Source organism: Miscanthus floridulus, chromosome 3, assembly GCF_019320115.1.
Source record: "Miscanthus floridulus cultivar M001 chromosome 3, ASM1932011v1, whole genome shotgun sequence".
Classification (NCBI taxonomy): Eukaryota; Viridiplantae; Streptophyta; class Magnoliopsida; order Poales; family Poaceae; genus Miscanthus; species Miscanthus floridulus.
In genome coordinates this window covers 63,371,244-63,443,332 of record NC_089582.1, presented here as the reverse complement: position 1 = coordinate 63,443,332, position 72,089 = coordinate 63,371,244, and the positions used below count along the sequence as shown (strand labels likewise).

At 41.9% G+C, this 72,089-nt stretch overlaps 1 protein-coding gene and 1 pseudogene across 1 annotated transcript; one reads left to right on the top strand and one right to left on the bottom strand.

Annotated features, from left to right (window-relative positions):
• Positions 1-30,882: 30,882 nt before the first annotated feature.
• Positions 30,883-32,150, top strand: LOC136545874 (histone H2B.1-like; annotated as a pseudogene).
• A 1,507-nt stretch (positions 32,151-33,657) lies between these two features.
• On the bottom strand, positions 33,658-36,960 carry LOC136541748 (probable 2-oxoglutarate-dependent dioxygenase SLC1). Its single transcript, XM_066533819.1, has 3 exons — positions 36,083-36,960; positions 34,278-34,608; positions 33,658-34,185 (listed from the first exon to the last, which is right to left on the bottom strand). Exons 1-3 carry the CDS (start codon positions 36,697-36,699, stop codon positions 33,931-33,933), a joined length of 1,203 nt encoding a protein of 400 aa, XP_066389916.1. The 5' UTR covers positions 36,700-36,960; the 3' UTR covers positions 33,658-33,930.
• Positions 36,961-72,089: the final 35,129 nt, after the last annotated feature.

The window sequence follows — 72,089 nt, the reverse complement described above, 5'->3', positions numbered from 1 at the left end:
GAAGATGAAGACAAGAAGAAGAAGAGTGTAGCATTCAAGGCTAGCTCATCATCCAAGAACAAGGGCAAGTCCAAAAAAGAATCAAGTGATGATGATGATCTTATTGACATTGATGATGAAGCTATGGCTCCCTTTGTGCGCAAGATGGGAAAATTCATGAAGAAGGGATATGGTGCAAAAAAGAGAAGAGATCACACTAAGAGCAAAGAATATGTGAGAAGATGCTACAATTGCAAGAGCCCTAATCACATTATAGAAGATTGTCCCTACAATAGTGACAATGATGATGATGAGAAGAAGCACCAGAAGGAGAAGAAGGAAAAGAAGGAGAAGAAGATGACCTTCCAAAAGAAGAAGAAGGGTGGAGGCTATATGGTCACTTGGGATAGTGATGGCTCTTTGGATAGTGATACCTCTAGTGATTATGGCAAGAAATCTATCAAGAAAGCACTAGCAACCATCGCCATCAACAACAAGCCCTCTATCTTTGACACTTCATTGACATGCCTCATGGCAAAGCCTACCAAGTAAAATATGATGTGAGTGATGATGATGAATGTGAAAGTGATGCTTGTAGGAGTGATAATGAGGAGGAGGAGGAGTACACCGAGGAGGAGCTCATGGACATGTGTGAGCAAGTGCACACTTGCTTTGAGATGAAGAGAAGGAGTGCAAAGAATTGCGCAAGAAAGTCAAATATCTTGAGCAATCCTTTGATGAGCTCAATGCCACTCATGAGAGGCAAATAGAAGCCCATGAGAAGCTTGGCAAAGCTCACTCTAAGCTTGAAAAGGCTCACTCCTCTCTCATTGAGCAAGTCAAGAAGGAGGAAGCCAAGAAGGAGCAAGTGATTGTGTCTTGTGATGTGGGACTAACATGTGATATTATTGATTAATCTTTGTATAAGCCCATTGTTGTTGCTCCCACTAACCCTTCTTGAAGCACTTCTACTTCAACTTCACCTTTGAGTGATGGTTTCACTTGTCATGCCTCACTAATGGTGGAAAATGAGACCCTCAAGAAGGAGGTGAATGAGCTCACTCGTGCCTTAGGCAATGCCTATGGTGGAGATGCCCACTTGCTAAAGTGCTTGGATAGCCAAAGGTTTTCTCTCAACAAAGAGGGATTAGGCTATACCCCCAAGAAAGGCAAGGTGGCCTTTGTCACTCCCAAAGCTAGCTTTGTGAAGGGCAATGATTGGTTTTAATGGAGACAGGGATCCTGATCTTCCATCAGGTGATGGTAACTATCGTTGTGGCGGAGAATGACACACTGATCTGGCTTTAGATCGAAAGATCGAACCCTACAATCTTAGCACCATAGCTCCTCTGGTTATCAACCGAGTCACGGACCAAGTTGACCTCGCCAAGAAGGCTAATCCCTACCTACACAACGAAGAACACAAGCAAGAACAAGAAAGAACGCAACCAAATTGCAAATAAATGATTAATCTCACGAGTATTGGAGTCATCCTCGACTCAAGCTCATCTTCTTCTCCCAAATAAGGTTTCAAATCTGCAATGTTAAAGGTGGGACTAACCCCGAACTTGGGTGGCAATTCAAGTTTGTAGGCATTATCATTTATTTTCTCAATGATCTTATAAGGACCAGCTGCTCTTGGCATTAATTTAGACTTATGCAGCTCAGGAAATCTATCTTTTCTCAAATGTAACCAAACCAAATCACCCGGTTCAAGTTTAATCTCTTTTCTACCTTTACTACTAGCAATTCTATACTTTTCATTCATGCTTTCAATATTTGCTTTAGTTGTTTCATGCAACTTACGAATAAAATCAGCACGCTCTCTAGCATCACTATGTATTCTCTCAGTGGTAGGTAAAGGCAGAAGATCAATAGGAGCACGGGGGTTAAAACCATACACTACCTGAAAAGGACTTACCTTGGTGGTGGAATGTTCCACCCTGTTATATGCAAACTCCACATGCAGCAAACACTCTTCCCACATCTTCAAATTGCGCTTCAAAATGGCTCTCAACATGGTGGACAATGTTTGATTCACAACCTCAGTTTGCCCATCAGTTTGGGGATGACATGTTGTAGAAAATAGCAGCTTGGTCCCCAATTTATTCCACAATGTGCGCCAAAAATGACTCAAGAATTTTGCATCGCGATCTAAAACAATAGTAGAAGGCATACCATGCAAGCGAACGATTTCTTGAAAGAAAAGGTTAGCAATATGAACAGCATCGTCGCTCTTATGACAAGGAATAAAATGTGCCATCTTAGAAAAATGATCAACCACCACAAAAATACTATCCCTCCCCCTCTTAGTCCTTGGCAATCCCAACACAAAATCCATAGATATATCTGCCCAAGGAGTAGATGGAACAGGAAGAGGCATATACAAACCATGTGGGTTCAACCGCGACTTAGCTTTTTGACATGTGGCACACCGAGCCACGTACCGCTCTACATCTCGCCTCATCCTTGGCTAAAATAAGTGTGTGGACAGCACCTCCTCCGTCTTCTTGGCACCAAAATGTCCCATCAATCCACCTCCATGTGCCTCCTGCAACAACAAAAGACGAACGGAACCAACTGGAATGCATAGGCGGTTAGCTCTAAACAAAAACCCATCGCTGATCATAAACTTATTCCATGTGCGTCCCTCTCTACAATTAAGCAACACATCCTTAAAATCAGGATCAAGCGCATATTGTTCTTTAATTGATTGAAGACCAAAAATCCGACAATCAAGTTGGGACAGCAATGTATATCATCTAGACAAAGCATCAGCAATCACATTATCCTTCCCTTTCTTGTGTTTGATAATATAAGGAAAAGATTCAATAAATTCAACCCATTTAGCATGCCTACGATTCAGATTATTTTGAGAGCGAAGATACTTAAGCGATTCATGATCAGAATGAATAACAAATTCTTTAGGCCACAAATAATGACGCCATGTCTCCAAAGAATGAACAAGTGCATACAATTCTTTATCATACGTGGAATAATTAAGAACAGGACCATGCAATTTTTCGCTAAAGTAAGCAACTGGTTTACCATCTTGCATCAAAATACCACCAATGCCAACTCCACTAGCATCACATTCTAGCTCAAAAATCTTACCAAAATTTGGAAGTTGCAGCAATGGTGCGTGTGTAAGCTTGTCCTTCAAAGTGTCAAAGGACTCCTCTTGTGCCTCTCCCCAATGAAACACCACTCCTTTCTTCGTCAACTCATGCAATGGGGCAGCAATGGTGCTGAAATCTTTGATGAAGCGGCGGTAGAATCCTGCAAGACCAAGAAAACTCCTCACATGTGTGACGGTTTGGGGAACCGGCCAGCTCTTTATGGCTTCAATTTTCATCTCGTCCACCTCAATTCCCTATGGAGTTACAACATAGCCAAGAAAAGAAACTCGATTCGTGCAAAAGATGCACTTCTCAAGGTTACCAAATAGACGTGCATCACGTAAAGCATTAAAAACAGCACGTAAGTGATCCATATGTTCATCAAAAGACTTGCTGTAAATCAATATATCATCAAAGTAAACTACCACAAAATGTCCAATAAAAGCTCTTAAAACCTCATTCATTAAGCGCATGAAAGTGCTAGGTGCATTTGTCAAACCAAAAGGCATTACCAACCACTCATACAACCCGAATTTGGTTTTAAACGCGGTTTTCCATTCATCTCCAAGTTTCATTCTAATTTGGTGGTAACCACTTCACAAGTCAATCTTAGTAAAAATTATAGAACCACACAACTCATCAAGCATGTCATCTAGCCTAGGAATAGGATGACAATACCGAATAGTAATATTATTGATGGCTCTACAATCAACACACATATGCCAACTTCCATCTTTCTTAGGAACCAAAAGTACAGGAACGGCACAAGGACTAAGGCTTTCACGTACATACCCGCGGTCCAAAAGGTCTTGGACTTGTCGCTGAATTTCCTTAGTCTCCTCGGGATTGGTTCGATAAGCAGCACAGTTGGGCAAGGTTGCTCCCGGAATCAAATCAATTTGATGCTCTATCCCTCTCATAGGTGGCAGTCCTGGGGGTATCTCAGCTGGAAAAATGTCCTCATACTCCTACAAAAGGTTAGTGACAGCAGGAGGTACCGAGCTAACAATATCATCAAGTGAAAACATAGCTCGTTTGCATACCAAAGCATAGCAAATATCATCATCAGAAATTTCAGCAAAGTCACATTTTGTTGCAAGCATAACACCACCCTTCAATTTAATCCCCTCAGCCTTAGAAATAGATGTAGACTTATCCTTTTTAGGTGGGAAAATAGAATTAGCAACTTGCTGATTTTCAGATTGAACATCATTGAAACTAGCAGCGCGTTCTCTATCAGCTTGTACAATTTGAGCAGGGGTCAAAGGTACCAAAGTAATTTTCTTTCCTTTTATGCACAAAAGTGTATTTATTACTTCTACCATGGTGTGTAGCATCATTATCATGTTCCCAAGGATGACCCAATAAGAGTGAACAAGCTTGCATAGGTACCACATCACAATCAACAGAATCAGCATAAGAACTAATGGAAAATGAAACTCTGCAAGTTTGTGTTACCTTTGCTTTACCAGAATCATTTAGCCACTGAATATGGTACGGACGTGGGTGTGGGCGTGTGGTCAAGCCAAGCTTCTTGACCAAATCAGAACTCACCAAATTGTTGCAGCTACCTCCATCAATAATGACACGTGCTCGATGGTTGCTGATGACGAAGAAAATCTGGAATAAGTTATGGCGTTGTATCTTCTCAGGTTGCTGGACTTGTGAGCTGAGCACCCGCTGTACAACAATGCTCCTATAGGACGTCATGGCCTCGTCACCAAGGACTTCGCCGTCCTGCTCATCTGCATCTTGGTCTTCTTCATCCTCAATGTCAGAGGTGCTGATGTAACCATCTTCTGTAGCAATATATGCCCACTGACTTGGGCAGTCCTTCTACACATGGCCAATGCCATGGCAGCGGTGGCACTAAATACCCGAAGTGCGTCTTGTCGATGCAACGGATGAGGAACTCTTGGTAGGCACCTGCAAAGAATTTTTACCTGAATCTGAAGGTCGTGCGGGAGGTGTCTTAGGTGTAGCGAAAACTCTAGAGGCTGTTGGTCGCTTGCTCGCTGGTGGAGGCATTCGAAAAGTGGTTGGCTTGGTCAGCCCCAAAGATGGTGCCGAGCGTGGCGTGTATGTGCTGGTGCTGACCTTGCTCTTGCCCTGCTGTTCACGCCCCTGCAATTCCTTTTCTGCAAGCATAGCAAACTGAAACAACTGGTTGACAGTGTTAAATTCTTTATAATCAACAATGTCCTAAATCTCATGCCTCAAACCCGAATAAAAATGACAAATGGCATCTTTGTTTCCCTCCACAACACTACAACGCATCAATCCCTTTTGGAGCTCACCATAGTAATCCTGTACAGATTTATCTCCTTGTTCTAAACGCATCAATTTCTTACGCAAGTCTCTATGATAAGGAGGAACAAAATGATCACGCATAGCTACCTTAAGTTCTTCCCATGTACTAGGTAAAGCATCCTGTCCAGCTAGCCCATTCCACCAAATAATGGCAAAATCCTTAAACTCACTAGTAGCTTGTCTAACTCTATGCTGCTCAGGTACAAGGTGGGCACTAAACTTTTGTTCTACCATCATCTCCCAATCAAGATATCCCTCAGCATCATAATGACCCAAAAAAGATGGTATTGTGAACTTAATTTTAGCATAAGGATCATCGGGCACACGGTGATTATTACCTTGATGGTGGTGGTGGTGGACACCACCCATACCTGTCGTGTTGCGGCGAAGACATTGTCGTAATCTTTCTTGTCGGACAGCTGCTCGACCTATGTTCCCGTTGGCATCATACACCATGTCTTAACCATCGGTGTTGCTGCCGGAGACGTCGTTGTTGCCCGCCACAAAGGTTTCCAACTCAGTAACCTTGTCGGTTAGCATGGAAATTCGCTTGTCCAATCTCTCCATGCTATTGCCAATGTTGAGCTCAATGAGTGCGTCAGTGACGGCCTTCCTGACGGCCTCATTCATCCTTTTTTGGGCATCCTCTACAACAGCTTGTAGTTGCTCTTGACTGACACACTCGTTGAAACCCTTAGGATTGTTATCTCCAGTCTGTTCACCTCCTGCCATTGAAAACACAAAAACAGGAACAAACAGGTGAAAGTTATCCCTACCAAATGACTACATGGTTGCAGTGGTGTCAATTTTCATAGCAAGTGGAAGCATCTTACCAAGCTCTTACAAAGTTGTTACCAACACAAGCAGTGGGCGGTACAACCGGCGGCTGGTTCGTGATACCTGTGAGGCAGTGGTACCGAGATTGCAAGGCCCTTTGTCTATACTGATCTGAAGAATTTATGGAGCTTGGAAGGCAAACAAAGAGTAATATATATATCTGGCACATAAGTCAGTAACAAAAAGTAATACTGAATTATAGTCCAAAGTACTTGTTCTCGTTGCTGATCTAAAGTGTTGCAAGTACTAGGTGGGTGACAAAAGTATGGTGGATAGCAAGGTGATAGGTGTGAGAAAAACAAGTATGATGGATGGAAACAGCAACACAAACAAGGAACCAGACAGCACACGCTAACATAGCTCACTTTGGTCTTCTCTATGTGCTCCTCTAGATATTGTTCCTCTTTTGCCCCTCTCTTTTTTTCTATTTTTTCGGTTGTCGTTGTTTTTTTGGGAAATTTTGACTTTTTTATTTTATTTTTATTTATATTTTTCCTTTACTTAGGAGCATAAAAGAAGTAACCACAGAAAATATGAGCTCAAACAAGTGAAAGACGTGGCCTGTGGAATTTTTAGAAAACTAGAACAAAATCGACAAAAACCTTGTGACCATGAAACGAGGATCTTGTGACCACTTTTTGACCAATCTAAAAATTTTGAACCCCAATAAAGCAGGGATGGACGGATCTGAAATTTTTTTTTGATCGATTTGCATATATGGAACGTCGAAAACGGAGTTCGTATGCGAAAACTAGACCAGTTTTAAAAATTGGCTCCGAATTAGAGGACAAAACGGGAATAATGTGTGCAAAATTGGTCACAACAGCCAAGATTTGATGGAAACGATGGGGGAAAACATATGAACTGGACTCTAACACGACCTAACCAGCAACAAGACCTCAGCTAGGACACAAACTCAACACGACGGACTCTGAAACTGAAATATGCAAAGGCTATGGCGCGGAAGCTTCTAGGACAGGAAAAACGAGTATGGCGCTGGACTATGGGACGAATGCGAAATACTCAAACTAGGGAATAAAAGTGAACCTGACGGTATACCTTAGCTCTGATACCACTTAATGGAGACGGGGATCCCGAGCTTCCATCAGGTGATGGTAACTATCGTTGTGGCGGAGAATGACACACCGATCCGGCTTCAGATCGAAAGATCGAACCCTGCAATCTTAGCACCACAGCTCCTCTGGTTATCAACTAAGTCACGGACCAGGTTGACCTCACCAAGAAGGCTAATCCCTGCCTGCGCAACGAAGAACACAAGCAAGAACAAGAAAGAACGCAACCAAATTGTAAATGAATGATTAATCTCACGAGTTAGGGTCTCACAAACCGAAGAATGGCGAAACTGTTTCTTGACAGAATAATCTAAGCAAAACCCGAACCCTAATGGAGGGGCGGCGGCTGTTTATGAAGACTCTAGGGTCGTACAAGACCCCTGGACGCGCCCCTAATGGGCCCAAACTCGATACATGGTCCAACGGACCAAAAGACGGTGTCGCAGCACCCTGGTAGATTCTAGATGCTGACTTGTTTCGGCGATTCCTATTGATTCCGAACAGCTTTTGATGTGAAACCACTTGGATTGGCTTCCTTATCAAATTAGCTTTTCATCCATATGTGGATCATCGAAAACAGAGTCCAGATGCGTCTTGGGTGACCAGTTTAAGGCAGACTGGTCCTAGAGGCCGAGGCAGACTCGAATTCTTGTTGGACTGGGCCTCCGGCTTGTGTTGGACGTCCTTGCTGGTTATCATCACCTCCACCACTTCCTCTAAGTCCTTCATGACCCTCTCCAATGTTCCTAAGAAAGATAACATCATTAGGTAGTAGTCTATTCTCAAAAGTATGAAAAGTATCGCTTAAGAACGAGCTCACCTCTAAATTGAGTTGTCGCTTTCGAGCTCGGGTCATTGGACCTTGCATGACGGTTGGAGGATCAGCGGCTACCTCTGAAGAAGTGATGTCCTCATCAGGTTTTGCAATAGATGCAAGCAAGTTGGGCATATAGAGCAATATTGCAAGACTAACAAGAACAAGGAACCTAATGTATCCACAACTAGATTTGATTCTTGTTACATGCTTGTTAAGGGTGCCAATGGTGTGAAGGCTAAGTTCATTGGTACACCAATTGTGGGCCCAAAGAAGAAGGTCATTTGGGTACCAAAGACCTTGGTAACTAACCTTCAAGGCCCCAAGCAAGTTTGGGTACCTAAAAAGAATTGATCTTCTTTTGTAGGTCAATTATAAAGCCAGAGAAGGCATTGGGTACTTAATAGTGGGTGCACACAACACATGATCAGTGATCTAAGAATGTTCAATTCAATCAATGAAAATAAGAGCAATGGGATTGATAGTATCACGTTTGGTGATAATGGCAAAGGCAAGGTCAAAGGGCTTGGTAAGATTGCAATATCCAATGACATGAGCATATCCAATGTGTTGCTAGTAGAGAGCTTAAACTTCAATTTACTATCCATGGCTCAATTGTGTGATCTTGGATTCAAATTGATATTTGGGGTAGATGATGTAGAGATCATAAGTGTAGATGGCTCTAACTTGATCTTTAAGGGATTTAGATATGAGAATCTATACTTGGTTGATTTCAATGCTAGTGAAGCTCAATTATCTACATGTTTGTTCACTAAATCTAGCATGGGTTGGTTATGGCATAGAAGGCTCGGTCATGTTGGAATGAAACAATTGAATAGATTTGTCAATCATGACTTGGTTAAAGGCTTGAAAGATGTAGTGTTTGAGAAAGATAAGCTTTGTAGCTCTTGTCAAGCCAGAAAACAAGCTAGAAACACCCATCCTAAGAAAAGCATGACGAGCACTAGTAAAGCATTTGAGTTATTGCATATGGACTTGTTTGGGCCAACTCAATACACAAGCATTGGTGGTAACAAATATGGCTTTGTGATTGTGGATGATTTCACTAGATACACATGGGTGTTCTTTCTTGTTGACAAGAGTGATGTGTTTGCAACCTTCAAGACATTCATCAAGAGAATTCATAATGAGTTTGAAACAACCATCAAGAAAGTGAGAAGTGACAATGGAAGTGAGTTCAAGAACACAAGAGTGCATGATTTGTGTGATGAGTTTGGAATTAGGAATCAATTTTCGGCCAAGTACACTCCACAATCAAATGGCCTAGTTGAAAGAAAGAATAGAACTTTGATTGACATGGCAAGATCAATGTTGAGTGAGTACAATGTGAGTCATTCATTTTGGTCTGAAGCAATCAACACGGCTTGCTACTATAGCAACCGAGTCTATTGTCACCCCATGATGGAGAAGACACCTTATGAGCTATTGAATGGAAGAAAGCCCAACATAGCATATTTTTGGGTTTTTGGTTGCAAATGCTATATCTTGAAGAAAGGCACTAGATTGGGCAAGTTCGACAAGAAATGTGATGAAGGATTCCTACTTGGATACTCAATTATTAGCAAAGCATATAGAGTTTGGAATTTGGATAGTGGTACTCTTGACGAAGTTCATGATGTTGAATTTGATGAAACCAAGGGTTCTCAAGATGAGAATGAGAACTTGGAAGATGTTAGAGGCATTCAACTTTCAAAAGCCATGAAGAACATGGGTGTTGGTGAAGTGAGGCCTAGGCAAATGAATGATGATGAAGATGATCAAGTGCAAGTGCTCTCTAACACAAATTTGCAAGATGATACAAATCAAGATAGTACAAATGGCTCTCATGACAATGAACAAAATCAAGTGGCTAGCACATCATCTCAATCCAATGATCAAGCAAGTACAAGCAATCAAGTTCCAATACTCCAATAAACCAATATTGTAAGGGATCATCCATTGGACACTATAATTAGTGATATTTCTAGAGGTGTACAAACAAGATCAAGATTGGCTTCATTTTATGAGCATTTCTAATTTGTGTCATCCATTGAACCAAAGAAGATAGATGAAGCATTGAAGGATGTTGATTGGGTGAATGCTATGCATAAAGAATTGAATAAGTTCACAAGAAATCAAGTATGGGAATTGGTAGAGAGACCAAAGGGACACAATGTGATTGGAACCAAATGGGTCTTTAGAAACAAGCAAGATCATGATGGGATAGTACTAAGGAACAAAGCAAGATTGGTAGCACAAGGCTATACATAAGTTGAAGGTCTTGACTTTGGAGAAACATATGCCCCGGTTGCTAGATTGGAAGCAATTAGAATCTTGCTAGCCTGTGCTTGTGCCCACAACATCAAACTCTATCAAATGGATATCAAGAGTGCATTTCTCAATGGTTACATCAAAGAAGAAGTATATGTTGAGCAACCTCCTGGTTTTGAAGATGACAAGAAGTCTGACCATGTGTATAAGTTGAAGAAGGCATTGTATGGCTTGAAGCAAGCACCTAGAGCATGGTATGAGAGATTGAGGGACTTCCTACTCTCTAAAGGGTTCATGATGGGTAAGGTTGACACCACTCTTTTCACCAAGAAGATTGGCAAAGACTTATTTGTGTTGCAAATCTATGTTGATGACATCATATTTGGATCAACCAATCAAGACTTTTATGAAGAGTTTGGAAAGATGATGGCTAATGAGTTTGAAATGTCCATGATTGGAGAGTTAAGTTACTTTCTAGGTCTTCAAATCAAGCAATTAAAGAATGGTACATTTGTGAGTCGAGGCAAGTACATCAAAGACATGCTCAAGAAGTTTGACATGAGTGATAGCAAAGCCATTAGCACACCAATGGGGACAAATGGCAAGTTGGATAGTGATGCAAGTGGCAATATGGTGGATCAAAAATTGAATCAGTCTATGATTGGAAGCCTACTCTATGTGACCACATCAAGACCAGATGGCATGTTTAGTGTATGCATGTGTGCAAGATTTCAAGCCTCATCAAGAGAAAGTCATTTGAAGACAACAAAGAGAATATTGAGGTACTTGAAGCATACACAAAATGTTTTTGTAGTATCCCAAAGGAGCAAAGTTTGAACTAGTTGGTTACTCTAACTCAGATTATGTAGGATGCAAGGTTGAAAGGAAGAGCACCTCAAGCACATGTCAATTGTTGGAAAGATCACTTGTTTCATGGTCATCAAAGAAGCAAAATAGTGTTGTATTATCAACCGCCGAAGCCAAATACATATCCACCAGTAGTTATTGTGCACAAATACTTTTGATGAAGGCCACCTTGAGTGACTTTAGAATCAAGTTGAAGAAAGTGTCATTGCTATGTGACAATGAGAATGCAATCAAGTTAACCAACAATCTGGTTCAACATGTAAGAACAAAGCACATTGATGTCCGCCATCATTTCATAAGAGATCACCAACAAAAAGGAGACATTTGCATTGAGAGTGTAGGCACCAAAGATCAACTTGCCAATATATTCACCAAGCCATTGGATGAGAAAAGGTTTTGCAAGCTAAAGAATGAGTTGAACATATTGGATTTCTCAAATATGTGTTGATGCACCCCCCCCCACACACACACACTTATATGACATGCCTCTCCTTTGAGCAATCCAAGGTAAAAGTCGATTGGCATGGCATACATCCTTGCTAAGGACATGTTTAGTGCATCTAGTCATCTTTCACATTTAATAGGCTCATTCATGAAAATCAAATGATTTTTATGTTTGTATGGTACCACTATTGCTTCTATGCTTAATTTGGTCTAGTGGTAGCATATGACATGTTTGTGGGCTTGTAAACCTAGTGTTTGATCTAGAAAATGAGCTATAAGTGTTTAACTCCACATGGTACAAGATAACCCTTATTTGAAGGTGTGAAGAAGCTTGTCCTTAGATCAAACTGAGTTAAATATCTTTGGCAAGTGATCTAGATTGGACCAAATTTGGGAAAATGATCCTCACCCCATTGATTGACATAAAATTAAACCTTTGTGGTCATTGATGACAAAGGAGGACAAATAGTGGACAAAGATAGTGAAAACATGACAAAGTAAGGGATTAATTAATAGTGAAAAGATGACAAAGTAAGGGATCAATTAAAATTTTGAGCACACAAGTAGGGGGGAGCAAGCCCATAGACTTGGTGGATGCATGTGAATGTGCATTTTATATATTTGCTTGCATGGCACAAGTTTTAGATTTCAATATTTATGCTTGCGTGGTATATGCTAGTTATAGGATTGAATGATGAAATGAAAAACTAGCATGCGTAGGTTAAGAAACTAGACTTATGTTCATTTTATGGAAACTAGACCCTTACTTCTAATGTTGATCTCATGGGGATTCTAGTTTTTGTGTATATCTAGTTACTAATGGTGCTAAGGATGGTATATTGGTGCACTCCAATTGGTATCACGCTTCAAAGGTCCATCTTTTATACCTTAGCATCACTTAGTAGACATTGTCTCCTATATTTCCTATCTAAGCATATGTGCAAGCTATAATCCAAACTCTTAGCACATATGTAGGGGAAGCAATTGCTACCATATGGGATTCATGAAACTTGTCCATATCCTTTTACACATGGTAAATATGCTTGGGCAAGCAACATGGATTCAATTGAATTTCAATTTATATCTTTGTGTAAGGGTTGTCATCAATTACCAAAAAATGGGAGATAGAAAGCTCTAGTTTGGTTTTGGTGAATTGATGAAACCCTAAGTGCTAACCTAGTTCATCTAAGTGATCATGAGATAGGTAGCATTATTCCAAGTGGTGAAGCAACGGTGAAGATCATAATGATGGTGATGCCACAGTGATGATCAAGTGCTTAGACTTGGAAAAGAAGAAAGAGAAAAACAAAAAGCTCAAGGCAAAGGTGAAATTGATAGGAGCTTTTCGGTTTAGTGATCGAGACACATAGCGAGTGTGATCACATTTAGGATCGATAGCCATACTATTAAGAGGGGTGAAACTCATATCGAAATGCGGTTATCAAAGTGCCACCAGATGCTCTAACTCATTGCATATGCATTTAGGATCTAGTGGAAAGCTAACACCCTTGAAAATATTTGTGAAAATATGCTAACACACATGCACAAGGTGATACACTTGGTGGTTGGCACATTTGAGCAAGGGTGAAGTTGGTGAATTGAAGGAAGTGTTTTATTCACTATCAAACAGTGACCGGACGCTAAGTTCGAAGTGACTGAACTTAGGGTTCCAGCGTCCGGTCAATTATAAAAGAAGGTGGTGCTCTCAGGCTCGATTTGCCCTGTGACTGAACTCAGAGAAGAAAAGAGACCGGACTCTGGCTGAACACTGTTCAGCATCCAGTCCTTCTGACACACCAGCACGTCCGGTCATGGTGGACCGGACGCATCCGGTCAAGAAAAACTAGCTCTGGTGCCTTACCAAAAACGACCGGACTCCAGTGATGGAGCGTTCGGTCACTTTGAGCAGTGCATGCGGTCACAACTTAACATGTGGCATGAAGCAAACTAGCCGTTGAGATCAGGCATTCAGCATTTGAAGCTAATGATACGTGGCAATCATCAGGCGACCAGACGCAGGGGTCCAGCGTCAGGTAAATCTGACTTGTGTGTCCAGTCAGCCCAAATTTCAGAGGACTGAGGAGCCAATGGCTCTATTTCATTAGGGGTTCTATTTAAGGCATGTGGCTGGCTCTAGCTCACTCTCTATCATTGATTCTTCATCTTTGTGAGATTGGGAGAGAATCCAAGTGCATTACTTGAGTGATTGCATCTAGAGGCACTTGGTGTTCATGTTTCGCTGCTGGATTCGCTTGTTACTCTTGGTGGTTGCCGCCACTTAGACGGCTTGGAGCAGTGGAGGAGGATTGGCATGAGTTGGTGGTTGTTCGTGGCGATCTTCTGGTGATTGTGAGGGGTCTTGTGCCTTCCTTGGTGGAGCACCGAAAGGTAACTCTAGTGGATTACTCATGTCATTGAGTTACCTCACTTGTGGGTAGGTTTGTGCGGTGTCCAATTCTGTGGATGAGGTTCGTGCAACACCTCTTAGCAGCCGAGCCACCAAGTGTTGGTCGACACAATGGGGATTAGCGTGCTGGCAAGCACGTGAACCTCGAGAGAAAAATTAGTTGTCTCTTGCCCTTTGGTGTTCCCCCCATGATTGAATTGGTATTCATCTTGTGATTGGTTCACTCCTTTACATGGCGGTATAATCACCCTACTCACTCATTTACATTCTCACAAACTAGTTGTAGCAAGCTCTTTAGTGTAGCTAGAATTGAGAGCTTGCTTTGTAGTTTAAGTTCATCTAGTGGAGCTCTTTAGTGTAGCAAGTGTGAGAGCTCTTAGTGAGTAGTGACTTAGCAAATTGTGTGTCTAGTGATCATAGTAACTAGAATTATTGGATAGGTGGCTTGCAACCCTTGTAGAGCTAGAGCAAGTTTGCATTTCGCTATTTGTCTTACTAATCAAATTGCTCTAGTTGGTTTGTAGATTTTTAAATAGGCTATTCATACCCTCTCTAGCCATATTAGGACCTTACACCTGGGCATGCCTGCATATCGCTAGCATGTCTGACAAAACCTTAAGATGGAAGTTGTTTCCATTCTCTTTGATGGGAAGAGCTAAACATTGGTATAGTCAAACTATAGGAAGTATGCAAGGAGATTGGAAAATGTTATGCTCTAAATTTTATTTATGTTTCTTTCCCTTCTCTAAAGTAGTCAGTCTTCGAAAAGAGGTTCTAAATTTTAGACAACTAGAAGAAGAATCTCTTGGCACATCGTGGGATCGTTTTAATGAACTCATCATGATGAGGACATGACACCCATGCATATGACCATGTTAGGCACATGGTATGGAGGGGTAGGAGGCCAGCAAGGGTGTCCAAGTCAAGAAGGAGGTCCGAGGCTAATTCGGTTCGAGTCCCCGAGGTGGAGGCCCAAAGCAACTCAAGTTCGAGTCTGCCTCGGCCTCCAAGACCAGTCTACCTTAAATTGGTCACCCAGGATGCATCCAGACTCTGTTTTTGACAATCCATACATGGTTGGAAAGCTAATTTGATAAGGAAGCAAATCCAAGTGGTTTCACGTCAAAAGACCTTCGGAATCAACAGGAATCGTCGAAACAAGTCAGCATCCAGAATCTGCTAGGGTGCTGCGACACCGTGTTTCGGTCCGTTGGACCGTGTATCGTGTTTGGGCCCATTAGGGGGCGCATCCAGGGGGTGACGCCCAAGACTCTATAAATACCAGACGTCGCTCTCCTTAGGGTTTGGGTTTGTTTAGTTCTTGATTTCCTTGTGAAACAGACGTCGTTTTGCTGCAACTGTCGCCGCCAAGGTCGCTTGCTGTGAACTAGGGCCCCAGTTCTTGATCTTGTTCACCTGTGGCGATTAGTCCTTTCAAATAAAGACTTGAACTCTTTCTCATTATCATAAGCCTCATATTTATTTGCAATTTCAGCTTGCGTTTATCTTGTTCTTGCTTGTGTTCTCGATTCGCTTGCAGGAAAACCTTCTCAGCGAGGTCAATCGCGTTCGCGTGGTTGATAACCAACGGAGCAGTGGTGTAACGGTTGTGGGGGTCTGAATCAATCTTGGTTCAAAGCCTAGATTGTGAACATTGAGTCTCCACCAATCGATGCTATCATACCTTTCGGAAGATCGGGCCTTGTCTACATCAAGTGGTATCAGAGACCTTGTTGCCCATTAGGTATAACTTTGTTTTCTCTTTTAGATTGTTACTATTTTTGCATTACCTATAGTCCACAAAAAGCCAAAAAAATATACATCGTCACATATTCCCTGTCCTATAGCCTCATTGTGCCGTGCAATTTCATCTCTGTTTCGCATTGTTGAGTTTGTGCCCTAAGTCAAGTTCTTGTTGCTGGTTTTAGATCGTTTTTTAGTCCAGTTTGTGTTTTCCCCTTTGTTTTTCATCATAATCCATGAACATCTTCAAGTCTTGCTGTGTTTCCTTTATATCCATCAAACCCTAGTCCACGCCATCTAATTTGTTATACTTATCTTCACTATTTTCATCAAATCCTTGCTGCCATGACCAATTTTGCGCGCATTATTCCTGTTTGGTCAATCGCGTTCGCGTGGTTGATAACCAATGAAGCAGTGGTGTAACAGTTGTGGGAGACCCTATACTTCTTCAACATTTTTACATGGGTCTTAGCAATGATTCTAGGGAATCCCTTGATGCAGCTTCTAGAAGAGCTTTCCTTCATTTGTCTACTAGTGAAGCAAGGGCGATGCTTGATAAAATTAGTGAAAAGACTTCCTGCACTAGCATTCATAATAAACTCCTCAAAGAAGAGAAGCAATCCTCTCCCAAACAAGAAGAGGAAGTTTTGATAGCCAAATCACAACCACTTTGATCCCAAGATTTAGCTATCAATCCTAAACCACCAATACCCCCAAAATTCTCCAAGAAGGAGGAATTCCACCTTTGGAAATCCCTGTTAAAATTAAGCAAGACCTCTTTGGTGCTAATTTTGGGAGAACATTAAATTCTCATAAGAGATCTTTGTGTGAATATAATTCAAATTCTCTCAAGAAGGGATCTCTTAGGAAGCGTCCTTATTCCCATATAGGACATTGGAAAGAATTCAAGGATGTCATCTCAAGTGATGCCATAGAAGGAGAGCCAAGCCACTTAGAAGCCACTCCTATTCTCTCTCCTTCTATGCCCATATTAGATGTCTTATCTGAACCCGTCTCTCAACTCATCCTTGACCCCGATGATCCCTCTTATGCTCTTTCTCCTAAGTCTCATGATGACCCTTGAAATCCACTAAGACAACCAAAGCATAGGAATCATGAAGACCAAAAGGATGACCAAGAAAAGCAACGACAATGGCTGGAATGTATGAAGAACTCATATGCCATTGCCATAGAATGGATGGACAAGGACGAAGCCTTATGGGTAGAATCCAAACTTTGCTTAGATTAAAACGGTGAGTTTAGCTCAATTCCTTTTGCAAACATGACTCATCCAAGTTTAGAGGAAGCCTTAGACAAGATCAACCTGAGAGCCACCAATCCATGGGAAATCCTAGACAATAAAATGTCCAACGAATGTCATAGGCATGGAATGATGGAGACAATGTTGTCACCTATAGACATTCATGAAGAATCAACCCTGGAGCTTGAAAAGGAAGATTACATCAGCGAGCATGGAAGCTACTTCATTAACACATCATCAAATCTATACTCACATGAGAAATTTCCTGAAGTAATTGGTCTCTCCAATATTGCCACACATGAGATCTTCAATCCTCTCATGCTTCCTATTCATAAAGACGTTGGAAGGGAGGTTGTAGATGCATATGTTTATAATAAATATCGTAGATCTCGTTGTGTGAATCTTGAGATAGGAACACAAAGGTTGATGTTGGAGGGGAAACCACTTCACCAACTTGAAGCGAAGGTTTCCCAAGGACGAGCTTTTGTCCTAAAGCAAGCGCTTTTAGAAGATAATATGAGTTTTCACCTTTCGTTGTGATACCCTTGTGAAATAAGCATAGAAGCATAGTTGTGAAAATATACCTTTGGGCATTTTTGTCACTAACCATTGCTGGATTGAAGCAAAAAGAATAAAGGATGACGACTTAAGGTATGTCCAACCAATCATCATGCAACATTAAATCACATCCATCCAAACTTGACTTTGCCTTGTAAAAAATCAAGCCTGGGGGATGGGCTTCTCTGGAAAAATCTCTTACCATGTTACTAATTCATCTTGGTTGTCTCTACCTTTAAGTCATGCTCAATAACAATTATTTTCTTTCATGTCCAATTGAATAAATCTCTATAATGCTTTCATGCTACCTTTGCCTGCCATAGTAAGTTTTGGTTTGGAAGTACTGCACATACTTTCATAGGCATTTAAATTAAGCGTGGTGCTTAGGTTAAAATGTCTTCCTTAATTAAAACTAGACATGGAGTTTAGTTTGGTTATTGAACTAAAAATTGCTTGTGTAGACACTGGCTATTTTTGTTGGACTAACCCCTACAGGAAACTCTCACATCAATATTGGTAAGTCACGAGATGAATTCAAATCAAAGATGAAGCAAGGCACATGATGAACTCCAATAACATTATGCAAAGAACACACAACTCATTCATGATGGATGGAAGAATAGTAAGTACCAAAGATCATTCACCTTGTCTTTAGCTGCAAGTTACCTTTGCCTTGAAGCCATGCTTATATACGACATGATAAACAAAAACTATGCTAGAATAATTCTAACACCATATTTTCATTAGCATAAAGGGAAACTACAAAATTTTGGACAAACAACCCGTGTTTCAAACCTGTATATTTCTTTGGGTATGTGTTGTCCACTAATCCTTTATAGGCATAAAACGATGAGTGAGGCGGAAGGTCTAACAAAGTGTCAAAGATTGAAGAGCAGAAAGATGGCATGACAAAAGGATGAGAAAGAAAAGGTGCGATCTAGGAAATAAGAAGTTCATGAACACCTCAAGCTGCGAGATTAGCCGAACAAGGAAAACTTTGAGAAAAAGGGAAGGACCATCACGAGTCATCTTCCCTTCATCATATGGTGTCTTCACGCTCCAATCACAAAGGTAACATCCTAAGGTAAATGGTCTTTATTTAAAAAGTTTTTCCTTGACTCTGGTATGTATATGAATAAGAAACAAAATATGGGTGAGTTACAACTTAACATGATCCAACCTGATTAACTCAACATGTTTAGTTCTTTAAGCTTGTTCCTAGCATCACTTCCTTGATCTCATAGTTTTAACCAAATGAGCTAAAAAGTTGTGCACCTTATCTCTAGAAGATGATAGTCATAATCATGTAAAGATTGATATAGTATGCATAGATAGACAATCCCTTCCATGGGTTAAGAAATTGAACCTTTTTGGCCTAATGTAATTAAATGCTACATTCATGCTCAATCTTCTGATCTTATCACCTATGATATAATTGAACACAGCACATAACATCAACTTCATCATGTTCAATGCGCCTAAGGGTTAGAGAAGAATAAATAAAGTTTTGATTCTGTTGGTGTTTTCCCACCAACAGAGCCCATGCACTTGATCTCTACCTTGTCTTATGAGAAGGACACACTTCAAGCAAAGTATGGGAGAGTCAGTCGATTCCCCAAATTCTATAACTGAAAATTCTAAACCTATCAACCCAAAATCAAAACTCAAAATCAAGATGGGTTGGGCGGAGGAAGGTGGCACCACCATGAGAATCCTCGTCCTCGAAGCAAACCGAGGTACGCTATCAATGAACTTCACAAGGAGAAGTCCGGTTCGAAGGACTTACAACACCGAACCCTCACCAAAAGAGCTAGCTTGGGGGAGAAGCACTCCCGTGTATCCAGGTAAGTATTCGTTTCCCTTTTATTTTAGATTTTAGTTTCTTTTCAATAGTTAAAAATGATGAATGAAACAAAATAAAAGGTTATCTTTATAATAAATATATATAGCTATAGTAATAATGTGTGATCTAGTAAAATCAAAAACAAAATAAAAGGTGTGTCTAATTTGCTTTAATTTGTTTTTAAGAGCTGAATAAAATAAAGGGGACTCAGAATAATCTCTTAAATGGAAATGATGAATAGTTGCTCTATTGTAATTCATTTCAAGTACCTAGTTTTTAGCCTTGAATTCTCCTGAGTTTTGGATAAGATTGTTTTGATATAAGGATTTGCTCTGAACTTGAAACTTGTGGGTAGCATATGCTTGATCTAAGTCTAGGTAATTGACGGATATGATATGAGAAGGTCTGAGCTGTTGTTTATCTTGTTCCAAGTGACACTAAAGTTCTAGAGATTTATCTTTTGAAAAACACAAAAAATATTACATGATGAGTTCATGTATGACAAAGCTTGAATTCCCACCAGAGCCATACATGTTAATTAGGCTAGAAAAACTTCCACATATATGTTGCTTGCTTTTGCATTGAGTTTTGTCAAGCTTTGTTGACCCATATGAGAGGTTTGTCATGCTCTTAAAATCAAGATCACGTACACACCACCCAAATATGCACTACTCCTACACTGGGGGTAGGCACAAAAACATGTCTTCCATCTAGATCCACCCAAAAATGTTCTACTCCTACACTGGGGGTGAACACAAAAACATGCTTGTTAGGTTTTCCATTCACCAAATAAATGCTTCAAGTTCTTGTTACTATCTCTCAAAAGTTTTGTTGCAGAAAAGAGGCATGGGGCTATGCAAAAGTTATTTATAAAAAAAGAGAGAAAAAGAAAGTGTTGAAAAAAGGACAAGTGTCTGAATTATCAAAACAATGGGTACTTCGATGCCCGCCTGAAAAATAAAGAGAAGAGATGAATAAGATAGCCCATGTTTTCTTGTAATTGTTTTGAAGTTCCAAAAGAGATATATTTTCAAGGAGCAAAGTAGAATTAGGTTAGCCACCATATATATCTACCATATATCCACACACATGCACATCTTGATTTGATTGTATGACTCAACTCTCTTTGGATCCATTGTTTGACTTTACAATATATGCATTGCAAGTATGCCCTAGTTTTTCCCTACCTATGAACTCCACATGCCATAGTGGTAGGAAGAGAAAAGGCATAACATCTTTATTGCCTCGGTGAGGATCCATAAATACCACATATATTGAGAGACTTAAGAGTGTTATACAATGGAATCTCTGAGTTTTATTTTCAAAACTTATAAAAACTCTGGAACAATGGTGGAACAAAGAACTTGACACATAGCGCTTGACTTGATCATTCTGTCTTTCAATTGCTCAAGACCCAAGTGAAGACTAAGAAGCCCCATGGTTGAAGGTAATATGGGTAAGTTTGAAAGTCAGATCAGTTTATTCTAATCCGGAGGAGAATTCTTGATTGAACGCATATGTACTTTTGAGGCATGAAAACATTGTAGCAACTCCCGATCCATTGCTGAGTTTAGCTTTGCTCAGGGACTGGCAAAGGTTAAGCTTGGAAGAGCTTGTTGACAGTCACTAACAACAATTATAAACCATCAACATAATCTACATATATATTCAAATCCATCACCAAACATAGGTATAGGGGTTTAAACTAATAAATTCCATGAGTTTTGGTGAATCTATGTTTTCAACAGGGTTTATCCAAAAAACCATCAAGGGAGACCTAATCGTCAAAGGAAATTATGGAATTTCACCCATAAATAGCATGGGAAGATTCTAGAAGACTCCAGGAGGCTCTCCACCGATGCAGACCCTAAGGGGCTGCCATGTGGGGCCGACCGACCTGTAGGTCCCACCAGTTAGCCTCCGCTTCAAATGTCGGTTCCCCACTACCTCTTGGATTGCATCTACGCCGTTCTTTCAAGTCAGTTTGATCTGAGGATCCATAATTAACACTCTGGCCTATATATACCAGCCCCTACCCCCTCCCTCAGCAGATCCCTGAAACCCTAATTCATATCATGAGTATTAGAGCCAGCCATCAAGAGAAGATAGTCCTCCATAGGATTTAGTCTTATGAGTAGAAATAGTGAGATAGAGAGTGAGGGAAGAGTTTGGGGAGGTGGCAGCCTGTCGGTGCTCTCTCTATGGCTTGTACCTTGGTGGATTCAAGTTCTACCTGAGCTTGCTTCTGAGATTTCTCTGGTAATCTACTCCTGATTTAAGCATTTTGTTTATATTGTTCATCAGGTTTGTGACTCTTTTGAGTGCTTTATTCTCTACATAGGGGGAGTAAAGTATTAATCGTAAGTGTAAGCGTGGTGCTTAGACTTGGGTTAATCATGGATGCAACCTGCATTCCGAAAGGTGGTAGATCGCGTGAGTGACATAAGTTCTATATAGCCTGTACTATATAGCTTCATTGATTCTTTGTAGTCCACCTCCCGTCTGTAGGCGCATGTAGGACATGATTACTATGGAAAGCAACCTCTGCTAGTGTCTTTCCTTAAGTAATGTCCCCAGTTGAATAATAAAAGACATAGCTTACCCAAGTTAGAACTAGGGAACCTAAGTTATCCTCTCTATGCTCCTATTTATCCTAACCTTGTTGCTACCCTTAGTTAAGTTAGACCATAGTTCGTCTCACACATTTCCCTATGGATACTATACTTGGAATACTTCTGGGTGAAAGCTACAGTTGTATCCGTGCGCTTGCGGATTTATCTGTGTGCGTTAATTTATACTAATAGCAATCCAAGGCGGGTGTATTTGGATGATAGCTAGGATCAATCTGTTGCGCATATCGTGTAACAAACTAGGAACTTAATCTTTTAACCCGATCGCCCTCTCTGTAACCCTACCTCTCCTACCTATATAAAGGAGGGTAGGGACCTCGGGCTCAGGATCCATCTTGCACCATTCCAATCTACTATGTAGCAAGGAGCAACGGCCCATGTAATTGAGCATATTGTTGGTATTTATTAACTTGTCACTTGTTTTAGTAACCACCTAATGTATGTCTACATCTCTTAACATTACTTTATCTGGTTGTCATCCCTAGTGATGATGCTAGAGATGCTTGTTGGTACTACTTAGCATTACCACTAGAATAATACTAAGTAGTATTTTATTATTTTATGTGACTAGGAAGAATATATATAAGGGACTACAAGCGCACAGATAATATGCCATTATAGCACTTCACCCGGGAGTATTCTAGGTATCGTTATTTGTATTTTTACCACAGGGAAGGTCTAGCAAGGACATGTATTGATAACTTATGCTATTGATAGAGAAGTAAACCATAGCCAATATTCTACTCATAACAGGGGTAAGTCAAGAAGTAAATGTATATATGAATAGTGTATAGTAACTAATCATTGATCACTTAGAGTACTCCTTTCTATGGCATTAGCTTGGTTAAGTAGAATATTAAAGGAATAATTCCTAAGTCATTCTTAATTACAAGTCAAAGCATGCATTGATTAGTGCAATTACACTTAGTAATCATGGCTAAGATCAACTTCATATCTACACATAAGAGATATTACTAAGGAAGATTAAGAACAGAGCTTGTCTTCCTTCGTAACTAGATCCTCCTTGTCCTATATTCAGGGAGTGGAGTACAAAGGACTCAACAGGAGTGTTACATCCGTGATCTACCATATGGCCTAAAATATAGGGTGCATCCACAGGTAAACAACGTATAAGCACCATGCTTACACAATGTCGACCAATCACCCCATGTACACCTGAGCGAGCGCTATACGAACTTATGCATGAATATGTTGATAATCCAACTATACTAAGCATATAATCAAAGTAGATGATGAACATGATAATCAGGAACATAAACGATATGAATAATAATGCCATAACAATTGTAGCAAACATATAAAAGTAATGAGAGATACAAAAGAGAGAGGTGTATAAAGATTATACCAAACCATGCTCTTGACACTACCAAACCACGCTCTTGACACGTTGCTTGCCTCCCTCTAGACCTAGCCTAATTAGCTATGCTCTAGAATATGATGGAGCTCTGAGGATGATTAGGGTTTCTATCTTCTCAAATGACTTATGCCTCAGGGGGTGGTAGGGGCTGATACATATAGGCCGGAGCATCAATCCTGAGCCCTCAGATCAAACTGACTTGAATAAACAGCATAGATGCAATCCTTAAGGCAGTGGAGAACTGATGCAGCGAGGCGGAGGCTGACAAGTGGGGCCCCAGACCAGCCGGCCTAAGGGTGGGACCGGTTAGCCCCACCTAGTGGCCTCTCACACTTCGCTTCGGTGAGGTGTCCTCTGAAACCTTCTAGAGTTGTTTATCCTGCGGATAATCACAATTAAGTCTGACATCTAGGTCCATCTTGATGGTTTTCTAGATAAACCCTGCAGAAAATATAGACACCAAAACTCTTGAAATTTGTTAGTTTAAACCCCTTGACCTTTGTTGGTGATTATATTTATGCCCTCATACATGTTATGTTGATGGTTTATAATGGTTGTTAACTACCATCAACACATATGAATACAAGAAGAGCAGTCATACCACTAGAGTAGGGATTAGCGCACATCACACCCCGAACTAGTATCAATCTCTATGTCTCATGTGCTACCATCTAATTCCGTCTACGTGATCACGTTGCTGGATATTGCCAGAGCAAAACATTCTGACACAAATCAAGCTTTTGTTTTAGGTACCCAAAAAGATTTGGGTCCTAGGGGGATAGTCACATAAAACTTGGGCACCCAAACACTCCTCATGATCTCCTTCCTCTTATGGGCACCAACATATCTCATGACAATCTTGCCATTCTTGTCCCAACAACACATGTAATCACTAGCATAGCATCGTGGGATTGGTGCTTATGGCTTGGGGGACTCCGCTTGCTTCTTCTTGTTTGTCTTGTCACTTGTAGGTGCAATCTTGGGAATGTAGACATTGTTTGCCTTGCACAATAGATCATCAAGAGCAACTCCTTTGTTGAACTTCATACAAGGCACACCATTATTCATGTTCCTTCCATTGGCTTTTCCATCATACCTATTGTAGCCAATGCCTTCCTTGATTGATGGGTGCCTTGATGACTTGTATATGGTCTTGTTGGATTGTTCTTAACACTTGCAACCATCCTTCAAGATCATCTTCAACCTATGAATCTCCTTGTCTTTCTTCTCTATCTCAACAAGGTTGGTTGCATATGTATTTACATTAATTTTATAGCATCTTTTACAGCCATTGCTAGTGGAGACATTAGAGTCTTTGGTTGCCTTAGGAGAAGCCAAAGTGCTAGCCCAAAGAGTGTTAAAGTTTAACTCAAGATTTTGGTATTTTTCTTTCAAGCGTGTAAGGCTTTCTTGAGCTATACTTTTCTCATTCTTGAGGCTAGCTATTGTATCATTAACCGAGGAATGTTCTTTAGTTAATTTCCCAATGGTGTTATTGGCTAAAGACAATTATATGGTTAACTTCTCAACCTTCATTCTTTCCGTGGCGATAGATGCTTCAAGTGCAAGGTTTTTGTCTCTCTCTTGAGTGATTATTTCACCTTGCAACTCCAAGCCCCTATCCTTCTTCTCTAATTTCTTCATTAGCATTTTTATTTTAGTGAAGGCCTTTTTACCAAATTTTCTTATCATGCTTTCCTCAATTTCTTCTATGTTCTCATCACAACTATTATACTCATCGCTAGAAGGAGTGGGTGAGTCATATACCTTCTCCCCCTTAGCCATGAGGTAAGTTGGAGTGTAGTAGTCATTGTCGATGAGGTTGGAGAAGAGTCTCGGTGATGAAGCTAGGTTGGGGAAGAGCTTTGGTGGTGAAGCCGAGTCGGGGAAGATCATGGTTGGTGATGAGGAGTGGTCGATGGCAATGTTCGTGGCTCCTTTCTTCTTCTCATCATCACTTGAGTTACTATCATCATTTGACTCCCACTCTTCACCAAGATGAGCTTCACCTCTCTTCTTGTTTTTGTTCTTCTTGTAATCATCCTTGTTGTACTTGTTTTTCTTCTTCTCTTTAGGACAATCAGCTATGAAGTGACCAACATCACCATACCCATAGCAAAACCTCTTCTTGTACCTCTTCCTTCCATCACCATAAGTCTTATGGTTGCTCTTCTTCTTCATGAATTTTCTAAGGTTTCTAATGATAAGTGCACCCTCTTCATCAGACTCTTCTTCTTCACTTGAGGAATCATCCTTCACTTTCTTCTTGTTCTCTTGACTTGAACTTTTGCCTTCATGAGCTTGAGTTGCCTTTAGGGCTGCATTCTTGTTGTATCACATAGCACTACGATTTTGATTAGAGCATTGATTGCATCTTCATCTAGACACTCATGATGCTTGAGCTCTGAAAGAACTTCTTGAGGTGTCATCTCATCATAACCGGGTCTTTCCATGATCATGGATGCAAGCATGTTGTTCTTGGTTCTATAAGTTCTCAGCATCTTTCTAGCAACCTTGTTATCATCCCATTCATTGCTACCAAAGAGCTCTTATACAGTTAACCAATGCCATGAGCCTATCAAACATTGCTTGTGTTTTCTCACCTTGCATGAACACAAACCTCTCCAATTCACCATGAAGTAACTCAATGTTGCCTTTCCTCACACTTTTGTCTCCTTCAAAAGACACTCTCAATGTTTCCCAAACTTGCTTCGCACTTTCCATTCCATTTACTTTGTTGAACTCATTCGGACTCAAACTTGAGACAAGCAAAGATACAACTTGTTCATTTTGATGGAGATTGAGGGCGTCTTCCAGAGTTATTTCTCTATCTTCATCGGTGGGAATGATCACACCAACTTCCACAACTTCTCAAAATCTTGCGGCAATGAGGTGCATTTCATCTTGTAGGCCCAATCCATATATCTTGTTCCATCAAAATGAGGTGGCTTGCCATGATTGATGGTAGGGAAATGCATGGGGGACCTTTGATGAGTTGACCATGGTCAAAACCGGTACTAGAATACATTCCCTTTCCATGACCGTTGTTGTGGGCTGCTCCAACATCACTTGCATTGTCTTTGGCTCCATCATTGTTGCCACTAATAGCATCTTCAACCTTCTTGCTCAACTCATCCTTCAACTTGCTCATCTCATCATGCATCTTCTTCATTTCATCTTGGAACAACTTGGTTTGCGCAGCCATCAACTCTTGGGCAATTTGCCGGGCCATCTCGGTGGCATCGGCTTGCATCTTTTTGGTGTCTGACATTGTTTCTCCTCATGTGGTGAAGCGATAAAAGAAGACCCTGCTCTGATACCAATTGAAAGGATCTAAACAATGTCTAGAGGGGGGTGAATAGGCATATCTAAAAATTTTCTATACAAACTCAAAGTAGCTGGTCAGCAACTGTTGGAAGTCCCGATAGTTTGGGCTGGAACTTTGGCAGCCGGAAGTTCTGACACAAATAGCCAGGAGTTCTGACTCCTACGGGAACTACCCAATCCAAGCTAAAATGAACTTTGAGAATGCAATAGCTTACAACCCCACTTTCTAGTGGTAAGGTGAAGAGTTAGGGTTGCTTCCTTGGTGCCGAAAAGTCTCCACTCCATAGATCGAGGCCAAACCCTAGGAATTTGCTAGAGGGAGAGAGAGAGACAAACAAATGCAAATATGATAGAGAAAAACACACTCATTTTTTAGGTGACCACAAAGGTCGAAGTCTCTTCCTCCTCCTTGCCTCTCTCAAGGAAACCACAAAGGTCACTTGAGCTTTCCACTAAGAAATCAAGGGTAATACAAACTTTCCAAGGCTCTTCCACAAGATGGAAGCTTTTGGGAAACGCCTAGCCGGCTAGGAGCAAAGCCCCAAGAGTAATAGACACAAATCCAACCGGCTTAACGAAGAAATCAAGTGCTCAAAATTGCCAAAGTGATTCTCTCACTCAATCCACTCTCCTTTCAATAAAATCCTTAGGGGAATCGAAGTTAGGAGCAAAGAGGAGAAGAGAGGGGAGCCTTGAATGCTTGGGAATTGTTTTGGCCGTGAGTAGGTTGCAATGAATGAGTGGGTAACGGTTAGAAGAGATGAGAGAGCTATATATACTCATAGGCAAAAACTAACCGTTCCGATCTGTGTCGGAAGTTTCGACATAAATCACTGGAACTTCTGGCACCTATAGAAACTACTGTTCAAACGTGTAGTCAATTGGGCTAGCTCGGCCAGAGTCGGAACTCTCGGCAGCTGCCGAGACTTTTGACGGACAGCCGAGCAAGGCGACTAAGTCCCAAGGCATCGGGACTTCCGACAGAAGTTGGGACTTCCGACAGCCGAAACTCCCAACAAATGTCGGCACTTCCGACGGTCAAAAACCCAAAAACTATATCTAAGTGTTCGTGAGGTGCTTGAGTGTCTCTCTTTTGATTTTATTTTTATGCTTGAGCACTCTATCTTCTTCAAACCACCTAAATTTGCATCCCTCTTTATAGTATGGTAAACCTAAACCCAAAACATGAAATAAAGACTTTGGAGAGCATTGTGAGTTCGTTCGCCTTTTATACTTTAAGAATTGAGGGATACCATTTCATCTAAATCAACTCTTTAAATCATTCATGGGACTAAAGCTGCAATATATCTCAATAAGATTTCATTAGTCCCTAATTTGGATGTCATCAATACACCAAAACCCACAACGGGGGCAAATGCACTTTCAATTCCCCTTCAGCGGAAATACCCATTTGCATCGTCCTACAAGGATGACCTTTGGGGTGTTGCGACTATAGGCCCCAAAACCCCCTTTTACAAAGGGAGCGCAACTATACCTCAATTGCTTTTCTATATTTATCTCAATCTGGATGCTCTTGGCATTCTGCCATGGACTTTGGGTCTGAGTCATTGTCCATGGAGCTAGCAATTTTAGAGGCAAAATATATATCGATAATGGTGGTCATTCTATTATATAATTCTCCTGATTCAGCATAGTTAGTGGATATATCCTCATTTATTTCTTCTAGCTCATCATGATTTCCTGTAACGATTGAGCCTAGGTGTTTCAATCGTCTAGTGCCAAATTGCATATGCGAGGCACTCGGTTCCCCAACTTTAGGATAGTTTTTTTCACTAATTTTGTTAACTTTAGAACGTTTCGTGTCTTCAGAGGCTCTACCCAATTCAGGTGGAACTTCTTTGAGAGACCTTGTCCCAAGCACCCAGAGGTCTCCCACCGCTCGCCCCACCGATCTGCTAGCTCGAAAGGGGAAGAAGGGTAACACGTGCTTGGCATCTATGACATGAAGCCATGGACGCATCGAGGAGGGAGAGGAGGCACCATCAGAAAGCCACGGTGGCGACAGGAGCGGTGGGTGACAACCATGGACGTGGAGCGGAGGGAGAGTAGGTACCACCGGAAGGCAACAACAACGACATGAATAGCAAGTGTTGGTGGTGGGGGAGAAGGTGTAGTGGTGGGTTGCCAGCATCGATAGGTGGCACAACCAAAAGTCAACGGCGGTAGCGAGAGCGACAGGTATCGGTGGCAGGGAAGGAGTCCGGAGCGACGAGAACGACATACATGGATGGGTTTGGCAGGTCGCCACACTTTGCATCGCCGTTTGAGGGGGGGCGCTGTTGGCCTATGATGAGGTTGTTCGGTGTCCGTGACTTCTTTGCTTGCCACGGGAAGAGGATAACAAAGAGAGGAAGAAGAAGATAAATAGAGTGGGAGGGCAAACGAGACCTTTCGTACCCCTTCATGTTTTGTGCAGCTGCCCTGTGGGGGCTTTTGAAACTAGAAATAATTTATGTTTTAAAAAAGTGTTGTGGAAAGATATGAGATCCCTGCTGAGAAAAATAGTGGTTATGTTACAAGGTTCCCTGCTATGCCCTATGGAGAGAAGGCGGGAGTTTTTTGCAAAGCTAAAAGCGTTGAACTCTATAGCCACAAGCCCAGCAAGGATTGCTGGCTAGGAGAGGTGAATGGTGAAGATGACAAATTGTTGTTCCAAAAAGCGTATTGTTGGGATGGAGAAATGTCGGAGAAGTTGGAATCGATGGTCTCCTAGAATGTTGATGAAGTGGGCTCGTCAGAAAAGTGGTTCAAGCTATTGGGCTTTAAGGTTTTGGCTTAGTCAAGTTTTGGCGTTGGGCTCTGATGAAGGTTGTTAAGTTGGTTAGTTGTATCATGTTTCTCTATGGTTTAGCATAGCTAGTAGTCAGTGTAGTTTTTCTGCTGAGTTTTTGGTGAACAAGAATGTTGTAAACGTTGTTTTGGTCCTTGTCAATGTAATGGTCGAGGCTATGCCCTTGAACTCTAAAAAATAAAAGATTATTTTGTCGCGGGTAGTATTCAGCGTCAAAGAAACACGATTTTGATGATAATAGGAAAATTTCGCAGTTAGTGGTGTGCATCGACAAATTATATGATTGAACAGTGTTTTTATACAAAATTTGCAATGAATAAACATATAGTAGATCAATAATTGATAAGTTTATCGCAACTAGCTAGAGCCTATAGAATATTCTATTATGCATATTTGTATTTGAAAATGAGCAAAGAGAAAAAAAATATAAGTAAGTTTTTATTAATCACAGTATTAAACAATAATTAATACTTATGTCTCCTAAGATTTTTAACTTGAAGACACGGGCTAAGCTAGTTAGTTAAATTGATTGCCTTTTGGTTGTTTTCCTCCTTTTTTAGTTTGTGTTAAATCGGTTACCCTAGGTTGTTTCCACCTTTTTAGTTTGGGCCCAAGGCGTTAATTGTAACTTTGTACGTACCTTTTTTATTTTAATGAAACATTTTAGGTAGAGGTTCTCCCTGCCGATTTCTCTGAAAGATTTGTAAGAAACTGAATAATAATGTATAATTCATTCCTATATATAACTACTGAAACCTCAGTGTTCTCATATTTTGATCGTATACCGTTGAGTCGTACTAAGTCGTAACCAAATCTTGAAGGCGTGATTCGAATAGAACAGAGAGCCCGCGCGCGCTTGGATGGACGAGTTCCTCAAAATTCAAGCCTCGTGGCTGGTGGTCTTCTCGATCTCTCGGCTCTGCTCTTATCCTGTGTGTCTCCTCTCCATGAGGTTTGAGGCCCGTCTGGAAAGGCACTGAGTGGTCATGAGAGGACGACACGACCATGCAGTGCTGCAACCGCGTCTGTCTGCGGTCTGCCTGTTCACTGAGCCCCAGGCGGTCCAAGTTACCACGAGTTACCACGTCGCCCGTCCAGACCGCCGCGTGTCCACCCGCCCGCCTCTCACGTGTCCCTCCCGCCCGTCCTGTGCATAAAGGGAGGAGCCTCCGCTCACCCAGCTTCTTCATCTGCCCCTCGTCGCGACATCTCCTTTCCTTCATCTCCTCACTCTCAATGCTACTCACTGTGTCGTTGTTGCAAGCTGATCGATTTCGATTTGGTAGCTAGCTACGCTAGGCAAGTAGGAAACTAGGAATGGCTCCCAAGCGGCGCGGAAACAAGGTGGTGGGCTCCGTCGTCAAGACCAAAGTGGTGCAGGAGACCGTGGAGGTCATTGTCGCCGACGACGCCGATGGGGCGGAGGCGGAGCAGCAGCTGGTCCCGGAGGCTCTGGCCATGGCGCCCCCCGCCGTGGACGTCTCCGGCTCCACGGTGGTGCACGTCGTCGAGGTCACTACCCCGGACGGCGGCGACAATGCCACCGGCTCCAATGTGAAGCAGCCCACCGCCGCCAAGAGAGGCCGTGGCCGGCGCGAGGAGGAGAAGCAGCCGGCTCCGCCGGAGGATTCTATACCCGTGCCGCAGAGTCAGGAGACGCAGGATCCCAACGAGGAGCAGGAGGAGGATGACGCCAGCAAGAAGAAGCAGAAGCAGCAAGACGAGGAGGAGGAGGAGCAGCAGCCGGGGACTCCGCGGCCGCGGGTGTCGTCGGAGAGGAAAGCAACACCAAAGAAGTCGACGAAGACGAAGCCGCAGCAGCAGGCGGGTGGTGGCGACGCGGCCGGCAAGAAGCGGTAGGCGCGGCGCCGGCTGGGGCAGGCAAGCTCCGGAGGCGACGCCGGCATGGGCGGCATCGGAGGGTACAAGCGGTACGTGTGGCGCGTGCTGAAGCAGGTGCACCCGGACCTCGGGGTGTCGGGCCACGCCATGCAGGTGCTGGACATGATGATGGCCGACATGTTCGAGCGCCTGGCGGACGAGGCGGCGCGCCTGTCCAAGGCCACGGGCAGGATGACGCTCACCTCCCGCGACGTGCAGAGCGCCGTCAGGCTCGTGCTCCCCGGGGACCTGGGCAAGCACGCCATCTCCGAGGGCACCAAAGCCATCTCCGAGTACATGTCCTACGCCTAGGTACGGTGGTAGCTAGCTGACATGTTTTATGTGATGTGTACGGAGTAATCTCATGTTCCTGTATGCGTGCCCATCGTGCCGTAATGTACCGTACCTTGAAGTCAAGTAGACGTAGTAGTAGGGCGTACTGCGCAGACTGACGTAGCTATACGTAGTTGGTAGTTTTCAGTGTGTAATCAGGATAGATGTCTGTACTTTGTATGTTTCGTTGTCTTACCTGTTGTTTCGAGTCCTGCTGGGATGAAAACGGTACGGATATTTTTCGACCGTATTCGAAACCGAATCTGTTTAGAGGGGTTGAGACGAATCCAGATATCTAACATCCGATACCGTATCTGAATACTTAAATCACATATTTATGATGTTGATATCCAATCGTATTCTATCTGACATAGTTGATACTATTCGAATCCAAATCCGGTTAGAAATATAAAAACAAATATAATATCGGTGTTTTCATCCCTACCTTTGTCCTGTCCTGTCTATCTGTTTCTTCGATTGGATCCCCCAACCATCATCCATGTGTCGCCTGGCTAGCTACTAGTACATTTCTACTCTAGTTTGTGTATATGTTTGGCTATCTCGTTACTAACTACTTTATGTACGGATAATGGCCGGCTGGCTGGGAAAATTATACTGAGTGGCGTTGCGGTATACTCCGTAATTCCAAAGCAAGCAGATCTGTAAAGCTCTCTTGTATTTGGGCCTGCTCCGTTGGTAAGGCCCGCAGTGATGATTCACCATTCTAGAGCAACTCCGAACCAGTCGATGTATCTCGCTCTGTATCTAACTCCAACGGCCTCTCTAAAATGCAGAGCAGGCTAAACTGCATCTGTTAAATGCAGAGCAGGTTATTCCGTGATTTTTTGGGTCGGCAAAGCAAGCGAGCCAACTTCGCTGGCCATCAGACGTACCCACGCTCGTGGCCATGGATGAAAACGGTACAGATATTTTTCGATCGTATTTGAAACCGAATCTGTTTAGCGGATCCGAGTCCGGATATCCAACATCCGATATCGTATCCGTATCCGAATACTTAAATCGCATATTTATGATGTCGATATCCAATCATATCCTATCCGACATAGTTGACACTATCCGTATTCGAATCCGAATCCGGACAGAAATATGAAAACAAATGTAATATCGGTGATATTCGTCCGTATTCGATCCGTTTTCATCCCTACTCGTGGCCTCCTTTTTGCCTTTGCAACTCCATGGAATAGTACCTTTTGTTTGCACCGTTCAGTACGTTCTCACTCAATCACAACATTTTGAAGCCTAAAATTCGTCACGTAAACGCAATAGTTATTGCTTTATGGGTTTGCTTGTAAACTTTACCGCTCTTTACCGCAAAAGTGCGTTGGTTATCCGCTCTTTTTTTTTTGTCTGTTTGCGACCCGAGCGTGTTCCAACTTCTTATAATGTGTGACCGATATTCTCTCAACAGTTAGAAAAACTAAGACAATTTATAGTCAGTGTTTTAAATATCCAGCTAATCCATTTAGCGACCCATCATCAAAAACAGTAAACAGCCGACTATAGCGGGCTATAGGTCCAGCTGAATGCTAAGTTGTACATCGAAAAAATATAACTAAATCTTTCTCAAACAGCTATATCTGGAGATTTAAAACTTTGTTTATAATTGATTAACTAAAATAAGTTATAATTTGAAATATATGGAGCGCTTTACTTTTATACTTATAGATACCACTCGTAATACTCCACTGTACAGTAATAATTTGGTTGACCTTGCACGATCTTTTAGCTGCTGATCCAACACTCTCTTAGTTCCCGATGACGAGTATGTTTATTTATTTATTTAACTGGCTATAGGTAGGGTACAGAAAAGGCAACAATCCTGATGGCAGGGAGAGGGAGCACGACCAGTCGCAGTCCGGACGCTAAACGGCGCGCGATGGGTTTGACCGGTCAACTTCTTGGTCCGCAACCACAGGCACATACGTGTTCTTCCTGCCGACAACTGGCAAGAAGAACGGACGGACAGATGGGATCCAAGTAGTAACATGCGTGCGGCTAGGATGCGTCCAGCTGGTCTCAACATCAGTTGGTGATGAGTCTCCTGGTCTGGAGGAAGGACTTGTGCTTGCCCTCGGCCGAGCTGAGGTAGTCGAGGAAGGTGGCGAAGTCCGTGTCCATGTACATCCTCGGGTTCTTCTCGTCGTCCACCAGCTCCGGCGCCGGCCCGATCACCCTCTCCGGCAGCAGGCCGTGCAGCGACGCCACGGAGATGCGCGGCCGAGCCGAGTTCACGCGGACCCGGTGCAGCAGGCTCTTGTAACGCCCGTTGCTGTACATCTGCAAGTTAAGCATGCATGCGTATATAATTAATCATCACCTTCTTCTGATGATCAGTAGTAGGTTATACATGTTCGTCCGCGTACTCGTACCTCGAAGTGGTCTCCGATGTTGACGACGAGTGAGCCGGGGAGTGGGTCCACGAGGACCCACATGTCAGCGTGCCTGACCTCGAGGCCGTTCACCTGGTCCTGCAGGAGGACGGTGAGGAAGCCGTAGTCCGAGTGCGGTGGCATACCCAGCGTGAGATCCGGCTCTGGGCACGCCGGGAAGCAGTTGACCATGAGCATCTGCGACCCGGCCTCGCAATCCGCCAGCATCTCGGCGGCGCCGCCGGAGCGGATCCCTAGCGCCTCCAGCGCCGCCTCCATGAGCTCCCTGAACAGCCGCCGGCTCGACCGCGCGTATGCCGACACCACCTCCCTGCAAAATTAATTTGCTACGAGCACGTCAAAATCACATGCCATGCGTTTCTTAGATGCTGCTCCAGTGAAGCTGTACTTGGACGCGTGGACTCAGTTCAGCCACATCGGCTGATATTAAAGTTGACTGATAAATCGGTTAAAGCTGTTTTATTATGAAAAAAAAATACTAAGTATGACAAGTCGGCTGGTAAGTTAAGCGAGCAGACCCTAGTGAGTTCTGGCCAGTTGTACAGCACTTGCATACATCAGGCATCATCAGTGGCTGAGACCAAGAGCGGAGAGGGAAGGTGGCGAGACAGATATGCGGCGGATTTGATTCGGCTTTATCCTGGCCGGCCGGCGTTTGTCTTTTTGGCGCCGGCCTATGGTGGCATCTGCTCTGGCAATTGGGATATGCATCTGTGCCTGTGCCTGTCACTGAGAGATTTTTTTTATGCCCCATCCCTTTTAACTACAAGATGTAGTATGTAAACTTACGCATCGACGCACACCTCACGCGCGCACACTACGCACTCACATCATCCCAAACGTCCTACGACATAGAGAACACGTGCGGCTAAGAAGTATCCGAAGTCATCAGGCTTAAAAAAAAGCGTGGCAAGCGCGTCACACTGAAACCCTTTGACATCTAAAACGGTTTCATCGGTGAAACCAAAATCAATGAAGTCAGAAAAATTGACTTTTCTCGACTTCTAGTTCATTTTAACCCTGACTTACAAAACGGCTTCACGCTATAGTATCTCGGTTTACGCAAAATAGATGAAGCCGAAGCCGACATAAGCCGTGCCAAAGATGCCCTAACTATCATGGGCTGCGTGCGAGGCAACAGAAAATTCTTTACTTGGACGAAGCAAGCGGCCGGCCAACTCCCACCACCGGAGCTTTGCCACTGCGCTACACGCACGCATGCACTGTTCGTTTAAACTTATTAGTCGGTTTATTAGCTAGAATCTATAGTATTTTTCTCTCATAATAAAATAGTTTTAGCCGATTTTAATACCAGCCGAACAGGCACGTGGAAAAGATCAGGGTGCAAAAGATCTCTGGGCCTCTAATTGTGCTGGGTGCATACGTGTGCAGTAGCGACCGGACCAGCAAGCATCGGCAAGCTCTGTTTTGCATTGCCCGCAGCAAGGAAAAAATCTACATGTGTCATTGATTCCTTTCACTGCATACTACTAGTATATATGCGCTGAAAGGGACCAATATCTGTTTCCTGGCTTATGTTGTTATCTGAAAGGGACCCAATATATGCGCATGCATGCACCGGCAGAGTATGCAGCTGCAGGAAGTCACTGTCACTGCTGGTAATGGTAATTCTCAAAATGTTACTGCTTGTTTGTTTGTTGGGCGCGCACTACTACATACCGAAATTAAAAAAAAAAACTGGAAAGGAAACTATTCCATTTGGTCGGTCTCTCAGTCTCAGGTGAATGAGAGATGTGATTAATAATCACCGTACCGTAGCGTACCTGAGGTCAGTGGGCGCGTCTGGCCACGACGTCACGACGGCGGCGAGGTCGTCGCAGCAGACGAGCTTGAGGAAGTCCCGCCAGCAGAGGACGCCGTCGTTGAGCTGGTTGAAGCTGGTGCCGTAGCGCACGGGGGCCCGGATGTCGGCGGACATGTATCGCGCGCGCTCCTGGAAGGGCAGGTCGAAGAAGCGGCGCGCCACGTCCAGCATCCGGCCGCCGCCGTCCACGCCGTGGCCAACCACCTGGAAGAAGCCGTAGTCCCTGCAGGCCGCGTCCAGCTCGGCCAGGGCGGCGGCGCGCTCCGCGGGCACGCGCAGCCGGGCCAGGTCGATGACGGGGAAGATGCAGCTGCTACTGCGCGGCTGGTCGCCGGGTGCTGGACGGTCGGAGGGCGGCAGGACGTAGCGAGCCGGCAGCTTCGTAATGGTTCCCCGCTCGCACTGGTGGCGCACGCCCTTGAGGAGCAGTTGCTGCTGATCCTCCTCTTCCGCGTCCTGCTGCTCGTCTGCGTGTGCCTGCTGACGAGCATGAGCATGAGCATGACAGGGAGGAGCACTGCTGCTATTATTGTTCTGGGCCAGGTCGACGTCGAGGATTGCCATGTTTGTATGCATGTGTGTGAATCCGATGAGAGTGGCGAGTGCCTGCACTCGATGAACTGAATCTTAGGATTGGGTAGATTGGCTATGGCGCAAACACTTGCCAGCTGGTAGCTAGCTAGCTGCCGTGTACAGAGCGAACGAAGCAATGGAGAAAGAGGAGATGGAGCTTGTATTTATACGGAGGGCCGGAGGGGGACTGCGCGCGTGGGTTGATGAGGCTTGGAATGGGAGGGACGACTGACCGAAGACGAGACGCCGGGACTAGCTAGCCGCGAGGACTGAGCCAATCGCTGATTTTTCTCTGCTTCACCGATTTACCATTACTAGCCCCAAAAATATACTCCTACATCGCAACGGGAAATACAATCTTTTACATGGAGGCTTGTGCTAGCTACTTTTTTGATTTAGTTGCACTACTAGGTCCAATCTTAAATCAAATAAATTTAAAGCTTATAATAAATGCTAATAAAATAAAGGATTAATCTTGTATGAGAAGTTAATAGAGGATTGACTCAACTTAAATAGATAGTTGTTGTGTAGTAGTATAAATTTAATAAGGATAGAAGGTGCACCACAACATGAACGGGTTTAGGCGGCCACGCTATGATAGGAGTGGTGCAGTGTTAATAAAAGGTTTCGTAGCTCTAAATTTAAAATGAGAAAGATAAGAGTGAAGAACGATATACCAAGAGATGGATGAGTGGGTGACAGACGGGTGAAAGAGAGTGAAAGACAAAAGAGAAGAATTTTTTGGTTTTTTAATATAAAGCTACCAAATATGTGATATGTCTATGTGTTGCAATAGAATCAAGGTTAATTAGTTAATGACACTACTACAGAATCGATTTTTAGGGGTGGCTCGTAACTATTTGCAGGGGCGGTTTGGTCAGCCGCCCCTACTGAACCGTCTCTACAAATCGATTTTTAGGGGCGGCTGTAGTACTAGCCGCCCCTACAAACAGGTATTTTTAGGGGCGGTTCAATCCAGAACCGCCCTACAGTTCGTTTTTCCACAAAAAAAATTCAAATTTACAATTCAAAATCACGTTGCCGAACGTCCCGCGACCAACGTTCTGAACCGCGTTCGCGTTGCCGAACGCCCCGCGACCAACGTTCCGAAACCGCGTTCGCGTTGCCGAACGCCCCGCGACCAACGTTCGCGTTGCCGAACACCCCGCGACCAACGTTCTGAACCGTGTTCGCATTACCGAACGCCCCGCGACCACGACTACAAGCACAAGAGTATTCTATAAACTACAATTACAAGTCCAATTCACAAAAATATATACAATCCATCATTAAATATACAAATTCCACACACATTGTTATCAACGTCCTAGAGCTAGCCTTTCAGTCTCACGAAGGTGTTGGTACTGAGGATTTCTACCTAAGTCAGACTCTCGGTCATGGTAGGCGCCTTTAACGTGTACAATCTGGTCCAATATGAAGTTGCAAAGGTCGCCGACAAGCTCTAAGAGTTTGTCATCCTTGTATGGGTCTCTTTTCATTACTTTCTCTTCTTTCCACTACAAGAGAACAAGTTTCGGTTTAGTATTTCATACCATGTATGAAGTTTTTATACTACGGGTGAAGAGGTTCAAACTTACCTTAAGGGGTGTCTCCTGTAGACACCGGTGTTACTCATCATAGAACATATATAGTATCCACAATGTACACTCCCAGGCTTCTGCTTGGGGCACTGTGTGTTTTGCATATGAAAATGTTAAGTAGTGCTTTTGACAGCCATATAACGGAGTACTGAAGAAGTAAGTTACACTTACCACATATAGTATTTTTATAGCCAGCTTTTCCTTCCTTGCTGGATCATACCTTCCATGATGATTAGTGACATAGAACCTAAATGTCATGTTCGGATTATTTTAGCAAATACAAATTGTTAGTATCCAAAACTGAACGTTACAAGTATGTATACAAACATATAAGGACTCTTTCCTTAGTTTTGCCATACGGATGCGCTCTTTCTCCCAAAGAGTCTTTGCAGCAGCTAGCTCTTTGGCATCCAGTGTCCACCGTTTAGGATAATTAAAATTTGTTTGGGCTATAGCTTGAGGGTCTACATACCCGGCTTTCACACTTGGCATTTGTTTGACAATGTGCACTTGCATTCTACAAATCACGGCGTGGGTTAGTTACAACAAAATTCAAAGATTACATTCATATCATATCGGGAGGACAAGGACTTATAGGCACCACGTGCGAATTAGATTTATCTCCATTTCTCCTAGGTGAAAGCATGTCTGCATGTCATTGAAGTCAAAGACAATTTTCCTGGCTAGGCTTCCAAATGTGCCGATGGGGAAGCATGCTTGTATGAGATCTATGCTCGTTGGGAGAACACACAAGTACTAATCATGGAACCTTCTCATTCCAAGTGGTAGGCGTTGGATGTCCTGGCTTGGTAGGAAGGGCTTGCCTCTTTCATATGTTTTCGGGTAATCCTTTGACCATTCGATGGCATCAACATTTGGATACTGCTTTGCAATTTGGTGGAGTTTGCTAGTGATGGCCTCCTTAGAACCCCGTGATGGGACTTTTTTTAACTTGGTTATCAGGCTTGAACTGGTCATGGGAAAACCACTTGGACACCGACGAGACATCTTTGATCAGAACATAAATTGGCCTTATGGTGATTGGATGCTTCTTTCAAAGTTCCCATTCAGGCACGTCCTCATCTTCTTATGCATCACCTTCTTCAGGAGGCACTTGTTGTTCATGTATCAGCTGTGCTTGTTGAGAAGACTGTGGTATCTCATGATGCACTTGCTCGGTACGAGCTGGAGAAGATTGTGGCATCTCATCAGGCATATGCTCGCTAGGAGGCGGGGAAGAATATGGCATCTCAGGAATGTGGGGGTCACGAGACGGTGAAAATATCTCCCCGACCTCAACAACTCGCTCCAAATTTGAGAGAGGGGGAGGCGGCGAAGAAGCAGTCAATATAATGTCCCATTTGTGCCAGAGGATGAACTGCCCCATAACGTCTCCGAGTAACACCAGGCCCTCGGGAGTTGCGTAATCTATCCTCCACTACATGAACTCGGGCTTCACTGTATGCACCTCGACCCTAGTGTAGTCCAGCGATATCTTATTATTGTGGTGTAAGCCACCGGGAGGATGTGTCACACCCGTTGCCACCTCCATCATAGTGTTCTACCGGTCGCTAAGAAATACTAAGGTGCAACTAGTTGGTTCCCATATGCGATCGACGGAGGTTGTGGCTGTAGTGGAACCTTAGCTGCTAGGAACTTTCGGAGGGCTGCCAACTAATGTCAGTTCTCCCGGCGGCGTCACTAATATTTGTGGCTCCATAGACAGTCCTTGCTCCTCCAGCACCTTCGCAACTAGAGCCTTCACTTGGAGCTCAAGACTAGCCTCCAGGTCTCTACCATGTTTCTTGTACATGTGCATGTCCTCTTTGAATCTTTGCTTCCAGGTCATCCTTTTTCCTAGCCCCCTAGTGTGACCTGTGTGCTCCTTGTTTCCCAAGCCAAGGCTAAGCTCGTCCCTCTCTCTAGAAGGATTGAATGAGCCCTTCTCCTTGTCTTCAGCATATTTCAGTATCCTTGATACTATCTCTTGGGTCTTCGGCTTATCAAACTTAAGATTACCGCTAGATGATTCTATACTCCTCGCATATATCTAGTTCCTTGAGCGTACCTTCAACTTCGTCACATCGATATTTCCAGCAGCTACGGCCTCTTCGTCCATCTTCCTAAACTGCTCTTCCTTGGCATAGTAGCCATCAGGGCCTAGATGAAGGTGGTGTTTGTTCCTCTTCGCCAGCTCAGTGTTACGGGCACTAAGCTCTAATGCCTCCGGTGAAGTCTTCTGAGCCACGAGCTCCTCCCATTAACTAGGAGTTATTTTGCCGAACTCGTTGAAGGGAGTTAACCCCTTTTGGATATACTTCATGTTGAGCTCCGGCCTCCAATGTTAGAATGACTCTCCCATCATCCTGATAGCATTTTTTTACCAATTCATGCTTACCCCCTGAAAATCTAAAATTGAGCTTCAGCTGCCTATCCCATAGTGCATTCTTTGTGTTCTCTGGTACCTCTTTCCAGTTAGGGATTGCTGGGTTCAATTTATCTCTTACTAGGGCCCCAATCGTATTATGGAATCGTCCTCTTAATTCCTTCGGCTCAAGGGTCTCCCCTGCTGGACCGACCTCCATTATCATATAGCATGCCTTATCTAGATATATATTTCCTTTTCTATCCCCTCATTTCCTCTTAGGCTTGGTAGTCATGGTTGTGTCTTGAGGTTGTGGAGCAGAGGCATCGTGATCCGTCTCTGTGGCTGTTGCCTCTGCTCTCCTTTCCTCTACTCCATCTTGTCCAGCGAGATGTCATGGATGTTGATGTTGTCTTTTCCGAGTTTCAAGAGGGACCTGTATATACTACAGGTCAAAGTGTTAGCAGAGGTAACACAACCAAAGCTTTAGCAAAATTTACAAGCTAAAGCTTTTTCCCTACCTCCTCGTTTGGGTCAAAATCCTTGTCCAAATCTTCCTCCATTAGCCTCCTTCTGGCTTCACATGGGAAAGGATCCTCAGGACTTTCATATCTCTCTTCTGAGTCATCATCATCATCATCATCCTCTTCTTCTTCGCCTTCAATAGCCTCTCCTTCGGGGCCTTTCTCCTCATCACACTGCTCCTGAGTAAGCATCATTTCTAGATCCTTTTCTACCTTGTTATCGAACTGTTCCTGAGTAAGCTGGTCCTCTAGTGCTTGCTCCTCAAGGGTTGGCTGCTCATCATGCTCGGGGCATCGGGCTGCACTGTCTGGTGTCCGTGACATTATTTCACGCTTTATTCTAATAGATGCAAGAAAGTGTGCTTTAGGTACACGAGAAGGTATAAGAAATAAAAAGGTCTATAAAACAAAGTAGTCCTATAAAACAACAATATGTCAAAAAAATGAGAAGTAGCAGTAGTAGAGGCCTCAGAACTATGTCAATCATCATCTGATCTTGAACTTGGAGCATCAAGGCATCATAACAGAGAAGAGAGGAGAAGGTAATGTAGGGGCGGCTGCTAATGATGCCAAGTTTCTCACAAGTTCTTGATCATCAGCTCATATTCCATATAATGTATGGACTTGGATAATTTCATCATCGGCAAAACAAAGGAGAGGGGAGGAGAGGGGAGATTTGGCAAAAAAAGCAACAGCTACTTAACAAACATAGTGCAACGGCTAATGGCAAAAGACAGGACAACAAGTCCTGGGTGAGTCCTAGGAGATTTGGCAAAAAAGCAACAACAGCCAACAGTTAGTAGCTAGAAGTAGCAAGTAGTAGTAGTAAGTAGAAAGTAGTAGAGTAGAGTAAGTGTAGCAGTAGAGTGGTAGTAGTAGAGTAAGAGCAGCAGCCACTTAGGAGTAGCAAGTAGTAAGAGGAGTAGTAGGAGTAGTAAGAGGAGTAGTAGTAGGAGTAGTAAGAGGAGAAGGAATAGGAGTAGTAAGAGAGGTGAGGAGAATAGAGAAGAGAGGTGAGTAGAAGGGAGAAGAGAGAAGAGAGGTATGCATATCATTTAACTCAGCAAAGGAGCAGCTGCTCTTGCCAAACAAGAGAGAAGAGAGGAGAAGATAGAAGAGGAGAAGAGAGGTGAGAGAAGAGAGAATAGAGGTCTGCACATTATTTAAATCAGAATAGGAACAACTGCTGCTGCCAAACAAGAGAGAAGAGAGGAGAAAATAGAAGAGAGGTGAGTAGAAGAGAGAAGAGAGGTCTGCATATCATTTAACTCAGCAAAGGAGCAGCAGCTGCTGCCAAAAAAAGTAGCAGCGCAACTATTGCCATATAGGAGAGTAGTAGAAGCAGCAACTGTTGCAAATGATAGGAAATGAGTTCAAGCACTTAAGCAGTAGAAAAACAGCAAGACATGATAACTTAACTAAAAAATGACTGATAACTCAACCTTTCTAATGCTTAGGAAAAGCACTAGAACTATAGTGTGCAACATGAACTAGTTTTGATGTTAACATAGCAAAGCAGATATTATACCAAACACACATAACATGGTGAGACTTCTGTAAAAAGTGAAGGAAAAAAGGAAAAAAAATTGAGAGATCTATACTTCTGACGGGTACATATGTTCAGTGTTTGGAATTTTATTACTGCCATTGCATGAACGATGAATCTTCCATTTTTTTGTAGAGTTTTGGGGCCATGTCTCGTCTTTCATAAAGATGAAAGGACAACAATTCAGATTACAATGCAGGGTTTAAGTCAATCATTTCAAATCCAGAACAAAACCCAATAAAGGGCTGCCTTACAACCATGACAAACTACCAACATTTGTTACAAGAAACCACATCTCTCCTCAACCTTCTATGCCCTCCAGCTTCTGATCCACATAAATTAACAAAACCGATGCTTGATGGAGGCACTCTGCTATTTTTGCATTTATGTTTGGTTTGGATCCACACTAAATTGAGACTAAACTAACATGACTTAATGGAACTCAAAGCAAAAATCTAAATTGGCAAACATGTAAAACTATGTCCTCAATGTTGTATATACAAGAAATTTCTCTGAATGTATGTATTGCATCTGATTCTGTTACTTTGTCATAAACTCTGAGAAAGCTAGTGACTTTTTGGTGTTTGGGTGGTATAGGAACTGTCACATCATTCTTTTTTATTTGGCATTTTTTGACTAGTTTCTAAAATATTTGTCTTGCAGCTTTGTGGTGGCAAGTGCAGACTTGTCTCTGAGGCGAGCAGAGGTGGAGGAGAAGAGGGACAAAGTGCATAAGGAGCACTACTTGATTACACGCGGAAGGCCATAAACAAGCTTACTGAGCTAAAGAAGTGAGTGGAAACCTATTCATTTCATAGTTTGAGTTCTCACTCGTTAGTTATCATTGTCACCTAGATTTCTATGTCAAACATGATAAGTACTTGTGTTGTTTCTAGGATGCTAGAGAAATTTAAAAATGATGCGGAGAAGCAACAAGTAGAGCAAATGACGGATTGGCAAACAAAGCTTGTTATGATGGACTCCAAGGAATGACAATATATCCTCCAAGTCTCAAATTATAAGGTGAATAGCATTTTGTATTATTTATATTAGGAGTTGGCTTTTGCTTGTGCTTCCAGTTCTTGATTTTGACATGCTAGGTGTGGACGACAATCACCTAAATCGAAACTGTCAACTAGTGCAATAGCTTGTAAGCTATCAATTTCATGTATTGGTTAATTATTAGGTACAATAATTCTAATACATGATTGTTGAACAGAATGTGCAACACCCAAATCATCTCAGATAGGGTATTTCTAGATTTTAAGAAGCTTTGATAGACTTAGTACAACTATTATGCAATTATGCAGCCATTCTTTATAGACATAGCTTTAAGCATGCCTCATAACATGGTTTTGAACCCAAGGTGGATTATTTAACAAGTTGAGATATCAAGAATTAAGTAAGCAAAGGCTTGACCGAGCTATTCTCGTCTTTGTACAAAGTTTCAGAAGGTCATATGTAGGAGACCAAGCCATCCATTCTTCAAAGGTTAATAAACAATTATTCTTTTTTTTCTCTTTTGATGGGCATAGTGCTGACTATAAATCATTTATCTGAACCTCAACTGATTCAAGTCAACTCAGTTTTCAATTTACATCTTAAATCATATATGTAGTGTTTACTTTTTTTTTGCTCAACTGATTCAAGTCAACTCAGTTTTGCTCACTAACAATTCATCCTACTGGAGACGTTCTTGTATGCACGCAATAGAGAAGAGGGAGAGAAAGGGTGAGGAAAATGAGCACCTGGCGGGAGTCGCACGTCAGATTGGGCAGATATGATCTGGGCGGGGAGTTCATCATCGGTGGGTCAGCTCCTCCAGTAGATCGAGATGTGGCGAGGACTAGTGGAGGCTGGAGATGAGGTGCCGGCGACGTACACAGGTTGAAGACGGCCATCAACCACCGCGTGAAACAGAGCTGGAGCAGGTCCTAGGGTGGGCGACCTACACAGGGGAAACTCCCCGCATAGGCTGTCCTAGGGCGGCCGGCCGGCCGAGGCCAACCGCCGGGGCGGGCGGTGTCCGGGGCCGGGCAGCCGGCGGGGGCGGTGGTGTGGAGGTGAGCGGGCGGGCGTCGGTGGCGGGGCCTGTGGAGGTGGTGCGCATGTGAATGGAGTGAAAGCAGAGGGAAAGAGAGCGACTATGTATTGGGTCTTCCTACACTTAGTGTGCGGAGGCCGCCCGCCGGTGGAAACCCTAGGGAGGCGCGCCACCGGCCGGTCGGAAACCCTAGGGCGGGGAGGAGCAGGCGCGCGGGTGCTGGGAGGGGGCGCACGGGTGCAGAGATGGGGCGCGCGGGTGCGGGGAAGGGGCGTGGGCCGGCGTCGACGGGGAAGGGGCGCGGGACGGCGTCGGCGGGGCAGCCTGACGGCGTCAGAGGAGAAGAGAGCGTCTAACAGCAGACAACACCTGTGCGCCCTTGGATTTATAGTCGGGATGATTTATAGGGGCGGTTCATAATCCAGCCGTCCTTACAAATGCATTTGTATGGGCGGTTCCTAATCCAACCACCCCTACAAATATTTTTTTAAATTATTAATTCTGTATTGTAAAAACAATTATGTATATATAAAACAATTATGACCAAAATAAAAGTAATATCAAAACAATTGTGTATATGCATAAATATAATATTTTATATTATTCTATATATGAAGAAATATATATATATATATATATATATATATAAACAATTGTAGTCAAAACAATATAGAAAACAGAAAAACAAAAATTAAAAATTTAAATTTTAAAACTTTGACTATAATTTTATGATATTAAATGAAATAAAATGAAAATGTTGTAAACATAAAGGTTGTATAACTCATCAACATGTACAACTTTTATTTTGGTCATCTTGTCATGTGACTTTGTTTTAACGATTCAAATTTTGAAATTCAAACAATTTTGACTTGAAACAATATTTTGAAAGAGTAAATGATTTCAGATGAAAAACTCATGAATACCAAAGTTGTAGAACTCATCAATATGTACAACTTTTATTTTGATCATATTTTGATTTGACCAAATTTGAACAGTTGAAATTTTGAATTTCAATAATTGGCAACTTCAAACAAGATTTTGAAACCTTAAATGATTTCAACAATAAAAGTCATGAACGTAAAAGTTGTTGAACTCATCACCATCTACTACTTTTATTTTGGTCACTTCTTCATATGACAAAGTATTAGTAAATATTGTTCATAAATTCACATATGACTCATAGTTTCCTGAACTATACGAGAAACATGTTGATTTATGAACAATGTTTAATATCACTTTGTTAGATGAAAAATGATTAAAATAAAAGTTGTAGATCTTGATGAGTTATACAACTTTGGTATTCATCACTTTTTCAGCTGAAATTATTTAATGGTTGAAAATCTCGTTCGAACTTGTCATTTTTTTAAATTTGAAAATTTAAAGTGCTCAAACTTTGTCAAATGAAAAGAATGACCAAATCAACACACTAACTTGATAGGGCAAGATTTTAGAAAATTTTAGGAAAAAAATCATCACATTTGGAGTTAGTATGAGGGAGAAAGACTAGTTACAAATTTTACCCAGAGATTAAAAAGTAAAAGCACAACTGTTCATGATGATCAATGATGAATAAGTGTGATTTCTAAAATCATGCTCTATCATTTTAGTCTAGTCATCTATCTTTGTCACTAATTTTGAACAATTCAAATTTTAAATTTTAGAAAATGACAGCTTCAAACCTGATTTTCAAACACTAAATGATTTCAGCTATAAAGGTGATGAATATAAAAGTTATATAACTCGTCAAGATCTCCTACTTTTATTTTGGTCATTTCTTCATTTCATAAAGTGTTAAGTGATTTCATAAAGTTTTAGTAGTAATAGAGTGGATGTTCAAATAGAGTCATCTGGATGTTGCAAAGGGTAGTCTCACACACATACATAAATGTAGTCTCACACACATATAAAAATATGTAGTCTTACGCATGTACATAAATATAGTCTCACACGCATCCATAAATGAAGTCTTACAAACACACACTTACATAAACACTCCACGTTCAACAACTAGCTAGCCCGCTGTAACGACTTTCCCTTTGACACCTTTTCATTCCTATGGCAATATGTCTTTGGGGAGATTCTTTTCCACAACACAGATCTTCTTAGGAAAGTCTGTGAATAGCGGCATCTCATCGTAGTTATTGTAAGCTTCAACATCGTCCATGCCATCAACTCTAATAATGTGCTGTTTCTCGGAGGCAACCACATGCTTTGTCTTCTTCTTCGGGGGGAGGTTACTTTGTGGGTCAGACATATAGAAAACTTGTGTGACACGTGAAGCGAGCACCCAAGAGTCATCTTGGTAGCCTAGATTCTCGAGGTCTAGGACTCTTAATCTGATCTCGTTCAGTTGGTGTTGTTTGATCCAGCGGCATCGAAACAGGGCCACCGTTATATCCCTTCCATAGTCAAGTTCCCATATCTCTTCAATGATGCCAAAGTATTAGATCTTTCACCCCAATCCATCGAGAGCCTCTATTCAAACACCGATGTTTTGGTTCACATATTTACTATCCTTTGCGTGGGTATAATACATATACCCATTGATGTCATAAGCATTCCAAGATATCACTTGTCTCGATGGCCCCTCCGCTAACCTACTGATGGTAATAGAGTCTATGGTTTCTCTAGGCAGTATGTTTTGGTCCTTCAACCATGTAGTTAGTCGTTGCTTGTGTTGTTTCATGATCCAATCATCCGAATAGCTATTTCTCTCTGCCATAATAATAGCCAAGTGTTCATCAATGTACGGTTGCATCAGTTGTGTACTCTGCAAGACACTGTAATACGCTCGACTCACCTCTTTGTAATCATGGTCGATGAACACTTTTCTACCACTAGTGCCCTTCCCAGCCAGCCTACCCTTGTGATGAGAATTGGGTTTACCAATCCCCTTCTGTACTTTTAGGTACTCTTGACAGCACTCGACGACTTCTTCAGTACTGTAACCCTCTATCATGGAGCCCTCTGGGTATGCTCGATTATACACATATCGACTTAGAACCGACATGAACCGCTCATAGGACCACATTTCATGCAAGTAGCAAGGGCCCAGCGCTTGTATCTGATGAACCATGTGAATCATGAGATGTGGCATTATATCAAAGAAAGCAGGAGGTAAACACATCTCTAGTTGATTTTGTGTCTCCACCACAAATTCATGTAGGTCACTCAGCTCTTGCTTGCCAATCGTCTTCTATGAGATCTTCAAAAAGAAGTAGCACATGTGGGTGATGGCCATTTTCAAGAACTCTGGCTTTATAGCCGTGATTGCAATAGGTAGAAATACTGTCAGCATCACATGGCAATCGTGAGCTTTGTAGTGTGTTATCGACAAGTCCTTCATTGACACTAGCTTCTTCACATTTGCTGAAAACCCAGTCGGGACTTTGATCCCCCTCAGGAAAGTTCATATAGCTCTCTTCTCGTCTGGTGTTAGGTTGAAGCACGCCACGGGCAGAGTGTATTTTCCATTAGCCTCAGGTACCGGGTGAAGCTATGGCATCATGTTTAGCTGCACCATGTCTTTCCGTGCTTTCAGACCATCCTTTGACTTGCATGTGTCCATCAAGGTAGCAATGAGACTCTCAAAGACATTCTTCTGTATGTGCAAGCATCAATGGCATGGGGGACCTCCAAGTCTGGCCAATAAGGCAGATACTGAAAGAAGATCGATTGTTTCTTGAAAGGTACTCCTTTGATAGGAGGTGTGCTTCTATCTCTGATCGTCCCATCTGAATTCTTCTTTCCATAGACGGCGTGTATATTTTTCACCATTCTATACATGTGTTCTCCATTATGACATCTCTCTGGAGGGGGTTCAATCTCTGGGGCATTGTCATAAAATCTAAAGAACAATTTGTTATGGTACTTGTGACTTGTCTTTAAGAAGCATCAGTTCCTTAGGTAAACTATCTTCTTGGATGCATCCAGGTATACCCATGTAGTACCATCCAAGCAAACCAAGCATTCCGTCTTTCCTTTGATCTGTCTAGACAAAGCAAACGGCGTGGGGTAATCAATGGTAGTAACAAATATTATTGCTCTACATATGAAGTCCTCCTTTCGGAACGTATCATACATTTGCTCCCCATGCCTCCATAGCCTCTCCATTTCTTGCATCAAAGGCTCGAGGAACACGTCTATATCAATGCCTAGTTGTTTAGGGCCAGAAATAAGAATAGTGAGGAGAAGGTACTTTCTCTTCTAACACAACCATGTTGGGATGTTGTACATGGTCAAGATCACTGGCCATGTGCTGTGGTCGCTCATCCTCTCATTGAAGGGATTCATTCCAACGGTGCTCAAGCCAAACAGTACATTCCTTGGGTCATCGCTGAATTCTTTGTGCTTCTCATCAAACCTTTGCCACTAACTACAATCATCCGAGTGTGCAATCTTATCATCATCCACCTTGCGCTCATCATCCCACCATGTCATGAGTGCGGCTTCTTTAGGGTTTAGGAAGATACGTCTCAAGCGGTCAGTCACTGGCAGGTACCACACTACCAAGGCAGGAATTCTTCTCTGCTTTGCATCGTTGCCTAATGGAGTGTCCTCTGGGGGCTGAGATTCTTGTACCACCTTTTTTGTACCCTTCTTATTCCTCTTTTTCCCCATGGAGGCTTCGTCCCCACCGTAAAGGTCATTGTTCTTGTATCGGTTGGCCCCACACCAAGGACATTTATCTAGTGACTTGAACATTTCGCCACAAAAAAGTATACAGTGGTTGGGGCATGCATGGATTTTTTCAACCCCCATTGTCAATGGACTTATGACCTTCTTCACTCGGTATGTATTGGCGGGAACTGAGTTTGGTTGTGGCAGCACCCATGACAGGAGATGCAATAGATCATTGAAACTACAGTCTAACCAGCCGTACTTAGCCTTCAGGATGAGCAGCACAAGCACAAAACGTAGCAATGTACAATGTGTCGAACAACCCTTTTCAACACCATACATAGTCTCCTTCGATGCTTTTGTCACCCTTTCCAAATTTTCTAGACCTTTCAGGCTATTTAGTAAAATCTCTGGTCCAAGGGCTCGAATCATGTTCTCCAAATCATCTTCATCCCCGACACGTGCTCCACCATCATTATTGGCACCACCTTCATCGTTACCATCCCAACCACCAGCATCACCACCTTATTCATTGCCAAACTCGAAATCCATTCGTGCATCAAGCTCTGCTGAATATTGGGATAGGGATTCTATGGTTTCGTCGTCATATTCGTCCTCATCCTCGTCGTTAACAATAACCGTTTCACCATGATGAATCCACACTGTGTAGTCCTTAACAAATCCTCGCATAATCAAATGTGATCTAATGATAGTCACATCTGTCCATACCATACGGTTCTTGCAATCTTTACATGGGCAAATAATTAGATCCTTATTCTCTTTCAATGTCATTGCATGCTTCTTTGCGGCTTCAATAAATTTATCCACCTCTTCATGGAAACCTGCCTTGAACCTTAACAAACCATACATCCAAGAGTTCCTGTACTCCATCTTTTATAACAACAACAAAACAAACATTAAATGACTACTTATTCAGATATATATAAAAATGAAACAAATTAATAATTACTTGAGAATAATTGTATATACTTCAGATATATATGAATATAAATCTAATATAATTACATGAAGCATACAAACACACCATGGTAGAGGAAAATTAATTAATGGCTCATTTATCCATAAATAATTAAAATACATATTTATTGATTACAATAAACAATTTCAAAGACAATAATTAGCAACAATTATGCTTTACCCAATATCTTTCATACAAATCCTAGTCCAATTTCATCAAACATAAATTTATAAAAACAAAATTAATAAAAAAACCAAACCCTAGATCTAGATCCACATGCACATGAAACATCCATAAAACTAACTAATTGTTCACTAAAATCAAGAAACATGGACCAAATAAGGGTATGATCTTGTTCTCCTCCCTAATTTATCCTAGTACATTTAAAACTTGGGTCTAATTTGCTTCATAAGTAGCTCAAGCACCATAGAAGAGAGAGAAAAATAAAACTCTAATTACTCACTAACCAACCATTAAAACTTCAAAAAAAATATGGAATAACATTTTCTTACCTTCTACAACCTCTCCATCATAGGATTTGAGACCAAAACCTTCCCCCTTAGTAGAGCAATTTTTAGGAGGTGCCCAAGGCCTCCCCACCTTTCTTTCGCGGGCTAGAGTGAGTGACTTGAGGAGGAAGAAGGTGCTGCAGCTGTTTTATATGTGGGTCATTTGTAGGGGCGACTGGTGATTGAGCCGCCCCTATAAATCGGAGCTATATATACGGGGGCATTTGTAGGGACGGCTCAATCACCAGCCGCCCCTACAAATAGCAACTCCAGGGGTGGCTGATGATTGAGCCGCCCCTACAAATCAGACCCCATTTGTAGGGGCGGCTCGTATCACCAGCCTCCCCTGCTGTTCCATTTGTAGGGGCGGCTGGTGTCTGGGCACCTGAGCACGCTACTGTAGGGGTGGCTCCATCACCAGTCGCCCCTACAAAAAAATCGAACCGTTGCTAAAAATCATTTTTTACAAGTGTGAACAAGTGACTCGTTTACCCTAAAAGTATGTTATTGTACTTGTTACCATAATGATTGTAGAATAAAATTCACGGGCAGTCGTCAAAGTTAACCGGAGATGTCATCTAGGTCCTCAAAGTCCCAAAATGCATATTTGACTCCATGAAGTTGTAATGGGTCACATCTAGGTCTAAACAGACATTTACATGACCCGCTATGCTACGTGGCATGTCAATTTAGCATTTACATAGATCTGACAGATAGGACCCACATGTCAGTGGTAGTATATTATTTGGCTCTCTGAAGTTTGTATTGATATTTTGTCCATTTTAACAACCTCAAATGACAAAACTCAAAACCTACGAATTTGTAGATCTCATCGAGAGCTATTATTTTCATATGCATAGTAATTTTATTTGATACCATGCAAGAATAATATGATTTTTCTAAGGCAACAAGCTCTGGTACACGACGCCATACAAAATATATATTTGTTAAGAACAACAATATATCCTTTATCATTTTCTCTCTTTTTTATTCCCTATGTCCACTTAGTGAATATTATATTACGGTGCCCTCACAAATGAATGAGGCATATTCCCAATATATGAAACTAGGCTGCTAATGTTCACTCTTACCTAGTCTAGCCTAGTACATAAGGCTAATAGAAATACTCGTGTGTAGTCGCCTGATAAGTTGCAATCCCATCGGTCACCCGTCTTCCCACGCACTTCCCCACTTCCCGCGCTTTCGCTGTTCTTCTTCCCCACCACACAAGCACGCGCCCGCCCACCACCCTCTTCTTCCTGACTTCCCCAACTCTGGCGGACTTAGAAGAGAAGGGGTTTGGGGGGAGGAAGGCCGGCCAGGCGGTGGGCATGGCGGCATGGCGGTTTAGAGGCCCCGGCGGTGGTGGAGGCAGCCGGGCCAGGTCGGGTGGGGGAGCTTATGGTTGGAACTCGCCACGAAAGAAGGATGGGGAGGGCAAGATGGCGGACGCACTAGGGTTTCACTGGAGCTCCGTGGCCGCGGAACTCGGGTGAAGTCCTAGCGTGCCGCGGCGGGGGCGAGGACGAGGAGGAGGGCGCGGCCGCTGGCAAGGCAGGCGGGGGTAGCGTGTGAGGAAGAAGACGCGAGGAGGAAGAAGGGGACGCGAGGAGGAAGAGGCTGGCGCGGTGGGAGGTTGAAGGTGACCGACGTTTTATCAAAGCGTCAGTCACCTGTGGCGGAGACACACCCTAAGACTAAACCATTTATATTTAGGACTTGTTTGGAGGGTTTCGTACTGACTCCGACTCTAGAATGATACCATGATTGCAGTGTCATCGCCAAAACTGCAACTTCTCTAGCTCATTAAGTTTCTCAGTTATTTTTAGTTGAAGAGTCATTTTGTCTACACTACATTGGTCTACCACTACTCTATATAGTGAGTGTAGAGAGGCAGTAGCGACCCCAAACGGACCCATTATAAGAGGGGATTTTCTCAGTAGTATAGTATATTTTGGTATGGGGTCTGTGCATGTATGGATGTGCGTGTGTGTGGTGGCATTGCATATTATATTTTCTGTATACGTGCGTGTGTTGACCTAACCTAGCAGCTCGGTAAGTTTTCCTTGCATTGTCCTCCTCTCTCCTTGTCCAATATAATACTGTAGGAATTGTAAAACAAGCACGTCACTATCCAAAGTACAAGCCATACCTACGCCAACCTAGAGTTGACTTTTATTTCTTACTCAGTACTCCCTCTCTATGTTGCCTAGATTAGGAGGATACGAGTATAGGATACGACACGTGGACACACCATTCTTCGTAAAACGCTAACATGGGATACGTCTAATATATTTTAATATAATAATTATTGTATATGAATTACAAGCTATTATCTAGCAAGTTTTAACTTAAAACTTACAAGTTTTGAAGCAATTTATATAACACATTATTTGATTCAAAAAGAGTAAAAAATGAAAAACCAAGAATACTTGCATAAAAGAAGTTGTTTGGACGCCTAATCTCCGAAGAAGTATCCGACGTGTACCCAAGGAGTATCGGTATCTGATACGTACCGGATACGAATACGGCACCTCTCAGGACTATCCGCGCAACATAGCTCCCTCTGCCTCTAGTTAAGTGTCGCCGTGAGCGCGCCGGTTAAACTTTTTTTAAGTTTGGCTATATTTATAAAATATTAGCAATATTTTTATCTCCAAATAATTTTATTACAAAAATAAATGCAAAGATCTATCAATGATACTAATTATATGTACCATAAATATTAACATTTTTAATATATATTCAGTCAAATTTTAGTATGTTTGACTTCTCGAGAAGTGAGAGCCACACATAAAAAGGGACCAAGGGAGTATTTATTTATTATTATCTCTACCATGCAAATTAAAATCTTTTTCTAGTACTTTCCTACATACTACCGGGAAATGTCTCAATTAATTATATATATATATATATATATATATATATATATATATATATATATATATATATATATATATATATATATATATATATAAAACTACCTCGGTAATTTCAGAAAATTCTGAAGAAGACTAAAAGCTGTCACCATATGCAGATAAAGATGAAAATCTAGTAGATGGCTAAACTATCTAAAATAATGATGAAAAATTTATAAATGTATTTTTCTAACACAAGTTATTATGTTCTCTATCACCCTACATAATTTGAACTTAAAACTCAACTTACATGTATAGAGAAATAAAAAAGACAAGGGTGGATTGGACCCAAAGAAAAAGATCTGATGGAGTAAACTGAAGACAAAATTACATTATGGGGTTATCTGAACAATGTTGTTGTGGGAGGGAGTAAATTGGACCTAATATTCATATATAGAAACTATATAACAAAGTATGTTTTATTCAGAGCCTACATTTATATATTATGATTTCTTAAAATGTCCACGTCCACGTAAGACAAACTATACCAACCTACAGTTGTCTTTTCTTTACTTTTATTTATTTATTTGTTTGTTTGTTTGTTATCATCTCTCCCACTCGAATTAAAAACTACTTATTTCTTGACAATTTTCCTCAAATGGCCAAGAGTATTTGTTCTTCCCAATGATTTTTTCACAAGTGGCCATGCAATATATCAAAACAGGCAATCACTGTCGGACTATCACTGCCGATTGTTTTGGAACCGGTAGTGATAAAGTATCATTGCTAGTTCATGGCTTCAGGTGTTCTATCATTACTGCTTCATGGCTTCAACCGTAGTGATAACTATTTTGCACAAAAAAAATCATAACATGTTTATATGAGATTGGATTAAGATAAACTTTATATCAAAATTATAGAGTTTGAAGAGGTCTAAAATATTGTAGTTGACAACTTTTTAATTTGAGATGGTTTGCAAATCCAAATATTCAATATACGTTCTTAGATTAGATTTGATATGATTAACGATGTTGACCGGAGATAAAGTCAACACCAATGTTGTAGTACTCAAAGAGATTTACATCTTTATAGTTAAACAACCTTTTCATGTGAGATTTTTTAGTGTCAAATATACAATATAAGATTTGAAATTGTGTAATTAAAAGAATATTGTCACCTATATAATCACATGTGTTGTGTAGGTTAGCTAGTATGTGCGCTTGAGGCGATGTGAATGTTGAGGTCTGGAGTTTTAATCCTAAAAAGCACATATTTTCTATTCTTTATCACCTATCACTACCGGGTTCTTCTATTTTTATCACCTACACTAGTAGAGAATAGACCTTTGATCCTCGGCTAAAATGGGCTCTAGTCCCGGAATTTTTTGCGCCCGGGACTAGAAATACCTTTAGTCCCGGTTGGTGGCTCCAACCGGGACTAAATGTCCCTGCCCAACGGCTACTGCGCCAGACAGAGGTGGCAGGGACCTTTAGTCCCGGTTGGAGCCACCAACCGGGACTAAAGCTATACTTTTACTCCCGGTTGGTGGCTCCAACCGGGAGTAAAGGTCTACTCCCGGGCCGTGGCTGCGCCCGGGGTTGGAAAGTTACCTTTAGTCCCGGTTGGAGCCATCAACCGGGACTAAATGTCCCCCCTTTATATATCGGTCGTCTCCTTCTTCCTCCCCGAGCCCGAGCTCAGCACATTTTGAAGCTCACTGCACTAGTGTTCTTGCTTCCTCCCTCCCTCCATTGTTCCTCCATCCATTCTTTGATTCCTCCGTCGATTTCTTTGATTCCTCCGTCGATTCTTTAGTTGTAAAGGTTACCAATCTCATACTCTCATTTTTCACCATTGTCTTATGTCTTTTTGTTCACTATATATATATGGTTCTTTGTTGTGGTTTTTTTCATTTATAAGCAATTTGAGCTCAAAATCACTTTAAGCTTGCATATTTACATGAAAGAAGGTTAAAGTATATATAAATATAAACTTAGAAAATAGTTAGAAAATTATAGCAAATCCGTACTAGTTGAACTTGCGAACTGTGTTTAGCTCGGTGAGCATGTTCTCTGCCGAGCGGTAACGGACGTCAAGGAGGAGCTTTGATTCTATGAGGGAGAGCGGCAACGGTCGTGGAAGACCGTGTTCCCTTCCTCGTAGAATCGGAGCTCTTCCGTGGCCAAGTACGGTGCCGTCCGGTGGAGAAATGCTCGCCGAGATGATCACATAAGCAAGTTCAACTAGTACGGATGATTATTTATTCACATGTCCCGATATCGTCGCAGTAGTCTGTCAATCACCGTATCCAAACATAGTATATATATAAATATAAACTTAGAAAATAGTTAGAAAATTATAGAAAATCCGTACTAGTTGAACTTGCGGACCGTGTTCATCTCGGCGAGCATGTTCTCTGCCAAGTGGTAACGGACGTCAAGGAGGAGCTTTGATTCTACGAGGGAGAGCGACAACAGTCGTGGAAGACCGTGTTCCCTTCCTCGTAGAATCGGAGCTCTTCTTTGACCAAGTACGGTGCCGTCCGGTAGAGAAATGCTCACCGAGATGATCACGTAAGCAAGGTCAACTAGTACGGATGGTTATTTATTCACATGTCCTGATATTATCGCAGTAGTCTATCAATCACCATACCCAAACATAGTATATATAAATATAAACTTAGAAAATAGTTAGAAAATTATAGAAAATCCGTACTAGTTGAACTTACGGACCGTGTTCAGCTCGGTGAGCATGTTCTCTGCCGAGCGGTAACAGACGTCAAGGAGGAGCTTTAATTCTATGAGGGAGAGCGACAACGGTCGTGGAAGACCGTGTTCCCTTTCTCGTAGAATCGGAGCTCTTCCTTGACCAAGTACGGTGCCGTCCGGTGGAGAAATGCTCGTCGAGATGATCACGTAAGCAAGGTCAACTAGTATGGATGGTTATTTATTAAAACATGTTTTTGAGCTATAATGTATTAAAAAATGAGTATAGAGATATAGATAATTTTATAGTTTCTTAATTTTATTTATTTATAAAATAAGAAATTTATAGTGTATTAAAAAATGAGTATAGAGAGTAGATGGTAACTACTTTCGGGTCCTCGGCCTCTCATGGGTTTCCAAAGCGACTTAGGCCGGGCCTCCCTCTCATTTCATGCGGCAAGTGTCGTGATGAGACGAAGATTGTGATGGAGTACCGAGTGAAGAAGGAGGGTCCCAACAAGGATCGTATCTTCTACAAGTGTCCGGATCGCAATGTGAGTTATTTTATCGTATTTAATGATTATGGTTAGTTTATACCTATTTTCATGATGGTTGTGATTAAAGTTCTAATTTTTTGTTTTAATTTCAGTGGGATGGCAGTGGACAATGTTCAGGCTTCTACTGGGAGGAAGAGTATGTTGAACTCGTGCAAAAATATCTTGCACAACAGGTAGATACGACGGCTAATGAGGCAGTGATCCAGCCGAAGAAGCCCAAAGATGTTGCATAATCGGGGGATATGTCTGTTTTAGTTGAGATTGGTCGCGAAATCCTTGTGCTCCTGAAATGTATTTTAGCTTTAGTTCTTTTAGTGGTAGTTGGGATTGTCTACATTGTAGCGATGCTTTCATAAATTTGTATCTTTTGTGGTGGCACGCATGTTGTATAAATAATTAATTATGATCTAGGTTTTAATATGGTATTTATGTCATGTAATGCAGATGAGCCGGCATTGGATGTATAATGCTTATCGCCGCTCCCAAGAGTTCATTGACGGCGTGCATTCTTTGTTACATGCGGCCAAGTCAAACAAACGCGACGGTTTCATGTGCTGCCCATGTGCCATATGTAAGAATACGGTGAAATATCCTTGCTCAAGGACTCTTCATTCACACTTGTTCAAGTCGGGTTTTATGCCAAACTATATTTGTTGGACGAAGCACGGAGAAACCGGTGTTGTAATGGAAGAAGGTGAAGAAGAATAATGGGACGACAATGATATTATTCCCGATGGTGCGTGCTTCAATGATACTGCAATGGGAGAAGCTAAAGAAGAGGTAGCCGCAGAAGATGAGCCGGCTGATGATCTTTCTCAGGTCATTCGTGACGCACAAAGAGAATGTGAAAGTGAAAAGGAGAAGATCAAGTTCGAGCGGATGCTAGAAGATCATAAGAAATTGTTGTACCCAACTTGTGATGTAGGGCAGAAAAAGTTGGGAACCACACTAGAATTGCTACAATGGAAGGTAAAGAATGGTGTATCTAACAAGGGATTTGGAGAGTTACTAAAAATCCAAAAGAAGATGCTTTCGAAGGACAATGAATTGTCCGCCACTACCTACGAAGCAAAACAAGTTGTCTGTCCTATGGGGCTAGAAATCAAGAAGATACATGCATGTCCTAATGACTGCATCCTGTACCATGGCAAAGAGTATGAGAAATTGGATGCATGCTCGGTATGCCATGCGTCGCGGTATAAGATCAGGCGAGATGACCCTGGTGATGTTGAGGGCAAACGTCCGCGGAAGAAAATCCCTACCAAGGTTATGTGGTATGCTCCTATAATACCACGCTTGAAACGTCTGTTCAGAAACAAAGAACATGCAAAATTGTTGCGATGGCACAAAGAAGACCGTAAGGTAGACAATATATTGAGACACCCTGCTGATGGGTCCCAGTGGAGAGCAATCGACAGAGAATTCCCGGAGTTTGCAAATGACGCAAGAAACTTAAGGTTTGCTTTAAGTACAGATGGTATCAATCCTTTTGGAGAGCAAAACAGTAGTCATAGCACTTGGCCTGTTACTCTAAGTATCTAGAACATTCCTCCTTGGTTATGCATGAAGCGAAAGTTCATTATGATGCCTGTGCTCATCCAAGACCCGAAGTAACCTGGCAATGACATCGATGTGTACCTGAGACCACTTATTGATGAACTTCTCATTTTGTGGAATAAAGAAGGTGTACGTGTGTGGGATGAGTACAAACAGGAACACTTTGATCTGTGAGCATTGTTGTTCGTAACAATCAATGATTGTCCTGCTCTAAGTAATCTTTCAGGACAGTCAAACAAGGGATATAATGCATGCACACACTGCTTCGGTGATATTAGAGGTGTATTCTTGAAAAAATGTCGAAAGGTCGTGTACCTTGGCCATCGTCGATTTCTTCCTGCAAATCACCCCATAAGAAAGAAAGGCAAGCATTTTAAAGGGAAGGCAGACCACCTGACCAAGCCTCGCAACCGAACTAGTGAGGATGTACTCGATATGGTCAATGATGTGAAAGTCATCTTTGGAAAAGGACATGGAAGCCAACCTGTTCCAAACGACGCTAACGGCCATGCACCCATGTGGAAGAAGAAGTCCATATTTTGGGACCTACCCTATTGGCAAGTCCTAGAGGTCCACAGCTCGATCGACGTGATGCACCTGACGAAGAATCTTTGTGTGAACCTGCTAGGCTTCATGGGTGTGTATGGAAAGCCTAAGGACACATTTGAAGCACGACAGGACCTACGTTGTTTGAGAGAAAGAGACAACCTGCATCCAGAGAAGACAGATGATGGACACCATTACTTACGTCCTACTAGCTACACTCTAAGCAAAGAGGAGAAGGAAATCATGTTTGAATGCTTAAACAACATCAAGGTACCATCTGGATTCTCCTCGAATATAAAGGGTATTATAAATGTGCCAGAGAAGAAATTCTGTAACTTAAAGTCCCATGACTGTCACGTTCTCATGACGCAATTACTTACAGTTGCATTTAGAGGAATTCTACCTCCAAATGTACGTCTAGCCACCGTGAAGCTATGTGCATTCCTCAATGCAATTTCTCAGAAGGCAATTGATCCAACTGATCTAGCTAAACTACAGAATGATGTGGTTCAATGTCTCGTCAGCTTTGAGTTGGTGTTCCCTCCTTCCTTCTTTGATATTATGACACACCTCCTAGTTCACCTAGTCAAGGAGATTTTCATTCTCGGTCCTGTGTTCCTACACAACATGTTCCTCTTAGAGAGATTCATGGGAGTCCTGAAGAAATATGTTCACAACCGTGCTCGCCCAGAAGAAAGCATCGCCAAGGGCTATGGAACAGAAGAGGTCATTGAGTTCTGTGTTGACTTTATTCCTGGCCTTGACTCGATTGGTGTTCCTGAATCGAGACATGAGGGGAGACTAAGCGGAAAGGGGACACTAGGGAGGAAAACATATATTGGTACGGATGATGATTATTGCAATAAAGCACACTACACAGTTCTACAGAACTGCTCTTTGGTAGATCCGTATATTGAGACACACAAGGATCTCTTACGATCCGAGTTTCTAGGGAAGACTGAAGCTTGGATTACGCGTAAGCACATGGAAACTTTCGGCGGTTGGTTGCGAAAAAAATGTCAAGGTGATGAGAGCATCCATGAGCAACTGTATTTATTAGCTATGCAACCATCATGGCATATCGTCACATACAAAGGGTACGAGATAAATGGGAACATATTCTACACAGTAGCCCAAGATAAAAGGAGTACCAACCAAAACAGTGGTGTCCACATAGATGCCACAGACCCAAATGGGAATAAGCAGACATATTATGGACACATAGATGAAATATGGGAACTAGAATATGCACCTACTTTCAAGATCCCATTGTTGAAGTGCCAATGGGTCAAGGTGACCGGAGGCGGGGTAACAGTAGACAACGAGTATGGAATGACAACAGTAGACCTTAGTAATATTGGGTACAAAGACGAACCATTCGTCCTTGCCAAGGATGTGAATCAGGTGTTCTATGTCAATGATATGTCTACCAAACCAAAAAGAGGGAAAAACAATAATGACTCAACCAAAGAGCCAAAGCGCCACATAGTTCTTTTAGGGAAAAGAGTCATCGTGAGAATTGAGGACATGTCAGAAGATTATAAAAAGGATGACCGAATTCCGCCCTTCAAAGTGAACAAAGACCCTAGCATCTAGGTAAATGATGAGGACACTCCATGGTTACGACGCGATCATAACCAAGGGACATACGTAAAGAAGAAGTTCACTGCTGTGCCCACTTGATGATATAGTGATTTAATGTAGTGTGTGTTTGAGATATTATGTAATAATTGTGAATTCAGATGTTTATTAAGTCATGTTTCAAATTAAATCAATGTTTGATTTGGTGGGATTTCTCTCTCAAAAAGGTAAATTAGGATATTGAGTGATGAAAAATTAAAATATTAACGTTAAAATGATGTGAAAACAAATTTCCTGTCCAAAACCAATAGTTTTAATAATTTTAATTAAACACTACATTTTTGCATTAACGAAATAATAAATATTAGTTACATTATGTTTTATAATTGTAACAAAAAATAAAAAAAGTTAGGTTATAGATTTTTCCTATGTGCAATAAAGAAAAAGAAAATCCATATTTTTAACAAAATAATTTTATGCCTTTTATTTAATTTACCATGTATTTAACAAAAACTATTGCATTTCTATTGTATTTAACAAGACTATTGCTTAAAACAGGCAGGAAATGAAACTGTAGGCCACCTTTACTCCTGGGTGGGAAGCCCACCCAGGAGTAAAGGTGGGCTGCAGTTTCGTGGCCCGCCAAAAAAACCCTTTACTCCCGGTTGGTAACTCGCACCGGGAGTAAAGACCTTTTACTCCCGGCTGGTGGCTGGCACCAGGAGTAAATCGATCTGCTCCTCTTCTTCCTCGTCGAACACCGCCGCCCTCTTCTTCCTCGCGCCGCCGTCCGTTCGCCTTCCGTGACACCGCCGCCCTCTTCTTCCTTGTGCGGCCTCCACCGCGCGCGCCCGTGGCCCTCCACCGCGCCCTCCTCCGCACGCGTCCGAGGCCCTCCACTGCCGAGCTCGAGGTGATCAGTTCGTCTCTCTGTACATTCTCAGACGGTGGCCGAAAAACTTCAAAAAATGTTATATTTTGCTGTGATACCGAATATAGATGTTCTAAAGTAAATTACAAATGTCCTAGATTTTATATACGCAAATATCATATAAAAATGAAGGAAAACTTCAATGTTTCTTCATTTGTGAACTTTGAATATACAGATATAATATATTAATGTTGCTAAAGTAATATGAGCATTACATATTTTTTCCGGAAAGACTATCTTCAAACTTTATATCATGGCATCAGAGACGAAGTACTGTGCCTGTAGAAGAAGAAAATAAATTCTTATCATTTTGGAAATAGTAATGGTTATATTAGCAATAAGACACATATACTTACATTTCATAATGACTTATACTTACATTATCAGCATAGAATTTTCTCATATGATGAATGACTACATGGTTCACATGGTACATAGGATCACAACATCACGCACCGACACCGCCCCGGCCCGCCTCACGTCGTCGTCGTCAGCACGCCGGCCCGCCTCACGTCATCGTCGTCAGCACGCCGGCCACCGCGCCGACACGTATATATACATCATTTGTATTCATATGCATGTATATATACGTCGCGTAGCACCGCCTCCCTCGTTCGCCCATGCGTTTCTATGTATACGGCGGAGCACCGCCGCCCTCGTTCACCCATGTGTACAGACATATATACGGCGGAGTGGAGCACCGCCACTCTTGTCACACTGCCCTCTCTCGCAGCCTAGTCGATCAACATTCGTATTATCGTTATCGTTAACGCTAAACAATCACACCAGGGCGAACCGCGCTGTTGATGTCACCGACGTGGTTCGCCCTAGTCACCGACGCAATTCGCCCTCAGCCATTTATGTATAGCCCTAATTCGCCCTAGTGTGGTGAATTGCATCTGTGACCGAGGGGCAAGATTTAATAATGCATATTATTCGTAGATTTTACGCATGTAAGCAAAGATTTGACGTACTATATATTGGTTTTGTTTTTTGAAGCTAGATGGCCGACCCAAGAAACATGGATGAGGAGGAGTTGATGATGAATTTGATCAACACTAGCACTCAAGTTGCCGGCGATGATGGTGCTAAAAATAACGTGCAAGAGGATGCAGATGACGGGAGTCAGTACTTAGCTCTTGAACAAAATGAGCAACAACATATTGGCCAAGTATATATTTTTTATTATTAGCTATATATATTATCATATGTCTTATGTGTGCTCATGACATTAAAAATAATGTTTATGTTTTGTAGCCCTCTGGATCGACATCAACAACTACAACAAAGAGTAAAAATGTTCAAGGTCCCAAAAAGCCATTGGAGGGCCGCTTCATCATCTCGAAGTTCAATGTGGATACAGGAGAACCGGGGGGGGTGAATAAAATGAAATTTGTGCACCATTGTGGTTACCTTGTACGGGACCAGCTCCCGATCAGTACCCACGAATGGAAGAAGAAGACCAATGCTCCTCATATCAGTTTTGTCTCCGATCGTGACAAGACGTTAATTTGGAAAGATGTCTTGGTACATTTCACGCTCCAAACAGATGGCTATGATGATATAATAGATGGTGATGAATTGAAGGAGCGAGTTAGGGATTGGGCAATGAAGAAGATGGCCACCCAGTTTCAGACTTGGAAGAAACACCTATACACGATGTATGTCAAGAAGAACATAGCACCAGATTTTACTGTCCTAGGCCCGATCTCAAAGCAGAGGCCCTATTGGGATGAGTTTGTACAGTACAAGACTTTAGAAGAGGGTGTGAGTTGGGTGATAAAGAACCAACGTAATGCCCAACAGAAGACATACCACCATAACTTGGGATCAGGTGGCTACCCGACTGCCATTAAGAAGTGGAACAAAATGGAAGCAGACCTTCTTGCCAAGGGTATCAGACCAGAATCACTCGAGTGGGGAGAACATGCAAAGAATTGTTTTTTCGCTCATGGGGGAACACTGGACCAGGAAACAGGGAAGTGCGTTTATGGCGCAAGACTGCAAGAAGCAACAGAAAGATTGTTTTATGCTCAGAGAGCTACTGCTAGTGGTGCGTTCAGGCCCAATAGAGAGAAGGATGAGCTGACATATGCCATCGGGACTATTGAACATGGTGGCCGAACTAGAGGCAAAGGAAGTGTCTCGTGGGAGCATGGATTCCCTCAGGATAGACCTTTCTACAGAAGCCGCTAGAGAAAGAAGGAAGAAAAGACACAGCGGCTCTAGAGGTTGGAGGAAGCGGTGCGTGAAGCACAGGAGCGGGAAAAAAACCTTGAAGCGAGAATGCAGGAGAAAATCAGAAGGCAAGTGCAAATAGCAGTGAGTGCAAGCAAGCAGGCATCAGATCCAGGAATCAACATTAGCCAATCTGTTCAGTTGAAAAGCAGCTGCGCTTCCACGGAGATACCAAATCAAGGGGACACAGGACTGTGCTTCCCTGTGGATGACGTCACTGAACCTTGTACAACGTGTGAGCTACACATTCCGAAGGGGAATTCCATAATCAAGGTGGCTATCGGTCTTGTTAATCCTATCGACCGAACCAAGACACCAAGGATTCATGGGAATATAATCCAAGAAGGATATGCTACCATCTCGGTAGATAAAGCTAAAAAAGGTTTTAGTGATTTGCCTCTTGACATTCCTGGAGGTGATGGTGAGAAGACTCTAGGAGAAGCGGAGAAGACATTCATTCTATGGCGCAAGCGCTACATCATCATTCCAGGGATGTCGGCTCCACCTCCTCCTGAACTACCTCACCATAGGTACGTGCGGATGAAAACACTACATCATTAATTTGTATTGGCTTAAATAATTAACATTCTGCTCATAAAAATATGTCATTCCTTTTTTTGTAGCAGATCCTCCCCCAACCTAAATCTAATTGTTCAATCGCCAGATCATCATAGTGCTCTATACGATGACATTGTGTTGGAAGGCGAGGCTGCATCCACACCATCTCCAACGAGGTCTCCAACGCCGCAGCCGCCACCTCCAAGGAGGTCTCCAACACCGCTGCCAACACCTCCAAGGAGGTCTCCAACGCCTCCCCCGCCCCCGCCTACCAAGAAGCCTAGTAAGAGGCCAGCCCCACAAACGAAGAACCAGTCCCTGCCGGCAAAGAAAGCCATCGTGAAACCAAGGGCTATTCCCAAAATAATATCTGAAGAGAAGGAAGAAGGAACTGATGCATATAAAAAAGATATGTCTAGATTCTATGATAAACTTAAAAAGAATCAAGAAGCAAGGAGAAACCCAGAGAAACCGTACTTCTTCGTAGCTCCAGATATTCTAAGAAAAAGGGTGGCTTCTTACCAGCAACAACTGTGGGAATCTCGTAAGCCGTCCAAATCAACGTTATCGGACTATGACCGCACTCTCACCAAGTCAATTGAGGCGGCACAGAAAAAGAAGCGGGCAGGGAAAGGAGTTGCCCAACTCGGACAACAAGCGCACCAATCAGTCCCCCCGCTAGTTGTTGGTAATGAATATGGTTCGAATTTAGGATTAATGCATCAGACAAACATACCTCCGGATGTTGATTTGGATCACCTTGGTGAATTTATTGATGAGACTGGTCTCGACCTTTACCAGATGTTTGGTGATGGAAACATTGAGAGTGCGGCGGAGGTTGATATTTGGAAGAAAAAATTTGTACTAGGCTAGAGTCTATACAACCCTCAAGCCTTATCTGATCTGGGGATGCAAATGTACCTGCTAAACAAGTGGTACATGCAGGCGTCTACCGGTGGAGACTTCTGCGTTGGTGTCAGAATTAGAGACGAACATTGGTTCCGTGGCGATGATGTTATGTATGTTGACTTTGCAGAATTTCATCAACTATGCCACCTGACCTCTCTGGACAAAGTTATCATTAGCTGCTATTGCCTGTAAGTAATAATTCTTTCGATCTATTATTAAACTCATCATATGTGTGTATATGCATATAAATTATCCTAACAAGTACTATATATATGCAGATTTACAATGACAGAGCTCAGAAAGGAAGGCTGCAATGAAATTGGTTTTGTTGATCCCCATATAGTATTCAAAGACCCAGTTACTCCAAAGACTAATTGGAAGTCTGAGTCAGAGAGTAACCTCATGAACTTCTTAGTGAACCAATGCCACAAGAAGGATATACTCTTTCCCTACAACTTCAAGTGAGTGTTAATAATGTCGATCATCCTTAATGGCTCATATGTTGATTCTAGTTAATTAATGAGTATTATGCGTTATATCCTATAAACACATGCAGCAATCACTGGATATTGATGGACATCGATCTGGTGAAAAGTCACTTGATAATTTATGACTCGATGAGAAAACCACAACAAGACTACCAAGATATGATAGACATTATCCAGAGGTAATTTCGGTATCTCTAGCAACTATATATACACACAAACATGATAATTAACTATATCTGATGATGTGGCAAATTTTTTATTGGGCAGTGTTTGGAAAACCTTTATTGAGAAGCAACACATGGAAAAATGCAAAGCGCCACTGAATGTAATCCCTTTGAAAGTAAGTCCCCTAAATCGCATCATCTTTATTAATTAGACATATAGCTTTCACCGGATCACCAGATTGGATGACAAATCTTTTTCTCGTAAAGTGGTGTCTGAGGTAGGAACAAGAGAACAACTACTGTGGTTACTATGTTTGCAAGTTTATCAAGGTGGTCTCCCAAAGAACTCCTACAGAGAGACTCAAAGTACGTTAAAAATACACTATATATTCATTTAATTATTATTATTGATTGTGTTACTATGTCTTTATATATATATATATATATATATATATATATATATATATATATGTACATATATTAATTTATTTTCCTTTAATTCAAACCTGTAGACTTGATGGTTGGAGGAAAAGGTCATACGGCAAGATCAAATCAAAGCAATTCAAGAGTCTATAGCCGGATTTTTTAATGAGCAGGTCATCGATTCCAAGGGCGAGTTCTACTTCGACCCAACACTGCCATGGAAGCCAAGCTAGAGGATGAGAGGAAACTTGTTATATCACAACAACTGTAATGCAATCTTTTTTAATATATGCACATGAAATAATATAATGTAAAATACACATATGCATGCATGCATGTAAATATATATATGATGCATGCATGCATATATATATATATTTTCTATGCTTGAATTGTGTGATTTAATACGTTCATTGTGCTTGAACCGAAACATACTATACGCGCGTATAAATGTATAATTAGCAGCGTACAATACGACTTCGAAAATCTATTTTGAAAAGAAAACAATAAAATGAAAAGAAAAGAAAAAAGAAAAAAAAACCTTTAGTCCCGGTTCGTATTACCAACCGGGACTAAAGGTGCCGGCCATCGTGGCATGTCAGGAGGCACCTTTAGTCCCGGTTGGTAATACGAACCGGGACTAAAGGTCATCCTTTAGTCCCGGTTTCTGACCCGGGACTAAAGGACCCTTTTTAGTCTCGGATGCTTGCTCCCGGGTGAAGAACCGGGACTAGAGGGGGTTCTCCACCGGAAGTAAAGCTCTGTTCTCTACCAGTGCTATCACTACTGGGTTCTAGAGCGAGCAGTGATAAGCTACTCCATCATTGCCAATTATCTATTGTCGGTCGGCCACGACACCGGCCATGATGCCGGGTTCCGAACCATCACAACCAGGGTCTAGAAATAGCAGTGATAAGCCACCCCATCACTGCCAATTATTCATTGTCAGTCGGACATGATTCCCGTAGTGATGCCGGATTCTGACCTGACAATGGTTATAAAATTTGACGATCAATTACAATAAAAATTGTTTGATTATTTGCAAAAATTCTAAATAAGACTAAAAATATTGACTACTACAAAAGGTTAAAAATTCTAAACGTGACTAAGAACCTTCCGCCACTACTAAGGCTGTCTTTGGCAGGGCTCCTTGCCCAGCGGCTCCGGCTCCCACTGCACTGTGCAACACTGTAGATCCCAGTAGCAGCGAAAAAAACGGCTCCGACTCCAGCACAAATGAACGGGAAAAGAGGAGGAGCCGGAGAAGCTGCAATTGGGGGCTCTGGCGGCTCCTCCACAGTGGTGCTACAGTGCCAGAGCCGTTGCCGCCGGAGCCCCTCCAAATGGGCCCTAAGAGCATCTCTAGGAGTTTGGTATAGTTTACTAGTTAAATTAAATTAATGGATTTAACAAGTTAACAGAAGAAATGACAACTTTAAATTTTATTCTTCTCCAAGAGTCTCCTGCAATAGCTTACTAAATGATTTTACATTGGGAACCCTACATTATTTCTAACTAACCAAACATTTTTTTAATAGTTTCTTTGTCTCTTCTCACTTTGTCATTTGGATCCTTTATTTTCTTAATTTACTCATGCATCTAATTTACTTTGATTTCCTGAGAAAAACACCGAATGAGGAGCGGATACGGAGTTCTTCTCGACCGCAGAAACTTACTAGTTGGAGAGGATATTTAGTAAGTTTTTACTTTTAAGGAGTTCTTTTACTAAATTGTTAGAAGACACTTTTTTCTTTTTGCTAAAAAATCAAAATAGGAAGTTATTTTACAAAACTCGTGAAGACACTCTAATGCTTATGCATTTTCATATGAATGGATGCGCGCTTTGATGTGCATCAGTGTATTTATAACCACTCGAGGTCTAGTAACTAATGTGAAATATTCCTTATATTGACATATATATATAGACACGTTTTTTTAAAATCATTTTTTGTTAATGATTTTTACTGTAATCTATGACGAAATAGTATAGACACATAGCCTTAAAAATCACAGAAAAGTACATTCCATGATGAATATAGTAACTATATACATTGTGAATATGTATAACTTTTCATAAACGTGTAAGTCTAAAAAAATACTTTTCAACTCATAAACGTATGGTTCAAGTTAAAAACGACTAGATAGAATAGGATCGATAAACAAAGCACCAGACACATACTCAAAAGTATGGTTTACAGTGATACTACATTTGGGATAATTTTATCAAAAGTTAATTAATATGTAACCAAAGTTTAAAATTTTTTACTCAAGAAGATACTCCAAAATTTCACTTTCTTTGACCGAAGGGAGCAATGTATAGACAATACTAGTGGCACACCATAAATAAAAGTAATGTATCAAATAATGATTATATTAGGTAACGCTTGCTTAATTTGTTGCTAAGCATTAAGGTAAGACACACATATGCGCAAGCGCAATGGCTGTCGTTCTCTTGTCGATCGAGATCGACTCGAACAAAGAAAAACTACTTCTTCAGTTTATATCATATTATACATGCGTGCTAGCTGCGATAGACAATATATATTCTATTCTTTTTTTTAATGAAATGACGATATTCTCTCTTTGATTTGGTGGTCTGGTAAATATAAGGCAGGATCGATGCCTCTTTTTTTTTAGACAAAAGCAAAATTATATTAAAATATAGCTGAGTACATCGTCATGTTACAAGCACTCTGGAATACAATATGCATACTCAGAAATTGTTCTTCATCTATATTGTACCCACGTTTCATATAGCTCTAAATCTTAATCCTAAACCTATATGACGATTCATATGGATGACCGTACAGCCAAACCCTCAGTAAAGGGCTGGGAACAGGTGCCCAACGAACGACAGCTAACATTCCTATAGACGGAGTTGAGCATAAACTTCTTTCTTGTGTTTTTCTTCCGCCACCGAAGAACAAGGAAAACCGGTCTAGATCTTCCCAACTCAATACCAGTAATCGGTTTAAGGGGCAAATTTATTCTCACTAGTCCTTCATCGTGATCAGATCTAACCACAACAAAACGGAGAAAAGACCAAACAAAATTATTCCACGGCGGCAACATCATTCCGCCTTGATGTCGCTGTCCAAAAACCTAATTCTCCATATCATCATGCCGAGGAAGTTGTTGATGCTATAGTTGCCGCCCTCATCTTCATCGGAGACGCCATGGAGACCACCCTACCTCCTCGCTATCGCTAGAAAGGAGGAGGAAAACAATTCCCCAAGACCAGGGAAATTGGTATGGAGAGACCTTAACCCTAACAGGAATCGATGTACTAGAAAAACTATTAGAGAGATTGGTCCCTACTCCCTTTGGCCTCCGGTGATTTGCTAGAGGGGGAAGGGAGGGGGACCAGTGGTGATGGAGGTGGGGGCCTACGGCGGCGGCGGCGGCCTCGACTGCGCCCTAGGGGGCTGCCTTCCCTCGATGCCTCTCCCCCCACCCAGCATGCATGACATGTCATGGCATCCATCCAACCTGGTCGCTACAAATAGAGCGTACAGAATATGGGCATGATCGGTCACGCGTTTCAGGAATGCGCGACCCCGCCGTCCTCGTCCCCATCCTCACCCCCGCCCCCGCCCTCGCCCTCGCCCTCGCCCTGTCATACATAATGGCGTATATCAAACACGACAGAACTACAATGGTACCTGCACGATTTCACGAGTTGTAATGGCATGCTTCAAAAATAATAAAATTATAATGGCATGGATCTAATTAACCCATAAACAATTGATGGATCTCAAATACTCCTATGTTAGCTTCCTTATCTCGCCTCTTCGTTCACTGTGTCATCCACGTCCAACTTACCAATTGTTGCGTCACTGTTGGAGGCATATCTGATGTTGTACTAGACCAGATGCCTAAAGTGTTACAGTATTATACTTCTGATCTTAAATACAAGTTTATGTAGGTTTGTCTTAAGTCAAACTTTGTTAATTCTTAGCATTAGTATCTGATTTTTTTATATCAATTAAAACACTAGTTGACATTATAATCGGATTTATTGCAAAAGTTACTTGTGTACAACTCTTCTAATTTAACATAACATATATATTTTCATTATCATTGCTAGCGAAGTTGAAAAAGTTGACACAGGACAACCTAAGTGGGCATATATTTGTGGCCAGAGGTATAAATAAATTTTATTATCTAGGGTGTCAGCTGCATGCATGGTTTGTGGTAGTCAATAATCAGACGAACCTCGCTAACGATATATATCATTAGTAAATTTAGAATACAGATGCCAAGCTATTATCATTCTTTCGTGGCATGCGGGTGTAAAGGAATCTGATGCATCTGGTGGGCGATATTTCTAGAAGTAGGCTGTCTGTCTAGAACAAGAAAGTTTTCCAACTATATGCATGTTGACCTCCTGCAGGGATACATCGATCTTTCATTTATATGTGTGGAAGGGAACTTAGGGAGAAATAAAGATATTCTTCTCAAAAAAGTTTGTCTTAGTTGCTGCCGTGCTAGCCAGTAATTCTTATTCTTTTTTTACCTTTTATCCCCCCCTCTTATTCTGTTTTGATTTGACTAGCTGATAGAATGACTAGACCAGTTCGTATGAAACGAACGGTATCAGAGACCCTATATGGCTATATATCACCATCTAGCAAGGCCTATATATATTCCGTGCCTCGAATTTTCAAAAGAAAAAAACAACTGAAGATATTTATATGCAATGGCGGATCTGCTATCAGAGAATGGCTAAACCAGTTTGTGTTCTAAACTTGTAATGTGCACATATGTGATGCTAGGACGCCAAATCCTTGTTCAACACGCGTGTGTCGCTACTGGAATTGTTGTTCTCAGTGTGTTCTACAACTTTATAGTTAACAAGTTTTCTATTTAAAGTCATTTAGATTCTTAAATATTCATTTTAAGTTCATAGATTTTGATTTTTCAAACAACTTTGGACATTGACTTCATCAAAGTTGTATTTGTCAATGAAATCTACAACTTTGGAGTTGACAAGTTTCTTATTTGAAAATATTTAGAGTCCCAAATATTTATTTTGAAATTCTTAGATTTTGAGATTCGTATTTTGAAAAATTTCAAACAATCTCAAATGGAGGCATCGCCTATATCAAAATTGTAGGTATCAACAAGATCTAAAACTTTGTAGTTGATAGTATTTTTCTTTAAAATCATTTAGAGGTAAAGTATTCAATACAAGATTCCTAAAAGTTAATATAAATGGATAATATCTATTCCAAGTCACCCGTGAGTATGTATTGTAGTGATATGGAGCGAACATTAGAGGCGATGGCCCCGTTTGGCTCGTTGAATTTTGGCTGAAACTGACTGAAAAACACTGTTCTGGTTGAATTGTTGTGAGAGAAAAACATTGTTCCGGCTGAAAAAATAAGCCGAACAAGCCGAATATGGGGTAAGCCGAACGGGGCAATGTCTACCTCTATTAGTCGATTTACAAAGATGGTCTAACTGACCGTCTTTGCAAATAGCCTATTAACATAGATCGTTTGACCCACCTCTGTCAATAAAAAGTCCGCCAATTAAAAGCACATTTTTGTACTAGTGTTTTGTCGATATAAAAATATATAAAAGGTTATATGCACACATATAGTTTCATTACCTACTATAATAATAATTGTAACATTTCACTACTCAAACAAGATATATATGTTTTGCATCTAAGCAAAAGATCCTAA

What these genes read in the sequence shown, in the direction of transcription:
- LOC136541748 (XM_066533819.1), bottom strand. Translation starts at nt 36,699, where the DNA reads ATGCATACAAACATGGCAATCCTCGACGTCGACCTGGCCCAGAACAAT. An exon ending in GACGCGCCCACTGACCTCAG is followed by an intron (nt 34,609 to 36,082) that starts GTACGCTACGGT and finishes TTAATTTTGCAG; the next exon opens with GGAGGTGGTGTCGGCATACG. An exon ending in ACATCGGAGACCACTTCGAG is followed by an intron (nt 34,186 to 34,277) that starts GTACGAGTACGC and finishes CTTAACTTGCAG; the next exon opens with ATGTACAGCAACGGGCGTTA.